General features: G+C 47.0%; 1 protein-coding gene and 1 long non-coding RNA gene across 2 annotated transcripts; one reads left to right on the top strand and one right to left on the bottom strand.

Moving 5' to 3' along the window:
* Window positions 1–12087: 12087 nt before the first annotated feature.
* Window positions 12088–33873, bottom strand: LOC136579784 (uncharacterized). The gene is made up of 3 exons (XR_010786919.1): window positions 33739–33873; window positions 18385–18500; window positions 12088–12235 (listed from the first exon to the last, which is right to left on the bottom strand). It is a non-coding gene; the product is annotated as an uncharacterized lncRNA (long non-coding RNA).
* Window positions 33874–37476: 3603 nt separating this feature from the next.
* Window positions 37477–41920, top strand: LOC136581112 (uncharacterized). The gene is made up of 4 exons (XM_066582098.1): window positions 37477–37548; window positions 38471–40696; window positions 40777–40883; window positions 41855–41920. The coding sequence occupies exons 1-4, from the start codon at window positions 37491–37493 to the stop codon at window positions 41918–41920; spliced, it is 2457 nt and encodes an 818-aa protein (XP_066438195.1). The 5' UTR covers window positions 37477–37490.
* The last annotated feature ends 30169 nt before the right edge of the window (window positions 41921–72089 follow it).

Here is a 72089-nt window from a genome sequence, read left to right as displayed (position 1 = left end):
ACGTACGACCCGGTAGTTCCGAAAACACATCCGTGTTTCGAAGCACAAACTACTTTGCCTCCTGTTTCTGCACCCTTGATAGGGACCCCAAGATAGCCACTTCAGGAGCTTTGTCCATGGACTTCACAAAAACCTGGCTGCTCGGCGCATTCACAGCTGCCAGAGACTCTTGTTCTTTCCAGGGTTTAAGCAAATTGACATGGTATACCTGTTCCGGCCTCCTCCTGCCAGGTTGGTACACTTTATAATTGACTTCCCTATGCGCTCAAGCACCTCATAGGGCCCCTGCCATTTGGCTAAGAACTTGCTCTCTACTGTAGGCACCAAAACTAACACCCTATCTCCCGGGCAAAAGGTTCTGACTTTGGCCGACCAGTTATAGACTCGACTCTGTGCCACTTGTGCCTCTTCCAAGTGTTCCTTCACAATGGGCATGACAGCTGCTATCCTGTCCTGCATTACTGAAATATGTTCTACAACGCTTTTGTAGGGGGTGTGTTCACTTTCCCCAAGTTTCTTTGGCGAGGTCGAGAAGACTGCGTGGGTGTCTACCATACAGCAGTTCAAATGGAGAAAAACCTGTGGAGGATTGGGAAACCTCACGTATTGCGAACATCAAGGCTGGCAGCAAACAATCCAAATCCTTCCCATCTTGGCTGACCACCCTTTTTGACATACTCTTCAAAGTTTTATTAAACCTTTCGACCAGGCCGTCAGTTTGCGGGTGATATACTGAGGTACGCAGTTGTTTAATCTTTAGAAGTTTGCACATCTCTCTCATTACTTTTGACATAAACGGAGTCCCCTGATCGGTAAGGATCTCTTTGGGAATCCCGGTGCGGGAGAACATCTGGAACAGCTCTCGGGCAATGAGTTTGGAGGAGGTGTTTCTCAGAGGAATTGCCTCCGGATACCGTGTGGCATAGTCTAGAATGACAGTATATACACTGATGTCCCCTAGCGGACATCACTACTGGACCGACTAAATCCATGGCAATCTGGTCAAATGGTACCTCGATAATGGGTAATGGCACCAACGGACTCCTGAAATGATATTTAGGGGCCGTTAATTGACATATAGGACATGAGGCGCAATACCGCTTAACCTCCTCATGTACCCCTGGCCAATAGAACCTTTGCAACACTCGTTCATGGGTTTTTTCACTCCCCAGATGACCTCCCAGCACATGTTTATGAGCCAGATCGAGAACTACCTGGCGATATTGTTGTGGTACCACCAGCTGTTCTCCGCGCACCTTATCCACTCTGTACAACATGTCATTGTTAACAACCATATAAGGGTATGCCTCACTGCCACCTGGAGTTTGAGGTACCCCGTTTATTTTTTTACGGCCTCACGGGCCCTGATCAATGTTGGGTCTTTCAGCTGAGCAGATCCAAAATTTTCATGCGACACCTCAAGTTCCGGCATGACAGGAACGTCTGCCGGGCTTTTAGTGTCACCAACCAGTACAGCTAGGGGACAATCGATATCGTCACTTGTGGTCACCCCTACTGCGGGCACGGCAGTGTCTGGGTCATACGGCTCAGGGCTTACCTCCTGACACACAACATTATTAGCAACATTCTTATTGTCCAAAGTCCTTTTCCTCCACATGGCCCAGAACAGTGGAAAGTCCCTTCCGATAATAGCCTCATGCATTAGGGACTTAACCACTCCTACCTCGTGGGTAGCTGTGCTGCAAGGGGTGGCTATTTGTACAGTAGTGGTGGGGTATTCCCAAGTGTCCCTGTGGATGCACAGTACACCCACTCGGCCTCCATTGTAAGACGTTGAGTTAACCAACGAACCATGCACTAGTGTCACAAGGCTTCCGGAGTCCAGCAAAGCCTGTACCAGAAAGTCCCCAATGTTCACTGAACATACCTGCAGCTCATCCCTGGACAGGTTTTCGACGAATAGCGCGGGGTGTGCGTACAGGGAGACCCTCCGCCCAGAGCTGCAGTCCATGGGCTCGGAGCCTAGGGGGCAGTGTGCCGCAACATGACCGCACTGTAGGCGTCTGGGGTCCTGCTCTCGAGTGCCCTGATGTGGGCCAATTGCTGGCTTACCCCTGAGCCCCCTCCCTTCTTTCACATAGGCCCACTGGGAGTAGAACATGGCATAGTCTTACCAACTCAACTGGAACCCTTAGACTCTCTGTCGCGGCCCCGTCTGGTAGATACTTGTAACAGTTCCCCCGTGGCACAGTACCTCTCAACCAGATTCACGAGGTGGTTGGTGCAGTCGGCCCAGCCTGTCCCACCCAACGCTGCACCGCAGGTGGCAAGGAACAGTGGAAGATATCCAAAACGATCCTCTCTACTATTTGAGCAGGAGTGCAGTTCTCTGGCTGAAGCCACTTGGAGACAAGGTGTATTAAGTCATGCATTTGGGACCGCGGTGGTAGGCTCTCCGAGTACCCCCAGGCATATACCCGGCCTGCACGCACCTGTATGGTCACTCCCAGTCGTGCCAGGATTTCGGCCTTCAGTTTGGCGTAGTTACGAGAGTCCAATTCACTTAGATCGCAATAGGCCTTTTGGGGCTCTCCCGACAGAAATGGGGCCACAACATCTGCCCATTGGTCCGTGGGTAGCCCTTCTCGTTCCGCAATCCTCTCGAAGACGTTGAGGTAGGCTTCCATGTCATCTGCGGCAGTCATCTTCTGCAGCAAAGCTTGCACCGTGGCCCTTGCGGTTGGTTGTCGTCCTTGGGCCCCCTGTGGGTGGATACTCTGACTTGCTGCAACCGCAGGCCGTTGTATCATCACCGCCTCTCACAGTGTCACAATTTGTTCCATTAGCAGGCGATTAGTCTCTTGCTGCACCTGCCTTGCCTCTGCATGGGCGTTTTGTTGCTGTACACTAACCTGCACCAGCTGTCGGACCATGTCCTCCATGGCAGCAGTCTTCTTAGGTAGGGCACCAGGGGCTTTTACCCAGGACATACAGTGTTAGCCACAGGTGTCAATTCTTTGCATATGTCTCTTTAAGACTGCATATTCCTTGCCAGCATCCGAAACACCATATGTGGGGAGACAGCTCGGTAGAGTGCGGGTTTGCGGTAGTCAGAGATGGAGACAGGTATTTAAAGTCCAAGTGCAGGCGTGACCTGTGTTTATTTCAGTCCAGAAAATCAAAACAAATCCAGCCTTAGCTTCAGGCAAGAAAACAACAGTCCAGCATTAGGATAACAGACAGTCCAGAGGCGCCGGAATAGTAGCCCCCCAGGGGATATATATGGAGGCAGCCCATGACGGGGTTAACGGGGAGGCCAGGGTTAATAGAAGTGAAAGGATCGGGGGGGGGTAGAATAGGGAAGAGTAGAAGGGGAGGTAGAGAGAAAGTGCGGGAACAGCGGTAGGCGGAGCATCCTTAGGCGGCAACGGAGGAAGAAGAAGCAGAAGAGGAGAAGACGGAGGCCACGAGGAAGAAGAGGGAAGACTCATAGAAGACCCAAGACCCAAGTCCCAAGACCCAAGACCCAGGACCCAAGACCCAAGACCTGACCGAAAAGACCTGAAGCGCCCAGAAGAGGACTTACCTGGCATGGAGGCCGCGATGGAGAAGATCCCGGCAGCGGTGGAGGAGCGGGGCGTAGACTGGCTGCTGAGGAACCTGGACATCGGGGCCCTGAGCCCATCTCAGGAGGAAGCGGGTCCCGCACGGCCGGCAGCATCGGAGGGAGAGGCGTCCGGAGTCCCAGCACCCGCACCGCTGAGAGGAAGGGGACGGAGCTCAGCGGCTGCTGGGAACCGCAAGCCGGATGCAGCGGCGGAAGCGCTGCCGGGGACTGCTACTGGCCGGAGGGAAGAGGCAGGAGGGAGGCAACAGACAGCTGCAGCAGCGGCCAGAGTGCCGCGTCCGAGGAGGGCCCACGCTCCAGCGCGACTGAGCCCGGAACAGACTCCCACGCATCGGCGCCGCACAGAGAGTCCCTCACAGGCCCCTCCGGGCCGGCTCCTTGCACCATCCATGCCAATGGGGGAGTGCAGGCCCGGGAGGAATCTCGCCTGGCGGTACGGCGCAGCGTCCGGCACTAGGTCCCGTGCTGCGAGGGGGGCGGGGCCTAACACCGGACCGTCGGCTGGGACACAGCAGCAGCGTGGGGCCGCTCAACAGGAGAGGCAGTGGTAGCAGAGCAGCCCCACAGTAACAGCACAGGACAAACAGACGTGCGGCCCGTGAGAGCCAGGCCGAACAGCAGGCGGGCGGCTGCGAATCCGGAGGAGCGACTGCAGCCAGAGGAGGACCCCGGACACCAGCTCGGACCACCTTCCGATGAGGACTTGGATCCACTGGATGGAGGATCGGCGGCTGGTGGGACTACAGCCCCTACGCAGCCAGGTGAGCAATCACATGGGGACAGCACATACAATGCAGTTAGCCATGTTGCGCCCACGGGAGATAGCTATGGGGGGTGGACAGGGGATGGGGGGGGGCGTCGGTAGGCACACGTGGCGCAGCGAGCGATTTTGGGTTATTTCTGGGTGGATTACGGGAGTTGTGGCGCAAGCAAGATGCAGGGCCAGGGCCGTCGCCAGTAGCTGCTTGGACGCTACCGTCCAACGCGTCGATTGCCGAGGATAGCGCTAGGGGAGGTAGCACGTCGGGGTCGTCGTTAGGTCAGCAGGCAACGCCCGTGACGGTAGGAGTTCAGACAGAAAAAGACGGGGACGGGATTCGCCAGGATGATAGAGCGAGGGGTGAAGTTTATGTGTGTTTCGAGGGCCCCCTAGGTGCACACTTAAAGAAGGAGGTTAGAGAAAAGATTTGGCGCAACGAATACGTCGAGATCTTTTCCCTTCACCCTTTGGAAAAATTTAATTTAGACAAACTGAAAAGGACAGAATATAAGAAGGAAGAGAAAGAGAAGCGTTGGTGGCGACTGATTCCGCAGACATTCCCTAACTGGATGCAAGCCTTCGCTATTCTGGCCAGCGTTATAGGTGAAAAGGCGCCGGAGAATTGCTCCGGCCTTTTTTGCTACCTCGATGAGATAGGTGAGGCGTACAGGGTATACAGGGGCCAGACGTGGCTTAGGTACGACGAACAGTTTCGTCAATGGAAAGCGATCCGACCGGCGATTCGGTGGGATCAGAAAGATATAGGCCTATGGTTACGGGTAATGGCCCCAGTTAGGTTTGGGCAGCCCTTTCAGGGGGAAGGGGGGGGGGGCTGGACTAGCAGCTCAGCCAGTGGTTCCCTGGGAGGGGGTCAGGGCGGACAGACGGGGAGTCATAGGCTCGGATTGTGTTGGCAGTTAAGCGACGGCCAATGCAAATTCGGGAACATTTGCAGGTTTAAGCACGTCTGCTCCCTGTGCAATGGCACGTCACACGGAGCAGCAAAGTGCTTTAAAAAAGGAAAAGGAAAGGGTTTCGGTGCGCCTGGAAAAAGGGATGACACCAGTGAAACTGGCAAAGATGGTGCCGTTTCTAAATAGGTACCCCGACCGAGATAAGGCGAGTTTATTGTTAGAGGGTTTTAGGGATGGTTTTAGAATTCCCGCCCCAGTTCATAGGGTTCCTGTCACAACCAAGAATTTACCGTCAGCACTTCTGTATTCGGCGGTGGTGACAGAAAAATTGTTTAAGGAGGTTCAGTTAGGCCGCATGGCGGGACCTTTTCGTTCCCCGCCCGTGGCGGACCTGGTGGTTTCACCGCTGGGGGTTGTTCCTAAGAAGGAACCTAACAAGTTTCGACTCATACACCATCTGTCATACCCAAAGGGGGTGTCAGTAAATGACGGTATAGACCCTGAAATTTGTTCCGTGGTGTATACTTCATTTGACGCCGCAATAAAATGGGTTCGCAGGTATGGGCAGGGAGCGAAGCTGGCAAAAGTGGACATCGAGTCCGCGTTTAGGTTGCTCCCAGTAGCGCCAGAGAGCATTTGTTTGTTAGGGTGTTTTTGGGAGGGAAGTTATTTTGCGGATAGGTGCCTACCCATGGGCTGTTCCATTTCTTGCGCTTATTTTGAAGCGTTCAGTTCCTTTTTAGAATGGGTAGTTAGGGATTGCACGGGGATTAGGTCGGTGATCCATTATTTGGATGACTTCCTATGCATAGGGCCAGCGAGTTTGCCTATTTGTGCAACTTTGTTGGGGTCACTTCAATGGGTTTCCGGTCAATTCGGGTGCCTTTGGCGCCTGGGAAGACAGAAGGGCCCGCTACGTGTTTAAAGTTTCTGGGCATTACCATTGACATGGTTGCAATGGAATGCAGACTGCCCGAGGAGAAGTTGACAGAGTTAAAGGCGGAGGTAAACAGAGCAAGGGTTGTCACCAAGGTCACTTTGAGGGAGCTCCAATCGTTATTGGGCAAGCTTAATTTCGCTTGCCGAATTATGCCGATGGGGCGAATTTTCAGCAGGAGATTGGCATCAGCAACGGCGGGGGTTCGGTTACCCCACCATGTTATCCGACTAGGCAAGGGCCACAAGAAGGATTTTGCAGTATGGGCGGCGTTTCTAGAGAACTACAACGGTCGGTCAGTGATGATGGAGGAAGTGGTAGACAACTTCGATTGGGAATTGTTTACCGACGCTACAGGGAGTTCGGGTTTTGGGGTCTACTTCCAAGGCCAGTGGTGCACGGCCGGATAGTCGAGCGAATGGTTCTCGTCGGGTTTAGTAAGGAATTTGGTGCTACTCGAGCTCTTCCCCATCATAGGGGCGGTGGAGTTATGGGGCGATCAGTTTAGGAACAAGAGAGTGCGCTTTCACTGCGACAACCTGGGGGTCGTGCAGGCAATAAATAAATTGTCTGCATCGTCCCCTCCAGTGGTGGCCTTACTGAGCCACCTGGTGCTGAAAGCATTATCACTAAACGCTTGGATAGGTGCGGTACATGTGCCGGGGGTAAGCAACTCATTAGCGGATGCTCTTTCTCGTTGCCAGTGGGAGCGATTCCGACGGTTGGCCCCTGGAGCGGAGAAGGAAGGGGTGTCTTGCCCGAGACACATCTGGAGCGTGGTTGGCGAGCAGTGAGGCACTTGATAGGTACCTCTCTGGCTCGAAGTACATGGGCGTCTTATAGGGCAGCTTGGTTGGAGTGGGAGGAGTGGCTGCGGCAGTGGGGAATTGTGTGTTCTGACGAGGACAGGGTAGGGGCATTGTTGGGATGGTTGGGGAAAAGTTCAGAGACAGGTCTATCAGTCGCGAGAGTTAATACGTTTATGGGAGGAGTAGCTTTTGGCGCTAAGTTGCGGGGTGTGACGGACGTTACCAAAAATTTCGTAGTGAGACATGCACCAAAGGGGTTTAGAAGGGGGCGGGGGGGGCAGATACGCGTCGGCCGATCTCGTTCGACTTATTAAAAAGATTGGGTGGCGCATTGAGGGAGGTATGCGGGGACGGGTTCGAATACTCGCTTTTTAAGTTGGCCTTTTCATTAGCTTTCTTTGGGGCTCTACGGGTGGGGGAACTGGTTTCCCCCAGCAAAAAGAAAGGGGGGGGTTTACAAGGTGAGGATACTAAGGTTATAGAAGGGCGGTTAGAATTAGTCATTCGTCGCTCCAAGACGGATCAGGAGGGAAGAGGTCGGAGAGTGTCGCTGGGACGAGTGCGGGGAGAGTCCATGTGCCCAGTTAAATGTTGGGAGGACTACAGTTTGTTAGCAGGAGGCAGGGTAGGGCCTCTGCTGCAGCACCAAGATGGTTGTTTTTTGTCAAGGTTCCAGTTCGAGGCTGAGTTAAGAAGAACGATAGATACGCTGGGTTTAGACAGCTCTCGGAACACATGCGTTTAGAATAGGCGCGGCGACGGAGGCAGCAGAGAGGGGATTGGACAGTCAAGCAGTGATGGGCATTGGTCGTTGGAAGTCGGGAAGGTATAAACATTATATCAGGCCGCATTTGCTATAAGGCGGGGGGGGACGGGTACGTGGCGGGGTTAATTACGGCTAGTTTATTTTCTTTTGTTACAGATCATCGAGCCGCACTGGTGTGGGTAATGGGCCACTCATTTGTGTATTGGGGGGGAGGGCTAAGATCAGGCATAACGGTAGACAGTTAAGGTTGAGTAAGGAGACGGCGGTAATTCGATGGATCGGAGTGCGGGGCATGGCCTGGTTCCAGGTGTTACAGGACGTTCAGCGCCTAGTCTCCCTAGACAGGCCGCCTAACATCCTCGTACTGCACGTCAGGGGTAACGACTTGGGGCGTAGACCCTTTAGGGAGCTAGGCAGAGACATCCGGTACGATATGCTACGTATGTTGCAGATGTACCGGGGCTTGATCTTGGTCTGGTCTGAGATGGTCCCTCGCAAGGTGTGGCGTGACGCGCGCTCAGTGCGAGGAATAGACAAGGCCAGGATCAAGGTTAACCGGGAGGTGTCCCGCTTTGTGATGCGTAATGTAGGAGTTGCTGTTCGGCACATAGACCTCGAAAAAGAAGTGGGAAACTACTGGAGGAGCGATGGCGTGCATCTCAACGAGATTGGGACGGATCTGTGGTTAGAAGGGGTACAGGAGGGAATCGAACGCGCGTTAGTTCTGTGGGGTGCTGCGCAGGCATGAGGTGGTCATGCCATGCTGGCGGTGGCGTTTGGAAGGGGGGGGGGGAGTTCTTGGAGCCAGCTGATATGCAGGGCGGGGGGGGGGGGGAAACAGGGGCTGATGGCTACCTTCCCCCCCCCCCTTTTGGTATAGTGGGTGTGGTCAGCCTGTCGCCTCCCGTCTCTGTCAGGCCATAGTCCCTGCGGAGAAACATAGGCTAGCCTAGGAACGGCTAGCGGGTCTTGAGTCTGGAGGAGGAGGGCGACTAGGGGCAACTGGGTGTGTGTTGCCTCCGGAGTCGGCTGTCTTGCGAAGGGAGGGTTTTAGCGGGAAGGATTTCGGTCTCCCGAGTCGGATAGAGGGAGAGCGGCGGGAGGCAGGACGGAAATCCTTTTCCCTGTTGGTGAGGCGACAGAGGGGGTTGGAGGCTCCAGGGACTTCCCCCTTTTCAGTGGGTTGTTTTATTTTGATGTTTTACCCAATTGTTAATAGAAGTTTAATAAACGGCCGCTGTGGCCAAAATTTATCCAAGCTAGAAGTTGTAGCGTTTTAATTGGAAAAAGGGGGAGGTTGGGTTAGGTCACAGAGGTCACATCCGGTATACCCGCGTCACTGCCTGACCAGGTCATGCTCAGCAGGTGCACCACACAGCAGGGCTTTTACCTCCAGCAGGTATCTCGGGCTGCCTGAGTCCAGCAGCCATCCAGACTCTCCCTGTGTCAGTGCACACTGCTATTTATATACACCTCTTCCTGGCCCACCCTCAGCACCTGTGCTGATTGACCTTGCACTTAGCCTGGAGTGGAGGAACTGGAATGGATGGCCCCACTACCAACCTGTCATCCATTCCAAAAATCCAGGCCCAAAGACTTTTAAAGAAAAGACCTCCAGCAACTACTTGCTGGAGATCACATTGCACTCCCGGATTTTCGCATGTCTCAAACCGCGGGACATGGACTTCCTTCAGCCCCACTAGGCATAATAACGGAACCTAGGGGCGACGTAGCGACCATCCACTATCACGCCCCTCAGTACCTCACAGTTGAGAAGTTTACAGTAAACTGACAAAACCGACTGTTCCCGGTTCTTGTTCAGAAAGTTGCCCGGTGTGGGGACTACTTTATTTCATCGGGGAGATCCACCACAGAGGACGGAACGGTGCATTCACGAGTGACAATCGGACTTACGGTAATCCCCAGTTACAACCCCTGTGATCTCCCCCCAGCAGTAACATGGTCGGGTCCCGAGCTACCCCCAGGGGAGGAGATGGTAGAGCCCCTTGACAAGGCCTTTTTCTACTCTACTGTCTCCTCAGCTGTGGGCCCACTCCTCGGACGCTACACCTGAACTGCTGTAGTTAAGGTGTCTGTAGTTTCTCGTACAGTTGGGTGAATCCTTATAATAGAGTAGTGGGCAACAGCACAACCAAACATAAACCACCAAGTGGGGGAGCCTTTAAACGTGGTGCAAGATTTCAATTTATAGGTCCAGACTTAATGACCATAAGTATAGTTATGAGACAGTCCCTCTGAGCGAAATCAGCATGCTGGAACTCAGCATACGGCAACTTTTCAGCCTTTCAGAGGTCTTCGTCAAGCATGCAGCTCATGTTAAATTACATGTATATTACATAGCCCACACCAATGTACGGATCGAGTGACGCTCAGGAGGGAGATTCGCATGGGACCTGGGAGCGTTCTGGTGTTTATAGAATTGGTTTATGTGGGACCATAATGTATACTGCTATGGTGATTAAAAGGTTAATTAACTTGACTCTCAGGTCATTCTGTCTGGTAATAGTTGGTGATGATCTCCTGCTGTGATTGGCCGGGGTGTAGTTGCCAGGCGTTTTGAGGTAAAGCTGGCAGCGGGCATTGATTGGTGGCCTAAAAGAGCGGGAAGCTCGGCCCGTTGCTGGGCAGGAGCGGTATTGTGGAAGCCTATGTGATTGGATAACAGGAGTGGAGGGGGCTGTGAACAGAGGGCATTTAGGTAATCAGCAAAGAGGTCCCGGGCATCTTTGGCTGTAGAGCAGCTTCCCTCCCTCCCTCCCTGTAGGCTGTCGCGGTTGATCGATGGGGATTTGTAGCCCACATTAGGCGGGTGGGCAAGGGGGCTTTGGGGATTGTTGTTGGTTTTAGCGCGTCTTAAAGACGGTATTGATTATTAATGATTTGGTTTCATTTGATCCCGAAGTGTTAATAAAATCCCATCAATAAAGACCGCGGCCTTTTTGTTCTAACCTGGCTGTCCAAGTCTTATTTATTTATTATTAAAGGGTTAAGTTGTTGATGATGTTGTAGCAAAGGAAAGTTAAAGGAGAGCGTAAGATTCCATGACTTAAACACAAATTATTCACACCCCCAACACTCACATAACGATAGGCACAGCTCTCCATACCACAGATGTCACTCCGATTACTTTAATCATGTCTAAACAGACAAAATAAGTGTAATATACCTACAGCCGCGGCTCTGATATCCTAGCGCCCTATCTGTACCACAGTGCATGCGTGCCTCAGCTGCCAATCATTAAACTGCCATAACCCATTACAGCCTAAATTGAATTACTGCGCTTACGTGGAATCCCAAGGAGTGCGAGAAGTGAATGCAGCATCCTGTTACCACACGCGCATACCCTCCAACAGGCACAACTGTGCCCATACTGGTTCCATACTCCAATGGACCAACGCGCATGCGCAGAACATCGATAGCCGCAACGGGCATATTGCGGCTGCATAATTGCATTAGTACACAATACTGTGGGCAATACTAGCACATAGCAGTTCAGCATATATAGCCAGCCATGTACAGCTAAAAAAAACAATAAGATACATGCTTGCTTGCTCACTCTACACATATGTTTCAAAGAGAAGTGTGCATAAAAAGAATTTTTTTACACAAATGCAACATGCACCCCAATCCCCTACTTCCACTATATCATTAAAGGGGTTGTCCCGCGGCAGCAAGTGGGTCTATACACTTCTGTATGGCCATATTAATGCACTTTGTAATGTACATTGTGCATTAATTATGAGCCATACAGAAGTTATCAAAAGTTATTCACTTACCTGCTCCGTTGCTGGCGTCCTCGTCTCCATGGTTGCCGTCTAATTTTCGCCGTCTAATGGCCAAATTAGACGCGCTTGCGCAGTCCGGGTCTTCTGCTCTTCTCAATGGGGCTCGGTGTAGCTCCGCCCCGTCACGTGCCGATTCCAGCCAATCAGGAGGCTGGAATCGGCAATGGATCACACAGAAGAGCTGCGGTCCACGGAGGTAGAAGATCCCGGCGGCCATCTTCACCGGGTAAGTAAGAAGTCACCGGAGCGCGGGGATTAAGGTAAGCGCTGTCCGGTGTTCTTTTTTAACCCCTGCATCGGGGTTGTCTCGCGCCGAACGGGGGGGGGGGGGTTGAAAAAAAAAAAACCCGTTTCGGCGCGGGACAACCCCTTTAATTGGAGGGGAAAGCAATAGATACAGGTATTTACATAATACCGAACAAACTAAGTCAAAGTCAAGAATATAGCCTTCACGTAATTCTTTATTAATCACAAATCCTTTAATATAATATATTGACCAAAGCCACTCATATGCGTCGTAAAGCATTATATTCCATGTATAGACTCATGTATAGCTCAGAGCCACAGTGATCACAATAGCACCAGAATTTTAGAACGAAAATGTCCATATTCAAACCGAGGAGCAACCACCTATGTACGGAGAACCAGACCACACTGTGAAAGAAAAAAAACAAGAATAAATACATATACACCAAAACATAAATGTATCCTAAATATACATATATACAAAACCAAATCTATATAAAAGAGATGGGAGAGCCCTGTAACAAGGCCTCTTTCTACCCTGCTGTCTCCTTGGCTGTGGGCCTGCTCCTCGGACGCTGCACCTGAACGTGCATGAGTTGTCCACAAGTGGTGGAAACTGATTAAGAAAAAAATAATAACAAAAAATTAAAGTCTTGAAATGGCATCCCCTAATTTTGGGTGCCCTAGGAACCTGCCCTCAGGTGCCTAGTAGTAGGTACAGCCATGCATATGACTCATTGTTAACACAGCAAAACTCCATTAATTCAACCCGTTGAGAACCTGCCATAGAAGCAAATATTTCCATGAGGTCCGGGTATCGGTTTCAAGCATTACTAACCTGGAGCGCAGGTCCCCCATATAAGAAACTGCCTTTGCATAAAACTTGCCTGCCAAGAGTGACAACACAACAGGCAATTTAACACCTAGGAGCCTCTGTGGGGAAATATACCATCCACGTGTGCAAGTACTCTTGAATCCATCCACTTCTAGACAATCAAACATAACTCACTTTTGCAATTTTAGCAGCGCCCGGCCAACAGGAAGTCTCCCCCATTGGGTAACAGATGGAAAGAGCAATGAGAGACAGTTGCAGCTAGGGATGATGAGCCATAAAGAGGGGAGAAAGTGGGCACAAGGATCAAGGTAGCAGAGAAAAGAGAGTGGAGTCAAGCAAGGAAGTTAACTTTTCCCCTTCCTGCCCCGCTGGACTGCCGCTCTTCCTCTTGCAGGGATATAGAAATGGCCAAGATGTCATAGGAGATAAGTTCAGGGGATGGGGGCCTAGCTATATAACCCTTTGTCTGGGAGCAGGGGGTCTGATGGGAACCAGCTAGGGGGCAAAGTATAAAAGTAGAAGGTGCAAAAAGGGGCAGGGCCCTCCACAGGCAGATAAGAGTACAGGAACCAGTGGAGAAGTGCAGTGGAGTTGAGACCAGAGCCAAAAATCCACCCTTCCCTCCCAAAGATCCGCTAAAAGGGAAATTTCCAAAAAAAAGCTTGAACTTTGTGTCAGATATAATGCATTGTCTATTGTGAGGTGGAATCACGGCACTGCTACCTGGTTGAGACAACCAAAAAGGTCTACACAAGGCAGGGCAGTACTGCTGTCAGCGGAATAGCCTGTTGCCTGTGGGGTAGGCTATGCATATGTTCAAGTGGGCCTCAAGAAGCTAATTCTAAGCCAGTGTCAACCTAGCGATGCAGCCATGAAGGCAGCAGGCTAGGCAGCCGACAGCACTGCTAATTTGGTAAAGACTGGGCCGAGATGCAGCCTGGAGATAAGCCAGCTAACAACTGGTGAGTACAATCCCTTTTGTGGCAGGCCGAGGCCCGACTTGATTAGTCTCGAAAGGGTCAGGCTTCAGGCCAAGGCCTGGCCAGTCATTAGTGCCATGATTGGCGTGAGGCTTCCCAATTGCCACTGGTTCCAAAAACATTAAAACATGGTGCTGGCCATGGTTCTTGCACTTCAAAGTATGCATTAGTGTGTTTCATTCACAGAAGTGGGTTTGTCCTTGGTGGGTGGAGGGACAATGTGCGTAGCAAGTCCTCGCCTTGTAGGTTTTTCTGGTCATCTTTTACAAAGACGTATGAATAGCATGCCATCGTCATCCTACGGCCGGTGACTCACGTTACATTTCATGCACTTTTCATAGTCCCATCACTCCAGATATATTTATTCAAGCTCCACGAAGTCAACGCCTCGGCTAAATCCACGCTCTGCAGAAGAGAGATTACTTCCAGGAGCTGTTTGCACAGGGTTTGGCGTTGAGCTGTGATGTCATGAGGGCAGAGATCTTTGTGTATTTTATTGCCACAGCAGAGAAACGCTCCAGATTATGATCTTTACCATGAAGTATGTGCAAATACTTCATGATGAGTGTGTGAATGTGCGGACAGAGCGCCCAACTCTGCTGAAGCCACTCCAAAGACAATGTCAGCTAATGCAAGGATTGGAAATGACACTCGAATCCAAACTGAAAGGCTACTTGGGACAGAGGCCAACTTTCAGTGATGTTTTGTTACCGGGCAGATTTGTTTATTCACATAAGACGTGAGAATGTGTTAAGGTCAGTAAATATTATGAGAGCTATTTCTGGAGGAGGCAGTCACATAGACAGTGTTGTACAATGATAGCAATCACACGGAGCCTACTGAAGGGCCTTAATAAGTGGATTGCACAGTTAGACTGCCTGGACCCTCATTGATCAGATGGAATCTGCAGAGAAACCTTTAGCTGGGTTCACACACACCAAAAAATCGCGGTTTGGCCGCAGCGAAAAACCGCGAGATTTCTCCCGGGAGAAGCACTGCTTCAAAACCCGCAGCACTTAGCTGCGGGTTTTGAAGCGGCCTGGCCGCTCGCTCTTCCGCTGCGGCCGGCGCTCCCATAGAGGAGAGCGTGGCTGCAGCGGAAGAAGAAAAAGAATGAACATGCTGCGGCCGGGGAATCCGGGCCGCAGTGCGGCTTTGCCACGGCGGATTCGCCGTCCCATGTGGACGAGATTTCTGAAAAAAGGCCCCAGGGCTGCCTTAGCTGCCTTGATAGACTGCCTGTTAAATGGCAGTATGACGTAATGCTATAGCATTACGTCATACTGCAGGAGCGATCAAAGCATCGCTGGTTGAAGTCCCTCAGGGGGACTTTAAAGTAAAGTTTAAAAAAGCAATAAAGTTTTATTAATTGTAAAAAAAATTTTTAAAAAGTTATAAACGTTTAAATCACCCCCTTTTGCTATAGCTATTATTAAAAAATCTAAGGGCACCCACCCACTGGCGTTTGCGATTTTCGTGCGTGAAAAACGCAGCGTTTTCGCGGCGTTTTTCCCGCGTTTTTCGCGGCGTTTTTTGCCACGTTTTCGCGGTTTTTCCATTAATTTCCATTGACTTTCATGGGTGCATTAGGAGAAAAATAAGGACACATATGTAACTGACAGTTCCTATGTTAAAAATCGCAACGCAACGCAAAAAAAAACGCCAGTGGACAGGAGTACATTCAATTCTAATTGCTCTTGAGAAAAAACGCAAAGAAAAAAAAATCGCCAGTGGGTGGGCGCCCTTAATCATAAAATAAAAATACATATTTGGAATCATCGCGTTCGTAAAAGTCAGATCTGTCAAAGTAGCATGTTATTTTTCCCGCACGGTGAACGTCGTCCAAAAAAAAAATTAACGCCAGAAATGCACTTTTTCAGTTACCCTGTCTCACAGAAAAATGCAATAAAAAGCGATCGAAAAGCCGCATCTATTCCTAATTGGTACTATCAGAAACTACTGGACATCCCGCAAAAAATGAGCCCTTGTACAACTACGTCGACGGAAAAATAAGAAAGTTATTGCGCGCACAGGATGACAGCAGAAAATTATTGAAAAAAATTAAATGTCTTTGAAAAAAAAGAGTAGTACAGTAAAAAAAAAACTATACAATTTTGGTATCGTAGCAATCGTACTGATCCATAGAATAAAGTTGTCATGTCGCTTTTGTTGCAGTTTGTGCGCCGTAGAAACATGACGCACTGCAAGATGGCGGAATGCCGGTTTTTTTTCATTTTACTCCACTTATAATTTTTTTAAAGTTTTTCAGCACATTATATGGTACTTTAAATAACACCATTAAAAACTACAACTCGTCCCGCAAAAAACAAGCCTTCATACAGCAACGTCGATGGATAAATAAAGGAGTTATGATTTTTTTAAAGGGGGGAGGAAAAAACGAAAATGGAAAAAAAAGGCCGTGTCATTAAGACGTTAAATTAACCAAAACTGCAACCAAGTAGGTCGGGCAGCCACTAAATGACTCCCTGACCCCCAGCCAACAGAAAAGAGCCGTCTCCACACCAACCCGAATTCCTGACAAGAAGATATCCATACCGATGTCCATAAGATGCACACCATCTGGACGCAGTAGGTTATCTTCCTCAAGCTGCCTATGGCGCACCACTACACTACACCAAAAAAAAGGTTTGGTACTGTGTTAGCCAGTAGAGAAAATTTGTGATTGTGTTCAGTAAAAGAAACCAAGTGTTCTTGTAGATTTGATACCTTTTATGGGCTAACAAAAATATATGATGTTATAGCGAGCTTTCCAACCTCTCAGAATTCTTCCTCAGGCATAATTAAATAAATCTGTACAAATATACACATGTGAAAAGGCACAGACATAGGGAGACTAATTTGCACTTATAGCAATACCAGACAAGATGAGCAGAGAAGTAAATACTTAATTAGTTCACTGGTAAGGAATGTGACGGTTTTATGATCTCTAAATTGGTGTTAGGGGGTCAGCAGGGCAGCGTGTTATCTCTCCTTCAAACCTGCAAATAAGGAAGATGGAACAATACCTCTGCAGCGTCACCTATTAGATGGCAGCATTCCTTCAAATCAATCTATGACTTTTTACCAAGTCTGTAAAACAATGATTGGGAATGTCACCCCTTCCCCAGGTGTCTCCACACACCCCCTAGTTGTTCTCCTTAAAGGGGTTGTCTCGCGAAACCAAGTGGGGGTATACACTTCCGTATGGCCATATTAATGCACTTTGTAATATACATCGTGCATTAAATATGAGCCATACAGAAGTTATTCCACTTACCTGTTCCGTTGCTAGCGTCCTCGTCTCCATGGTTCTGTCTAAATTCGCTGGCAGCTTGCGCAGTCCGGTCTTCTCCTTTCAGCACGAGCCGCTTCAGTGTGCTCCCCGCTACAGCTCTTCTGCGCATGCGCAGACGAGCTGTCACTGCTCGGGAGCGCGCTGGAGCGGCCATTCTGTACCTTCCTCTGTTAGAGGAAGGTGCAGAAACTGGAGCTGCCCAGCGGAGAAGCCCAGCCCAGCAGCCCAGCTGTCCCGAGAAGCCGCCCAGGTAAGTGATGGGTCGGGGGGTGATCTTCACTAACAGGTGAAGGTCCCGGGCCACAGCGGTAGGTCCCGGGCCACAGCGGTAGGCCCCGGAGCCCAGCGCTGGGCTCCGGAACCTAGCGCTAGGCTACGGAACCTAGCGCTGGGCTCCGGAACCTAGCGCTGGGCTCCAGGGCCTAGCGCTGGGCTCCGGGGCCTTCACCTGGGCTCCAGGGCCTAGCGCTGGGCTCCGGGGCCTTCGTCTGTTGTCAGGGTCTAGCGCTGGGGAGCCGGGAGCGTAGCGCTGGGGAGCTGGGAGCGTAGCGCTGGGGAGCCGGGAGCGTAGCGCTGGGGAGCCGGGGGCTAGCGCGGGAGAGCCGGGGGCTAGCGCCGGTTACCTGCTGCCTGGCGGTGGGTGACTGGTCGGCGGCTGCGGTGGGTCCGGTCGGCGGCTGCGGGGCGTCTGGTTGCCATGGAGACACAGCTGGTAGCGTCTCGGGAGCGCGCACGTCGGGCTGCAGCAAGCGAAGGGAAAAGAGCTGGCGGCCATCTTGGGGAAACTTTTATAAGTTGCTGAAACGCTGGAACGGTAAGTACAAACCAGCTAGAAAAGTCATTTACAGGGGGGCTTAGTAATGTATGCTTAATTAGGGGGATTGGGGAAAAAAAATTCACTGCTTCCTCGAGACATCTCCTTTAAGCACACCCTTCTTGACCTCCTTCAGATCTTTCGTATTCTCCACTGATGCAAGAATCCTGCTCCGAGGTTCATTCCATCCTTGAGGGTATCAAAATGGCCATAAATTCATACTTCCAAATTCTTCTGTGACGCTGCAACTTGACGTTGCCCTTCAGTATGATAACTCTCACCTGTTCTATGTTGTGTCCGTGACTCGAAAAATGTTTTGCCACAGGTAATTCTGTCTTTCCCTCTCTAATTGAGTGGCAATGAGATCTCATCCTGGCTCTCAGTTTTTCTCCTGTTTCCCACATATAAAGCCCCCCAACAGGACACTTACTGCACCGGATCAGGTACACAACATTGGACGTGGAACATGTGAATGTCCTGGGGATTTTATAGTCCTGCTGTGTGTTGGGGATCCGTATCCTGTCCGCAGTCAGTACATGTCAGCAGGTCTTGGAGCTCCTTACATTACAGGGATAAGTTCTTTTTGTGTGCAATGCAGTCCTGATTATAAAGTTCCTCAAATTTGGAGGTTACCTGTAACATAGGAGGGGAGGGTCCAGGAACATGATGTTTAGACGGTCAACTTGTGTAGGGTATGATGGAGTTTTTTGTAGTCGATGGCCATCAGATATAACCGGATCTGCTCCAACCTAACAGACAGAGAGGAACATTTATACTATTTCAAAAAGACATTTTTAAATCAGGGCTACCATCCCACCTTAATTGATGACCAAATCACCAGAGCCACCAGGATACCCAGAAATCAACTACTCCAATACAAGGAGAAAGAAAAATAAACTGACGTGTACCTCTAGTAGTGACCTACAATTCAATGTTAGAGGTACTAAGGAAAATTGCAAAGAAACTTTGCTGGTTTGAAAGAGAAATACCACACAGGACTGTGATCCCCTAACACCAATTCAGAGATCATAAAACTGTCACATTCCTTACCAGTGGACTAGTTAAGTATTTACTTCTCCGCTCATCTTGTCTGGTATTGTTTTAAGTGTAAATTAGTCTTGCTAAGTCTGTGCCTTTTCATATTTGCACATATCTGTTTCATTATGCCTGAGGAAGAATGCTGAGAGGTTCGAAAGCTCACAATAACATCATATATATTTGTTAGCCATTAAAAGGTATGATATCTACAAGATTACTTGGTTTCTCTTACTGAGAACAATCACATACTATACTACACCAGGCATAGATAAAATGGGACACCCGAGTGTTACAAAGCCTACGGTCCCACTCAATGGCATTGACATTTCTAGCCCCATGCCAAACAGCTGGTTTCGGACCAAACCAGGACCAACTAGTGAAAAAAGAAGGCAAAGCACTCCAAGTTAGACTGGATTAGTGAAATGGGCTTGCTCTAGAACACATGGCACAGGTTGTTGCTACCACTATGGAGTACCAGGACCACCTGTACTGGAGGATGTTGGCTGATATTCACCACATCAGACAGGGCCCGCACCCAATGAAGGCGGTGGAAATTCCTCAAATGAACATCCACATTCACTATTTCAAGGGATCTTCCACCTGACCTGATGTCAGCTCTATGCGCTGCCCAAAACACATAGGAGTGCCCAAGAATCCAAACCACCGGATGCCAACCTGCGAACAAGAAACAAATAAGCAAAATAACAAATCAAGTCTAATGTAACCTGAAAAACAATCAGCCATCATCCAACAGACCCAATTCGCTTGCCGTCATTGCCACGACAATGTGAGAGGAATGCGTCCCAAATTTGCAAGCCAACAACCCCTTCACTTCCAAGGCACACTTAAAGACAGCTGAAAAATTGGAAGCGTTTTAAAGGTTTACCCCAGGAGGGTGCAATGCAACTCAACAGCCTTTTTCAAAATATTGGTCTTGCAACATAGCAGCCTGAAGCGAATGTCAAACCTCACAAGGACAACACCCTCAAACAACATTCCGCCTGGACAACTAGTACTCATAGAGACCAACTTCAATATCTGCAAACTGCCAAAAAAAGACCAGAGAAAAAGGCACGTGAAAAAGAACGACATCAAAATCTGATGAACATACTGAGGGCAAATCGGCTATAAATTTTAACAAAATCAGGAAGAACACAGTTAACCAAGACTCGCGACGAACCACTTCTTCCTTCCATCGTTTAATAACTTGAGCAAACAGAAAAGACTTTGTAACATCCTCCCAACTCCAGAGTTTCAAGAAAAAGGCTACACTCACTAACTGACGCTGCACCACCAACCCCGAAACCCCCGTGCAAGTGCAAACTATTGCCGTAGTCCAATGTAAAGGCATATTGAGTAGAAAATTCATCAGCTATTGGCCTTGAACCAGCCACTTCAACCCAATCCCTTAATGCCTTACCTTGAGCACTCCAAGTCGAGGGTGCCAAGGATGCCTGGACTAAGGGGAACAGCTGGCTTCAATTATAAGCCATAGGGATTCCGAACAAGGGATCTCTTCCAGGTCCACCTGGGGGCAAAGGCTGTGAAAGCGAGACAATGCATGAGTAACAGAATTGATAACCCACAGGTAGATGATGGGCTCTGAACTGGATGTTGCTCTGCAGACAGCATAGGTCCAGCTTCCTCAGCAAAGTTATGAGAGGTGCCGAGGAAGAAGTCAAGTTATTGAAGGCTTGTACTGCTCCTTGCACTGTCAGATAACAAAACCGATTGACCATAAGATGCCCCCACGACTCCACTACCCCAACAATCCGGAACAACTCAAGAAGAATCAGGTTCACAAACCAACTCATGGCACACCTAGAATCAAGCCTAGAATCCGCGTGCCAAGTGGACCCAAAAAACGAGCCAAAACCCACTGAACCAGAAGCATCTGTAAAAATGCTGAGCTGCGGGCTCTGGACTCTCTCAGACCACGAACATGTCCTGCCATTGTAGTTCTGCAGTAAAAACTGCAAAACTCATAAGTCTGCCTTAATGTTCTTAGACACCTGGATGTAATGGGCAGGGATGGGAACATCTACCGTCGCCAGCGTAAAACGTCTTTAAAAAACCCAGTCTATTGGCACAACTCTGCATGCAAATACCAAAGGTCCATATAAAGATTGTACCTGACGGAGTTGCACTTTCTTAGCAACTGAAAAGGTGTTGAGTTCAGCCTGCAGCTTAGGCACTTTCGCAACAGGACGATAAAAAAACATCTCAGCTGAGTCTATTTCGATACTGAAAAAGGATTATGCCATCAATGGGACTTCTAAATTTATATGTAACAAAATGAAAAGAGTCTATAAGAAAACCACACTGTTGGGAATCCCTAGGGCCCACAAAGAGAGAATCATCCAAGTAATGGGTCATCATGTTAGATGATGTCTCGCAACGCACCATCTACTCTAAAAAGGAACTGAAAACCTCTAAATAAAAACATGAAATTGAGCAGCCCATGGGCAGGCACATATCATGTTAAAAGAAACCAACTGACAACCAAGGAGGTGTAAACAGTCAGCACAAACAGGTGAAAGTCAAAACGTGACTCAATATCTGACTTTGCCATTAAAGCACTCATGCGCCGGGCCAGCTGAATCACACAATCAAAGGACACAATCGACTTAGACTAAGCCCTTACTGATACCATTATTCTCTAGTGCCCTTTGCACTAATTTCAAATTGCTAGAAAAACAAGGAGCAGAATGGTAAGCAAACAGAATGAAAAAAAAACTAAAGAGAAACCTGTCCTAAGTAGGGAGGTGCTCGCCTTCTCGGGGCACTGGTCAAGCCATGGTAGCATCTCATAAACCTGAACCAACGTCCTCTGGCCTACCAAGACCCTCAGAGCATGGAGTGACCGCCGCCACAGATGGAACACTCATGACAGAATTTACAGGAAGTGTGGAACCTGCAATGTCCTTCATTAAACAGGCACCTACTTGCCAATAAGCTGCTCCAACACCTGGAAAGAGACTATGAATCCGACTGAGGCAGAGGGGACAGGAAAGGCCCACTTCAAAGTCATCAACTGCAACCAGACATTTGTGGCCTTTGTATACCAGCCCAAATCCAGACATAGGGATAATTGACAGTGTTATTCCTTGTCTTAACCATCACGCCGTGCCGCTATAGACCCTTTATGCAATGAAAATGGTGTCAAAATAAATGAAAAGCTAGTAAGTTTTTTCCTTGGAAGTGTTGACTAATAATGCAACCCAAAACCGAATACACCTGAACCCAATTATAAAGGTTTTCGCCACCTTGGGTTGCCTTTCATCCCCGGATTCAAAACAATGCTCTCTATCAACCATACCTAAATACATGGAAATTAGTGACCAAATGTTGACATATTCAGTTTTAAGTATCTTGTCCCTGGTCTCCTGAGATAGGGATGTTACAAAAATATGTATTTCTAAAAGTCGGGGCCACGACGCCTGAAGGAGGTTTTACCGCCAACTGAGGCTTACCAACTAACCAGCTCCCTCCGAGAACAGATCACATTACTACTAACAGATCATACAGATAAGGCAGGCAGTGCAATGACATCTATTTGCCATCTGCATGGTAGAGAAGGTGCCACATGGCAAAGCAGGAAACACTCTGCTTCGAGAAGTGCTACTGTCATAGTCAATTGTATCCATATCTTTAAGGCAATAAATTTAAAAGAACAAGGGACAGATCGATCCCACTCCTGAGTGCCACCACCTAGTCTCAGTGGGCCCCGGCACCTGCCTGGGTAAGCCAGATGCTGACCTAGTATCCATTTGCCAGGACTACCTCTAAGTTCCAGAATGGTGCTATCATGCTTTTTCATAGGCCTGAAAGTGGTGCTGATGGAAAATTCCATAACTCAATGAGTCTGTAGGAAGGAGTGGGCCAGGTATGGGTGGAAATGGGGAAAGCATCCACTGGGGCAAAGATACAATTTGAATGCATGTCCTTGCCAGCTCTCCTCAAGGTACGGGACATATGGTAGTGTGGTGACACATGAGAAGGTAATTATAGGCTGGATCATACATTCTACATAACGTGTAGCTCACGTAAATGTCCACCACCAACATCTACAAGTGCTGCACTTTAGAACACGTCCAGTTTTATCCTCATTTAAATCGTGTCTCAGATCAGTGATGACGCTCCTGATCCCCAACACAAACTCTCATTGTTCTGCGCTAAAACTGTTTTTCATAAAACTCTTATTAATCCTCTTCACTTTGCTTCCTCTATTTCTGGACAATGCAGCAGACTGTCCACCAGAGCAGAGGAAGCAAATTTACTGACTGATGTTAGAAACAACCAATGTGCAAGAGGTTCAAGTGTTAACTTTGTTCTAAGGTTTACGTTTCTTTAATGCATTCCCACCTCAATGTTGATTGAGGCATGGAAAAGGTTCGCAGAGGGAGGACGCTCCCTCTGTGAGATTATCGGCTCTACCCCATGTAATGCGTCCAGGTCTGTTATGGCCCATGATCGCCATTATGAATAATAATAGACTGCAGTATAAAAGTACTGCAATTAGAGATGAGCATTGCTCTTTTCAAGTAACTGCTTACTGGTCCGAGCGTGCTCGCGGGGGGGGGGGATTGAGAGATATCTCTCCCCCCCGCCACCCCCCTGAGCAGCTCGGACCAGTAAGCAGTTACTCGAGAAGAGCGATGCTCGAGTAACTGCTGTACCAATAAAAACTATAAGTCCCCATGCAAAAACCAAGCCCTCAGACAGCTATATCAACAGAAAAATGAAAGAGTTATGGCTTTTGAACAGTTGAGATGTAAATCCCCCAAAAATGCTGCATTCTTAGGTCCAAAATATACCATGTCACTAACCGGTTAAAAAAGTGGTGAGGGACACTAACGACTCTAGCAGGAAAGAACCGGAAATGAAGGGGTGCTATTTTAGGTGTTAGCTAGAGAAAAGTGGAGAGTGAGTGTCCGCTGTTAGGTACAGCTAGACCCTGAGTTGCGGACCCGCATGAGTCCCGAGGAGACCTCTGCAGAGGTATCTGCTTGTGCAAATAGGCTGCCCAAGCAAAAGAGCAAGCGGTGACGTCACTCACTCGTTCAAACGATAAATTGTCTCATCCAGAAGGACCCTTAGAATCAGGTGGAAGCAGAGAGAAGGTCATTGGTCCCCGCATCAGGTGCCTCTCCTAGGCCCTTTGATCAAGCCTGGGCTGTTTGTCAAAGTGCAAGAGCTGCTGTAGTAAGAGGGGTGGCAGGACCCCATTTAGGACTGTCCCAGCTAAAACCAAGCCTCTTCCATCACCTTCCTGGGTCTCTTCAAATGATCCTTCATCATAAAAACAAGGATGTCTCATCGGAGTATGACACAGGACTGACATCAGAAGTTTAAGGGTGAGATGGAGGTGAAAGTTTAGGGTGTACAATCCCCTATACCAGATCTGTCAAAACTCAAGGCCGGATGCGGCCTACCACATCAGTGTATGTGGCTCGCGACGCGGTCCGGACACAGAAGGACCATCTCTCCACTTTCCCTGGAGGACACTGCCAGCACCTTGCACAGTGGGCGACACCATCTTGGATTCTGAGCCCTGGTGGGCACCTCCACGCTGCTCTGTTCAACAACTCATTGGTGGTGGCACAGCTCTGACAACCCTACCTGGGCACCCCAGCCACGTAAGTAGGAAGCTCAGAGCTAAAGAGGTGGAAGGGGAGAAACCCCATCATAGTGCAGAGAGCTACATAGCCATGTTAGAGCTTCTTCAAAAGGACATATTTGCACGCAATTTTGCACACGCTAAATATACGCACGTAATTCGCAGAGAATGAAATCCATTGATATCAATGGGTTCTTTAACAGGAACAATTTTTTGCGCATATTTTGTGCATGCACGAAAAAAATTTGACCTGCTCTATCTTTCTGCATATTTGTGCTGCAAAGGATCCCATAAAAGTCTAAATAGCCTCGCAAACAAGCCTCATTCACTGCCCAAATACGTTACGCTGAGGTGAGCATACCTGCGCATACGCTCGTCTTAAGAAGTCCTTAAGGATAATAATAATCTTTATTTGTATAGCAGCAACTTATTCCACAGCGCTATACAAGGAGCTTAAGGAGCAGTTACATTTAGGGCTCATTCACAAAAATGTATGAAGTTTCAATTTGTGAAATAAGGATCATTTTCATGGAAAAAAATTTCGTATTCACTGCGTATTTGGACCTCTTTGCATTTTTTTGCGCACATATTTACTGCATTTTTCACGGGCAAAAAAAAACACACAAGAAGGTGCCGTAGATTTCTCCTTCCTTCATGCGTAAATGCCTTCATACATGTGCATATTCACTGAGTATTTTCACAATCCCATTGACCTTAATGGGAAATTTTGTTCCGCAATACAGACCAAAATAGGACATGCTGCGTTTTTTTCTCACGCACGTAAAATACACGCATGAAAAACGCATGTCTCATCACCCCAATGCAAATTAATGGTGTTTAAGCTGTCCGTATTACGGGCGTAATACAGAGCGCAAATACACCTGTGTGAATAAGCCCCTGTAAATGAGCCTTTAAAGGCAACCATAATGCTGATGTGGGCCTCAGTGAAAATACGTTTGACACCCCTGATCTAGACTCTGCTCTCTGGTTTAGCCCCAAGTCAAATTCATTAGTGGTTCAGTGGGTCCACCTGTTGGCCTTGTTACACGGTTGTTCGCGCACACAGTAGGCTGACATTTCCTGTAGTCTAACTTAGCAGTGTCTCACTATTAGACCATACTTGTAAATCTACCTCATTGTTTCTTGATGAAAGATTTGAAATTTTAGTAGGACCCATTTTTGGGTACTTGCATGACCGTCACTAGCTTATAAGGGGGGACACGAAGCAGATTTAGGCTTTGGACAATCACTCCCTTAGGCCTTAGTCACATGGGCGTTTTTTGCCGCGATTTGCGGATCGCATGACGGATGCGCATCCGCAAATCGCGTGACCGGGGCCGAAAAATCGCCCGAAAAAACTGCTTCTAGCTTCGTTTCAATAGAAATGGGCCGGAGCTGTCCAGCGCATTGAATTCAATGGAGCCGGCAATACAGCCGCTCCATTGAAAGCAATGTGCTGCGGGCGATCTCACGATGAATTGTCGGGAAGGGCTTAAATATATAAGCCCTTCACTGCAATTCATCCCGAAATGTGTAAAAATAAAAAATATATATATACTCACCTTGTCCCGGCAGACGGAGTTCAGCGCGGCCGGCCGGCAGTTCTCCTGAACTGCTCAGAGAATGAGCTGTCTCTGATTGGTCACAGACTGACCAATCAGAGGCAGCTCTCACTCACACCCATTCATGAATTCATGAATGGGTGTGAGTGAGAGCTGCCTCTGATTGGTCAGGCTGTGACCAATCAGAGGCAGTTCATTCAGCAGGCGGGGATTTTAAATCCCCGGCTGCTGAATACTACAGAGAGCAGTTCAGGAGAACTGCCGGCCGGCCGTGCTGAACTCCGTCTGCCGGGACAAGGTGAGTATATATATATATATATTTATTTTTACACATTTCTGGATGAATTGCAGGGAAGGGCTTATATATTTAAGCCCTTCCCGACAATTTATCCCGCGCTCGCAGGCAGCCCATTGCTTTCAATGGAGCCGGCTGTATTGCCGGCTCCATTGAATTCAATGGGCAAACATCATTCTTCTCTGCCACAACTGTTACAGCCTACCCTTAGGGCTTATTCAGACATGCGTGTATTGGCCGGGTTTTCACGTCTGACACATATATGCTGTCCCTCTCTGCAAGGGGAGGAGGCCGGACAGACCAGGAACAGTGCATTGAGCTCCCGCAGAGCTATGTTCTCCCCCCCCCCCCCCATTGCAAACAGTGCCAAGGGGCAGAGAGGGGGCGGGAGTTCAGCGCACTCCTCTCAGCCTGTCCCACCTCCTCCCCCTGCAGAAAGGGACAGGCATGAAAACCCAGGCCGATATACGCACGTCGAAATAAGCCCTTCGGTCCACCCAGCCAGATGATCTTTTTCTTCTATGCAGTAGTGTCTTATGGAACTACATGAATCATCCTCCTCCTGGCTCTGTCTCCTCCCCTCTGATGTTCCGAGATGCTGCTGTCAGTCCATAAGCACTATGCAACACAATCACTTAGTTCTGCTACTGTACTTATATTATGAGCTTGGTTCCAGTGCTGCATGTTTGTCATGAGGTTGGTTCTGGTGCTATATTTATGTGTTGCGTTTGGTTCTGCTACTGTATTTATGTTATGAGCTTGGTTCTTGGGCTACATTTACGTATTAAACTCGGTTCTGGTACAGTATGTTATGAGCTTCTTCCTAGCACTGTATTTATGTACTGAGCTTGTTACTGGTGCTTTATTTATGCTATAAGTTTGGTTCTGGTGCTGTATTGATGTTATGAATTTTTGAATTGTATTTATGTGCTGAGGTTGCTTCTGGGGCTGTATTTATGTTAGGAGCTTGGTTCTGGTGCTGTATTTATGTTACTTTACTCTTTACACTCTTTACTTTCTTATTAAGACTCAAAACCCCTAATGCCACTGAGAAACATAACAGCTGCCCGCATAAATCTCCCAACCACCTGCTCACCCTTGCTATCCTGCTGCTACAAGCAGCAGGGAATATCTGTCCCAATCCTCGTCCACTCTCTATTGCTCCTAACGATTAGCCTGCACTTGCCTCACTTAGACACCTTACAAGCTCAACTACTAGCGCATGTATACTCTCCCCTGTCTCCTTTAAATGTGCGCTCTGGAACTGCCAGTTAGCATGCAACAAACTCCTCACCATCCACAACTTTTTCAAGGTTAAATCTCTAAATCTGCTCATAGAAATGTGGATACAGAAGTCTGACACTAACTCCCTTGCTGCATTGTGATACAATGTGAAACCTGCAGTTCTCCCATACCCCAAGAAAATAGGCGTGGCGGAGAAGAAGGGACTCTTCTGTCTTCGCAATGCACCTTCCCGGCCATCCCCCCGGTACCCTCACTCACTTTTCCATCATTCAAGGTATATACCCTATGACTTTTCCATCCACTATCCGTGCGAGTAGCAGTTATTTACCGATCCCCAGGTCCCCCCACCCCTACCCCCGCCATCTGTTTCTGGATCATTTTGCTGCATCGCTCCCCCACTTCCTATCCTGCGAAATCCCTCCTCCCTCTGTCTTTCACAACTCGCAGCCTCTCCCACTCACAGGACTGGCAATACTCTGGATCGGGACTTTCTCTGTTTATGCTGTGCTTCCCACTTCACTAACTCCCCTCTCCCGCTCTCGGACCATAACCTCCTCTCTTTCTCTGTCAAGATCCCTAGCATCTCACCAGACCCTCCTACCTACCGTACGTACAAGAACCTTCAGGCCTTTCACACCCAAAACTTTGCTGAGTCCCTACAGTCCTCTCTGTCCCATAGCTCTCTTCTCTCCTGTCCCAACCAGGCTGTCGCACTTTACAACACCACTCTCATACATACTGTGGATGAAGTGGCGCACCCCGTAACCCAAGCCATTTGATGCAGACCTCGGCAACCCTGGCTCATGTATCAGACGCGCTTCATCCAGCGGTGCTCTAGGTGTGTTAAATGGCTGTGAAGAAAGTCAAAAAAGTGCGCAGACTTTCTCTACTTCAAATTCATGCTCAAACAACTCTGCTTCACCTCTCTCGTCTCCTCACTATCTCACAACCCTAAATGACTCTTTGACACTTTTCACTCCCTTCTCAACCCTAAACTACAGCCCCCAGTGACGGATCTCAGTGCTGAAGAGCTGGCTCATTACTTCAAAAAGAAAATCGACGACATCCGGCAGGAAATAACCTCAAAATTCCCAAACTAGCCCCGACTCTAGTCTCATCAATACTGTATCTAGCTCCTGCTCATTGTCTGTACTCAGGCCAACGACAGAGGAAGAAGACTCCAGATTGCTCTCCTCTGCTTGCCCCACCACCTACGCTAGTGACTCTCTCCCCTCACACCTCCTCTGGTCCCTCTCCCTGCTGGTCATCTCCCACCTCACCACTATATTTAACCTCTCCCTGACCTGTGGCATTTTCCCCTCCTCATTCAAACATGCTATCATATCCCCACTGCTAAAGAAACAGAGTCTTGACTCGACCCATGCTGCCAACTACGGACCTATCTCAAATCTCCCCTTCATCTTCACACTATTACGGTAGAATGCCTGGTTTACTCCCGCCTTATAAGCTATCTCTCAGAAAACTCTCTTCTTGACCCCTACCCTCTACATTCAACAGAAATCGCCCTTACAAAAGTGTCAAACGACATCCTGACGGCCAAATCAAGGGGTGACTACTCCCTACTGATCCTCCCCGATCTCTCTGCAGCATTTGACACTGTTGACCACAAACTCATCCTCAGTATGCTTCGCTCCATCGGCCTAAAGGACACTGCTCTCTCCTGATTTCCTCCTACCTCTCTGACCGCTCCTTCAGCATCTCCTTTGCTGGCTCTACCTCCCCCTCTTCCCCTTGCTGTTGAGGTCCCCCAGGGTTTGGCCCTTAGCCCCCTCCTCTTCTTCATTTACACAGGCTCTATTGGACAAACCATCAGAAGTTTTGGCTTTTAATACCATCTCTATGCTGACAACACCCAGCTATACCCCTCTTCCCGTGACATCACAGCAAACATTCCTCCAGAACACTACCGACTGTCTGTCCGCTGTCTCTAACACTATGTCCTCTCTCTGCCTAAAATTGAGCCTTTCAAAAACTGACCTACTGGTGTTTCTGCCCTCTACTAACCGACCTCATCCTGACATCTCCATCTTAGTGTGTGGCACCATAACTCCCAGCACGCCCACTGTCTTGGGGTTATATTAGACTCCGATCTCTCCTTTACCCCCTATATCCAATCTCTCAACCAAACATGTGAGCTGCACCTCAAGAACATTGCAAGAATCTTCCCCTTTCTCACTGTGAACACACTTAAAATGCTCACTGTTGCCCTCATCCACTCTCGGCTTGATTACTGCAACTCGCTCCTGATCAGCCTCCAATCCATCCTGAATGTGGAGGCCAAGCTCATCTGTTTCAATCAACTGATTACTTCATGTCACCGTGGTTTTTGTATTTGTCTTTCTTGTATTTGTTCCCCCCTGCTGAATATGTTGGCGCTAAATAAATAAAAATTATTATTATTTATGTATTGAGCTTGGTCCTGGTACTGTATTTATGTTATAAACTCAGTCCTAATGCTACATATATATGAACTGAGCTTGATTTTGGTGCTGTAATTATGTATTGAACTTGCTTCTTGGGCTGTATTTATGTTACAAGCTTGGTTCTGATGCTGTATTTATGTTATAAGTTTGGTTCTGGTGCTATATTCATCTTATGAGTTTTGTTCTATGACTGTATTTACATACTGAGGTTGCTCCTGTAGCTGTATTGATGTTACGAGCTTGGTTCTGGTGCTGTATTTATATTATGAGTTTGGTTCTGGCGCTGTATTTATGTACCGAGCTTCGTACTGGTGCTGAATTTATGTTATGATGTTGGTTCTGGGGCTGTATTGATGTTATGTGTTTGGTTCTGGGGCTATATTGATGTTATGAGTATGGTTCTGTGGATGTATCTACATACTCAGGTTGCTCCTGGGGCTGTATCGATGTTATGAGCTTGGCTCTGGTGCTGTATTTATATTGTGAGCTTGGTTCTGGGGCTGTATTTATGTTAGGAGTTTGGTTTTGGGGCTGTGTTTACATACTGAAGTTGCTTTTGGGGCTGTATTGATGTTATGAGGTTGTTTCTGGTGCTGTATTTATGTTATGAACTTCGTTCTGGTGCTGTATTTATGTTATAAAGTTGGTTCTGGTGCTTTATTTATGTTATGAGCTTGTTTCTGGAGCTGTTTTATGTTATGAGCTTGGTTCTGGTGCAGTATTTATGTTATGAGCTTGGTTCTAGCACTGTATTTATGTACAGAGCTTGGTACTGTAGCTGTATTTATTTTGAGTTCGGTTCTGGTGCAGTATTTATGTTATGAGCATGGTTTGGGTGCTGTATTTATGTACTGAGCTTGGTACTGGTACTGTATTTATGTTCTGATCTTGGCTCTGATCTTGTTTTTATATACTGAGCTTGGTTCTGGTACAGTATTTATTTGCTTAGCTGTTCTGGTGTGGGTATGCTGCTATTTTGCTGCTTTCTGCAAAATATAGGCAGACTGCCTGTCAGTGCAATATATATATATAGTTCTTTTCGTATGATTGCCATCTAATCTAAGGCTAGCACTGGGTTCTTTGTAATGCAGTCTCCCTGCAGTCAGGAGGTTCTGAGGGAAACTGCAATTAACAGCCTGATATAATGCGTATATTACTAAAACAAGTGCCATGGTACCAGGCGTGGTGAGGTTTGAGAATTAAAGAGAATGAGGGAAGGCGTGAAAGAACCCTGGGACCGAGAAGTAAAGCCAGGCAAGGAAGAATAGGAGGGAAAGAGAGCCGTGACTGTTTCTCCAGACTGTAGGGGGTTAACTTACAGAGTGCAGGTGAACCGATAATGCTGACGTGTACTTATCTATAGAAATATCCTCGCACTGTCGTCAGAACATGAGTTGTGGCCGCAGATTATTCACAGGTGAAACCAATATTGCACAACTCTCTGTAACCAGAATAGACCAATTTCCCAACCTGTACCTGACCCCCCCCCTGTACCTGACCCCACCTGTACCCGACCCCACCTGTACCTGACACAGATACCTGCACAGTCTTATGAGAGGACGATGCTGCATACAAACGTGGGCAGGACAAACTTCAAACCTATGTGGACCCCTGAGTAACAGACTCCCTGTGGCCCCTTGGTGATATACTTACTAGGACGATGCTGCATACAAACGTGGGCAGGACAAACTTCAAACCTATGTGGACCCCTGAGTAACAGACTCCCTGTGGCCCCTTGGTGATATACTTACTGCGGCCCCTTGGTGATAGACTCACTATGACCCCTGGGTGATAGACTCACTGTGGCCACTGAGTAACAGACTCCCAGTGGCCCCTTGGTGATAGACTCATTTTGACTCCTGGATGATAGACTCGCTGTGGCCCCTGGGTGATAGATTCTGTATGTCCCCTGAGTGACTGACTCACAACGACCCCTGAGTGATAGACGCACCATGGCCCCTGGGTGATAGACTCACTGTGGCCCCTAGGTGATACTCACTTTGGCTCTTGGGTAATAATCTCACTGTGGCCCCTGGGTGATAGACTGAACAGTGGCCCCTGGGTGATAGACTCACTTTGGCTCCTGGGTAATAGTCTCACTTTGGCTCCTGGGTGATAAAATTACTATGGCCCCTGGGTGATAGACTCACTGTGGCCCCAGGATGATAGACGCATTGTGGCCACTTTATCATATCCACACTTTTCAAGATCTCTGCTTGCTGACATTCAATCAAAAGCTTCATTATTTACTCTCAGTGGTCCTGGTCATGTCATGGACACCGATATATAAATATACTGCAAAACTGTATAATTTCTCATTATACAACACATGTATTTCGTCATCTGGAGCCAGAATACTCCTTTAGGAACATTCGCTGCATCCTGCCTTCAGCCTCATTCCTTCACATCCTTGCTGCGCTCCCTGGTATCCACCTGGGCTCCATCTTCTGGTTCTTCTTCCCATTTCTCATCACCTTCCTGGTATCTACCTGGGCTCCCTCTTCTAGTTCTCCCCGTCTCTCATCACCTTTCTGGTGTCCACCTGGGTTCCATCTTCTGGTTCTTCTCCCTTTCTCACACCACCTTCCTGGTATCCTCCTGGGATCCATCTTCTGGTTCTTCTCCCTGTCTCTCATCTCCTTCCTGGTATCCACCTGGACTCCATCTTCTGGTTCTTCTCCCTGTCTCACACCACCTTACTGGTATCCACCTGGGATCCATCTTCTGGTTCTTCTCCCTGTCTCTCATCCCCTTCCTGGTATCCACCTGGACTCCATCGTCTGGTTCTTCTCCCCATCTGTCACCATCTTCCTGGTATCTACCTGGACTCCATCTTCTGGTTCTTCTCCCCATCTCTCACCACCTTCCTGGTATCCACCTGGACTCCATCTTCTGGTTCTTCTCCCTGTCTCACACCACCTTCCTGGTATCCACCTGGACTCCATCTTCTGGTTCTTCTTCCTGTCTCACACCACCTTCCTGGTATCCACCTGGGATCCATCTTCTGGTTCTTCTCCCTGTCTCTCATCCCCTTCCTGGTATCCACCTGGACGCCATCTTCTGGTTCTTCTCCCCATCTGTCACGATCTTCCTGGTATCTACCTGGACTCCATCTTCTGGTTCTTCTCCCCATCTCTCACCACCTTCCTGGTATCCACCTAGACTCCATCTTCTGGTTCTTCTCCCTGTCTCACACCACCTTCCTGGTATCCACCTGGGCTCCATCTTCTGGTTCTTCTCCCTGTCTCACACCACCTTCCTGGTATCCACCTGGGCTCCATCTTCTTGTTCTTCCCCCCCCATCTCTTATCACCTTCCTGGTAGCCACCTGGACTCCATCTTCTGGTTCTTCTCCCCATCCCTTCAAAATAGAAATCGTTCAGTCGTTCCCATACGCTGTATAAGTGGCTGAGAATGACTGAACAAGCGCTATTTAAACAGAACGATTAGTGAACAAGCCAATGATGATTTTTATACCTGCATAAAATTAACAAAAAGCAAACAATTTGTAGTTCGATCGTTGGCTGCGTTTATGCTAAACAATTCATTTTAGCTCATTTTAACGATTTTTTTAACGATAATCGTTCTGTGTAGAAGGGCCTTTAGCCAATGCGGCACCAGAGGTTTCACTTGATAGGATATATCTCTTTATCGTTATGTTCTTTCTATCCTGACTCGCCCCCCTGATGATTTCTGCAGTTTAGCGGCTCCTTGACATCTCCCTGTTCTCTCCACGTCTCTGCTCTGCCTGACTCATAATGCCGGGCTGCAGGGTGTACTTACTTTCCAGCTGCTTTCAGTCAGTAGTGTCGACTCCTTCTCTCCCAGCCTAGTCCATAGAGGTTACACTCTATTGTTCTCACTGCCATGGAACGCCACACAATTGACCTCACACATGACACACGGTCAGAAGCACTCGTTCTGGATCTTAGTAAATCCCTCGCAGACGTCTGCACCGCCCTCGCCCGGTGTCCTACAACATTGGGGGACATTTATAAATGCTCTTGTGCCAGAAATACGGCTTACAAAAGATGCACTTACACAGAACTTTGCAACTTTTAAGCTTTTGTGCCAGCCTCGCCACTTTTGTAAAAAAAAAAAAAGGGGGTGGGGCTTAAAGGGATATGGCCACCCAATCCGACAAATTAATGTATAACTTACATCAGAAACTGATGGAAATTGTACCAGAAATGTAAACCAAGTCGGAGCTAGTGTACATTTCAATGTGGGTGCACAGTGGTGCCGAGATGTGCTTAATATATGATGAGCTGTATATTGGGGCAAATCGGATGTTTGAAATGCCACTCTTAAAGGGGTTTCCAGGGTTATAAAAACATGGCTGTTTACTTCCAAACAGAGCGCCACCCTTGTCCATAAGGATGTATGTGGTTTTGCAGGTCCTTTGAAGTGAATGGGAGTTGACCTGCAATACCACACACGACCCATTGAGCAAGGGTGGTTCTGTGTTCAAAAGAAAGTAGCCATGTTATAAATTTCCTCCACTGTTTTACCTTCCGGTGACTTCTAAACTCTACAAGAAGCTCCTTGGTAGTTTTTATTCACTGACCTAAGTCCATATTAAAGCGCATAACTACATTATCAGGTTGACATCAGCACAGGAACAGGATCTGTATACAGGCTGACAACCATTTGACATGGAACTATGAATATTGTTCACTGTTATGTTTGGTGAGCAGCGGGTTGATGTTTGGTGAGCAGCGGTTTGATGTTTGGAGAGTGGCGGGTTGATGTTTGGAGAGTGGCGGGTTGATGTTTGGAGAGTGGCGGGTTGATGTTTGGAGAGTGGGGGGCTGATGTTTGGGGAACAGCGGGTTGATGCTTGTGGAGCGGTGGGTTAATGTTTGTGGAGTAGCGGGTTAATGTTTGGGGAGCAGCAGGTTGATGTTTGGGGAGCAGCAGGTTGATGTTTAGCAAGCAGCGCAGCGTCTGAAGGGTTAACTTTGATAAAATCATTGCATGCCTGTAAATGTATCAGTTTGTCTTGTCATGTGGTATGAGTGAGGTTAGAAATGGGAGAGTTTGAAAGCGGGAAAAGTGCTCCATCTTGTCTACCTGAGAGTGCTACCACAGAGCCGCATGGAAGCACCTTCAGCTTCCATGTAGGTGAAGATGGAGGAAGAGGAACGACTACCCATAGCGTTTGGAGTGTGGATGTGAGTGGAGTGAGTCCCTGCAACAGAGAGAGAGAGCACTACCCAGTTTGTAAAACAGGTACCCGTTCAGACTACAGGCTTTTTCTGTGCGGCCGTCCGTAAACAGGATCACCACATAGAGGTATTTTATTGTGTCACACCCACGCATCTACCATGCGGGGTGTTTATTGGCTAAGCCTTCCCGAATAATTGTCTACCAGAGAGTCTGCCTAGTGACCCCTACCTCCCATTCCTCCTCTGGAGTGCTCCCAATCCAGGATCCAGTGACATACAGATAACGTGGACTGTAGGACCGTATTCATCCTGTGTATCCTCCATGCCTCTGAGCTACAGCCTGTTACCGTTTAAAGTGAATTGTACCTGCATTACCTGTTGTAAAGTTTATTACCTTCAGTAAAAGTTATACCGGGCCCTAACCATTCCTGGGGACCCGAGGTACTATACACAGGTTTCTGTGTTCATTTCTCCACTGCATAGAGTAACTGTGTATGGGAACGGTGGTGTCACGAGTGATTTGTGCTACTACTCCCCCCATCCCATTTATGGGCATTCCCTATCATAGGGGTCAAAGCTGGCTATGTCAAAGCTGGCCTGCGATCCTGCTCTGGCTTTGGCTACGTGTCATCCCTCCGGGACCGGATCATGGTAAGTGCCACAGTGATGAGACAGCACTTATCCCTCCCAGCTCTCCACATTAACCAGGTGCCCAGGGTCACCTCTCTGGGGTGTTGCAGAGCGGCGGGTTGATGTTTGGGGAGCAGCAGGTTGATGTTTGGGGAGCAGCAGGTTGATGTTTGGGGAGCAGCAGGTTGATGTTTGGGGAGCAGCGGATTGATGTTTGGGGAGCAGCGGGTTGATGTTTGAGGAGCAGGGGGTTGATGTTTGTGGAGCAGTGGGTGAATGTTTGGGGAGCAGCGTGTTGATGTTTGGGTCAGCAGCGGGTTAATGTTTGAGTCAGCAGCGGGTTAATGTTTGAGGAGCAGCAGGTTGATGTTTGGGGAGCAGCGGGTTAATGTTTGGGGAGCAGCGGGTTAATGTTTGGGGAGCAGCGGGTTGATGTTTGGGTCAGCAGCGGGTTAATGTTTGAGTCAGCAGCGGGTTAATGTTTGAGGAGCAGCAGGTTAATGTTTGAGGAGCAGCAGGTTGATGTTTGGGGAGCAGCGGGTTAATGTTTGGGGAGCAGCGGGTTGATGTTTGAGGAGCAGTGGGTTGATGTTTGTGGAGCAGCGGGTTGATGTTTGTGGAGCAGCGGGTTAATGTTTGTGGAGCAGCGGGTTGATGTTTGGGGAGCAGCGGGTTGATGTTTGAGGAGCAGGGGGTTGATGTTTGGGGAGCAGCGGGTTGATGTTTGGGGAGCAGCGGGTTAATGTTTGAGGAGCAGCGGGTTAATGTTTGGGGAGCAGCGGGTTAATGTTTGGGGAGCAGCGGGTTAATGTTTGAGGAGCAGCGGGTTAATGTTTGGGGAGCAGCGGGTTAATGTTTGAGGAGCAGCGGGTTAATGTTTGGGGAGCAGCGGGTTAATGTTTGAGGAGCAGCAGGTTAATGTTTCGGCAGCAGTAGGTTGATGTTTGGGGAGCAGCGGGTTAATGTTTGAGGAGCAGCGGGTTAATGTTTGGGGAGCAGCGGGTTAATGTTTGAGGAGCAGCGGGTTAATGTTTGGGGAGCAGCGGGTTAATGTTTGGGGAGCAGCGGGTTAATGTTTGGGGAGCAGCGGGTTGATGTTTGGAAAGCAGCGGGTTGGGGGCTCCTCTTCTGTTTGTTTCCTTTGCAAGGAGGTGTTAGACAATTTTTTTTGTCTGTGTTTTGTACGTGGAGGAGAATTGTTGGCGCTCAGTATGACTATCTGTATATTCCTACCCGCATATCTGACCGTCTCCTGCCTACTGCAAACATAGCTGTTTTTTCTCTCTTTTGCACATCTAAAGGGTCGGTGCGGGAGTTTAGGATGGGGGGGTCGGAGATGGATCTGGATTTAGTTTTAAATATGGTATAAGAATGTGCGATGGTTTAAAAAAAGTTTAATAAAGAATATTTGGTAAAAACGATCCCATATCTTTATATGTAATATGTATCTATCATCCATGTTTTAGGCTCTCCTATATACAGTTGTTACAGGTATATCTCTGTGTATATAAGCAGTCACACCCCTCCCTGTAGATAAGCATCCTACTCGGCGCTCCCTGTTCTCACCTATTGTCTAGGAGGCATCGGCAGCTTACAGAAGAGATGCCTCATCCTGAGATCAGCCCTGATGTCAAAATTAAGTCATCGCCCCTCCCAGAGTACTAATCCCGGGATATAAAACTGTATTCAGGGGCTGAAAAATCATTTATTAGGACAATATTAACTTCGAGAACTGCCATGAAACACCCCGGACTACATGCAGCCACCCAGGCACTGCTGCTCCTTCTCCTAACCGGTGAGTCAACCTATAGCTCATCATCATGTGTGAATGTATGGCTGCTGGCCATGAGAATTGGCATTACTAGGAGGGAAATGTCAGATAAGAGAGCGGCAGATAACTGCCTACAAGATGTGGAAAAAACTTGTGTGATTTTTGAGGGTGAGCTAATAGACTTATATGAAGCTGAGTGTAAGGACAAGGCTGTATCTGAGGAGGAGTAAATGGCAATAAATGTCGGTGAGGATGTCAAAATGTGACATACTTTACCTAATAGTTACTTTCACAAAAAAGTCACATTTTGACATCCTTACTGACACTTATTGCCCTTCACTCCCCTTCGGAGATACCTCATATTAGAGATAGATGGATAGATGGATAGATAGATAGATAGATAGATAGATAGATAGATAGATAGATAGATAGATAGATAGATAGATAGATAGATAGATAGATAGATAGGAGATACATAGATAGATAGATAGATAGATAGATAGATAGATAGATAGATAGATAGGAGATACATAGATAGATAGTTAAATAGATAGATATGAGATAGATAGGAGATACATAGATAGATAGATATAAGATAGATAGATATAAGATAGATAGATAGATAGATAGATAGATAGATAGATAGATAGATAGATAGATAGATAGGGCATGCAGATACTGTAAGGATGCTTGCAAGGCACAGCTGACTTTGTATGAGGGTGAGAAAATTTCATTGACCTTATATAAGGGTGAGTGTGACATTGGGACTGAGTTGCATTACCAGTCACAACTAACATATAAGAATGGCACTGTTAGTGGATATATTAAAGACTCTCTCCTTCTTGTCTTCCACGACCCCTTAATTGTGTATTTCTTGGTTTATATCAGTGGATAAGACTATATGATCTCTGCACACAGGAGTCTTACTCTCTGACTCTTTTTACAGCGCAGAATAGTGAAGCCCAGTCAGCTGAGTCCATCACCGGCACTGAAAGCAGTATACAATTTACCACTACAATGGATACTGCCGAAGTTAGCCCAACCAGCAGTCAACAAGAAGAGACCACGTACATAAGTACTCTTCCCACAAATGGAACTAGTAGTCCACCAGAAGAAAGCACGTATACAACTATTCTTCCCTTTAATGGAACCAGTAGTCCACCAGAAGATACTACTGAAGAGAACACCACTCCACAATCATCAGCAGAAAGCAGCAGTCAGCCAGATGGGGCATTGTCTACGGGAACACCTTCTGTTACAGAAAGCAGTAGTCAAATCATACCAACTGTCAACCTGTCACCTAGCACTGGGACGCCTCTAGAACCCACTACTGCAAGTGCCAAACCCACCACAAGTGCTAATACAACGGCAAACTATACACACTCAGCAAATACCCCAGAAGCAGTGCCCACTACCTACATATCATCAAGCAAGAGCACAACATCTTTCAGAACCTCCTCTCCGATACTTACAAGCCTGATGTCCACATCCAATGACACGAGTAGCGGGTCTACATCATATAATAGCCCATCAAATATGGTGACCGCTGCCTCTTCTAGTATACCACTGTCAATACAATATACGAGTAGCAAGTCCACAACAAGTGCTCCTCCGTCAACTTCAAATGAAAACTCATCAACATCAGTGGTCAGCACTGACATTAGTGACCTTCCACCATCAACACATCAACCATTAGACAGTCATAGCACAACTATGTCTTCTGATACATTACCACTATCCCCAGTATCAACTGATAGCACCGATGCATTTCAAAGTGCATCATCTACCATATTGGAGACCTCTACTGTAGTTGGAACAACTTATTCAGATACTACAGTCAATGCCCAGACTATGACTACCAGCGTTACATCAACCAATTCCCCACCAACGTCAAACACTTCCCAACTAGGATCGACATTCTCTCAACCATCCAATCAAAACAGCTCAACTACATCTCCTGTCACATCAGCACCTCATCAGAACCCTACACAAGACACCATGGAATCTTCTAGTGGTTTCACACAAGGTTCTAACAACGTCACAGAATCAAGTACATCGGTGTCAACCAAAGACGTCATGATGACTTCCAGTGATGAGAGACAATCATCAGGAACTGACAGCACAACAACATTTCCTAGCAGAATCCCTCGTACTAGTGCAAGTAATTCATCAACCTCTTCAAGTTCATCTTCTTCCAATACCAGCAGCTTCAACACATCTCCTGGTCATGATGCCAGTAATCCATTAACTCACACCAGTAGCACAATAACACCTTCTGAAAGTGGTATTACCAACCCAGCAGGTGTGAGTGACACAGTGACAACTTCAGGTGCAACAACATCGGATATAACTGCAAGTAGTATGACAACACCTTCCAGTAATGGGATGAGAAGTACAGTATTCACCAAGAATGGTACAGAATCATCTTTTATTCCTTCTACTACATCTACAGGTCCAACACCAGCCTCTTTGGGTGATGTCACGGCTGCCTCAAGTATGTCATCTAATGTTACTGCTAGTTCACCTACTACTTTGTCTAACGAAATCTCATCATCTCATCCTGCCAATATCATGCCAACCTCAACCAGTAGTACAGTCACATCTTCAACTAATACTGCAAGTATGACTTCCATGTCATCAACATCAAAACCCAATATTACTATGATTTCTTCCAGTGAAGTCTCCCCAGTCCACTCAACTTCAGTAAGCAGCACATCAGTCTCCCACAATGATATTACCGGAAGTTCCACAGTTGCAATACATGCTACATCAATCTCATCAACAGCAACACAAAGAACCACAAATAACTTGTCAGGTAGCTCAGGAGTTCCAACCAGCAGCACATCCATGTCTACTAACAATCCAACATCTTCTGCAACGTCTTCATCCTCCACCATCCCTGGCTCCAGTTCTGGTACCAAGTCTTCTTCAACACCATTAACCAGCTCCAGTTCATCTTCAGAAGTTACTCATTCCTCATCGATCACCAATTACAGAAGCAACCCAACATCTTCATCAACGTCCTCACCCTCCACCATTTCTGGCTCCAGTGCACACACAGAATCCGGTCCTGGTACCAAGTCAACAGCAGCATCCAGCTCCAGTTTATCTTCAGAAGTGACTTACTCCGCATCATTCACCGGTAGCTCAAGCACCTGGGAGCAGAATTCAGGTAAATAGATATACCATAGGTGAGATTTAGAAGAAAGATATTTGAGTGTGCGCTAATCCATGACTTGAATTTTCTTTCAGTTGCCACGACCAATAGCTCCACCAATTATTTGGCTCCTTGGAAAATCATTGTTATCTCCTTGGCCGTTGGCATTGGAACTTTCCTTGTTGTTGGAGGAACATTATTGGTAAGTCCTTCTCTGCAATCATACCAAGGAATTATAGGCAAATGGTGCAAAGGGGGAGGAGTTTACAGAAAAATTCAAACTCTTGGTTGTAGTTCGGGTGATATTTTAGTTTTTAGCGCTTCCATAATTTAAGGGGTTGTACCAGAATCACAAGTTCTCCCCTCTCCACAGGATAGGGAATAACTTGCTGATTGGTGTGGGTCTCACTGCTGAGTCCCCCGTCAATCTCAAAAATGGGGGGTTCATGTCCCGTTCTGCCTGTCATTGTGGGGTCCCTTCTCCTCCCGCAGTGACATCAGAATGAATTGAGCACTGGCTGAGCATGTGGGGTCGGCGCTCTATTATTTTCAATGGGATTGATAAGAAGGCCGAGCGGGTGCAACTCGCCTATCTTTGGCAGTTGCATTGAAAATGAATGGAGCGCCAGTGTGCCTGCATGACCAACACTCCATTCATTCTGTCATCACTGCAGGGGGTGCAGTAACCCCGCAGCATTGAGGAAGACAGGGAACACGGAACCAATCAGCAAATTATCCTCCATCCTGTGGATATGGGATAACTTGTGATCCTGCTACAACCCCTTCTACTCTACAGGGGGCCGGGGAATTGTGATTCTATTGGCCATCCATTAACAGGTACTGCTCTAACCTCTATGGCCACTATGTTACCGTTGGGATATTTTTGTTTCCCCCACAACCATGAATAGGCCATCACCAATTTAGTTGTCCATTCCAACCGGTAGACATTGGTATCGTACAATATGGCCGATCAACTCCTCAGTGTCATCGTGGTAATGACGCCCGTCAACCTACAGGCTTCCTTGTTAGCATTTTCATGATGAATCGAGACTAGTCATCCCTGAGTGTACCCAAGTACATATTTAGGTGTGATTTACTGTGACGATGTAATATTGACTCCATCAGGTGATACAATACAACTCACCTTCTCTAACGATCCCTTCTATTTTACAGGCGATATACTACATCCAAAAACTGAAAGGAATGAACCACTACGTTGTTTCCGGATCCTTTATTTAAAATTGCTGGCCTGCATACCTCAAACATGGTCATTTCAAGCTTCAAATCAACAGTATTATGTCCTGTGATATACTGCGGCTAGTGGCCGGAGAAAGTATTACAGCAGGAGTATGTGGATGGCTGTTACCGTGTCTATCTACGAGGCAGTTATTACCGTCCTGACGCCCTATGGCCACTGTAGGTGTTATAGATGTATTCAGATATAGAAGACAGTGTGAGGGCGGCACCCAGTGGTAGATGTGGGTACTACAGATGTGATATATTTATAATATTTTATAACTGGACTGGGGAGATATTGGAAGCCATTTGGCTAAACTGATACCAAAGTGATGCAGCATTGCGGGTCGGTGCTCACACTGTATATAATGTCATAAAGAGTTTGTCATACTGTGTTATATAATTTATTTTTGTACCGTAAGGCGCAGCGCAGCTCCATGTCCTGCAGCTGATGATTAAAGAAATGTAAAACCAACATGGCGTCCGTTTCACTCATTACAGCCGGCGGATCAGTCGAAGGGATGACCGTGAAAGTTGTCAATGGTCAATAGATTGTTATTCCCAACATTTTGTGTCATCCACAGAGCGTCCTCACAAATAGTGTCAGCCAGAGAGTGCCCCCATAAGTAGTATCAGCGAGAGAGTGCCCCCATAAGTAGTATCAGCCAGAGTGCCCCCAAAAATAGTGTCAGCCAGAGAGTGTCCCTACAAATAATGTCAGAGAGTGCCCCCATAAGTAGCGTCAGCCAGAGAGTACTCCCATAAATAGTGTCAGCCAGAGAGTACTCCCATAAATAGTGTCAGCCAGAGAGTACTCCTATAAATAGTGTCAGCCAGAGAGAGCCCCGATAAATAGTGTCAGCCAGAGAGTGTCCCTACAAATAATGTCAGAGAGTGCCCCCATAAATAGTGTCAGCCAGAGAGTGCCCCCATAAATAGTGTCAGCCAGTGAGTGTCCCTACAAATAATGTCAGCCAGAGAGTGTCCTCATAAGTAGCGTCAGCCAGAGAGTGCGCCCATAAATAGTGTCAGCCAGAGAGTGCGCCCATAAATAGCGTCACACATAGAATACTCCCATAAATAGCGTCAGCTAAAGAGTGCCCCCATAAGTAGTATCAGCCAGAGAGTACTGCCATTAATAGTGTCAGCCAGAGAGTACCCCCATAAGTAGTATCAGCCAGAGAGTGCCCCCATAAGTAGCGTCAGCCAGTGCCCCCATAAATAGCGTCAACTAGAGTGCCCTCATAAATAGTGTTTGTCAGAGAGTGCCCCCATTAAGTAGCGTTAGCCAGTGCCCCCATAAATAGCGTCAACTAGAGTGCCCCCATAGATAGTGTCATCCAGAGTGCCCCCATAAATAGTGTCAGCCAGAGAGTGTTTCCATAAATAGTGTAAGCCAGAGAGTGTTTCCACAAATAGTGTCAGTCAGAGAGAGTTCGCACAAATAGTGTCATCGACAGTGTGCCCCCATAAATAGTGTCAGCCAGACAGTGCCCCCATAAATAGTGTCAGTCAGAGTGCCCCAATAAATAATGTAAGCCACAGTGCCCCCATAAATAGTGTAAGCCAGAGTGTTCCCACTAGCAATGTCATCCACACAGTGCCCCCATAAATAGTATCAACCAGAGTGCCCGCATAAATGGTGTAAGCCAGAGAGTGTTCCGACAAGCAGTGTTATCACAGATTGCCCCCATAAATAGTATCAGCCAGAGCGTCCCCAAAATAGTGTCATCCAAAAAGTGCCCACATAAAGTGTCAGTTTAACAGAGGCAGTGAAGTCCAACTAGTTTGAAAAGAACTGACTATGTGGACCCTTAACCAAAAAATAATAAAATATAACTTTTATTAAAGAAATAACTAAAAGGAAGAACATACAACACATAAATCTAGATCCAGGAAAACCCATGGAACCGATAAAAAATGTATTGATACCACTGTCCATAAACAGTAATGGACCGATCAGTCTGAGTATCGTTATGACTCAGCCATTTAGTGTATTCGGTCTCTTTGCAGAATCTGACAGGATTATCAGAATCTATTGCATACACGTCAACCTAATCAGAAGATGAAGAAGGTGACATAAGTCCGACAATTGGATGTTACAGAACGTGACCCAAACTCCAGAGATCAGGTTCAGTGATGTATACGTCGTTCACATCAAGAAAATAGTCTATACTGGACCACTAACAATTATAAACGTAACCCAACGCGTTTCTCCCACTACGTGGGTTCATCAGGGGTTTCAATGCGCAAAAATATTGCCCTCGGGGTACCCTTTGACTTTACGGCTAAAATTCTTCTATCTTTCTGTACTCGGGACTATTATCCCTGCGAAATTATAATTTTTTCTCGCTTGAAGGGTAGAAATTTTTCTTACCTGTACCCTACTCTTATTTCTACCATTGTAGTAGTAGGGTTCTCGTAGTCCTGTCAGTTCATTTATCTTATATGGCGACAATAATCTATCTAGCAATATAATTGTCAACAGTGGAAATGACAGTTCTACTCTGACTGATCCCTCTATATCCAGTGTGTCATTTATTTGACAGTGCTGGACATTTTGAGGCTTCATCAACTTTTATTTTTGAACCACTATCCGATTTCTGACTGGGTGTCATTAAACCAGTAAACTACCATCTTTTGCGCATTGAAACCCCTGATGAACCCACGTTGTGGGAGAAACGCGTTGGGTTACGTTTATAATTGTTAGTGGTCCGGTATAGACTATTTTCTTGATGTGAACGACGTATACATCACTGAACCTGATCACTGGAGTCTAGGTCACGTCCTGTAATATCCAATTGTCGAACTTATGTCACCTTTTCATCTTCTGATTAGGTTGACGTGTATGCAATAGAGTCTGATAATTCTGTCAGATTCTGCAAAGAGACCGAATACACTAAATGGCTGAGTCATAACGATACTCAGACTGATCGGTCCATTACTGTTTATGGACAGTGGTATCAATACATTTTTTATCGGTTCCATGGGTTTTCCTGGATCTAGATTTATGTGTTGTATGTTCTTCCTTTTAGTTATTTCTTTAATAAAAGTTATATTTTATTATTTTTTGGTTAAGGGTCCACATAGTCAGTTCACATAAAGTGTCAGCAAGCATGACCCCATAAATAGTGTCATCCAGAGAGTGCTTCCACAAATAGTGTCATCCACAGAGTGTCCCCATAAATAGTGTCAGCCAGGGAGTGCCACCATAAATAGTGTCAGACAGAGAGTGCCCCAATAAGTAGTGTCAGCCAAAGTGTGCCACCCAAAATATTGTCAGCCATAGAGTGCACCCATAAGTAGTGTCAGCCAAAGAGTGCCCCCATAAGTAGTGTCAGCCAGAGAGTGCCCCCATAAGCAGCATCGGCCAGAGAGTACTCCTATAAATAGTGTCAGTCAGAGTGTCCCCATAAATAGTGTCAGCCAGAGTGCCCCCATAAATAGTGTCAGCCAGAGTGCCCCCATAAATAGTGTCAGCCTGAGTGCCCCCATAAATAGTGTCATCCAGAGAGTCTCCCCATAAATAGTGCAAGCCAGAGTGCCCCCATAAATAGTGTAAGCCAGAGAGCGTTCCCACAAGCAGTGTCATCCACAGAGTGCCCCCATAAATAGTATCAGCCAGAGTGCCCCCATAAATAGTGTCAGCCAGAGAGTGTTTCCACAAATAGTGTCATCCACAGAGTGTCCCCATAAATAGTGTAATCCAGAGAGCGGCCTCATAAATAGTGTCAGTCAAAGAGTGCCGCCCTAAATAGTGTCAGCCAGAATGCCCCCGCAAATAGTGTCATCCACAGAGTGTCCCCATAAACAGTGTAAGCCAGAGAGTGTTCCCATAAAAAGTGTCAGCCAAAGAGTTCCCCCATAAGTAGTATCAGTCAAAGAGTGTCCCTACAAATGTCAGCCAGAGAGTGCCCCCATAAGTAGCGTCAGCCAAAGAGTGCCCCCATAAATAGTGTCAGCCAGAGAGTGCCCCCATAAATAGTGTCAGCCAGAGAGTACTCCTATAAATAGTGTCAGCCATAGAGTGCCCCCATAAATAGCGTCAGCCAGAGTGTGTCCCTACAAATAATGTCAGCTAGAGAGTGCCCCCATAAATAGTGTCAGCCAGAGAGTGTCCCTACAAATAATGTCAGCCAGAGAGTGCCCCCATAAGTAGCGCTAGCCAGAGAGTACTCCCATAAATAGCGTCACCCAGAGAGTGCCCCCATTAGTACCGTCAGCCAGAGAGTACTCAGATAAATAGACTCAACTAGAGAGCCCCCATAAATAGTGTCAGCCAGACTGCCATCATAAATAGTGTCTGTCAGAGAGTGCCCCCATAAGTAGCGTTAGCCAGAGTGCCCCCATAAATAGCGTCAACTAGAGTGGCCCCATAAATAGTGTCAGCCAGAGTGCCCCCATAAATAATGTCTGCCAGAGAGTGCCCCCATAAGTAGCGTCAGACAGAGAGTACTCCTATAAATAGTGTCAGCCAGAGTGCCCGTATAAATAGTGTCAGTCAGAGTGCCCCCATAAATAGTATCAGTCAGAGTGCCCCCATAAAGTGTCAGCCAGAGTGCCCGCACAATAGTGTCATCCAGAGAGTGCCCCCATAAATTGTATCAGCCAGAGAGTCCCAATAAATAGTGTAAGCCAGAGTGTCCCCACAATAGTGTCATCCAAAGAGTGCCCCCATAAATAGTGTCAGCCAGAGTGCCCGCATAAATAGTGTCATCCAGAGAGCGCCCCCACAATAGTGTCATCCAGAGAGTGCCCCCATAAATAGTGTCATCCAGAGAGTGCCCCCATAAATAGTGTCAGCCAGAGAGTGTTTCCACAAAACGTGTCATCGACAGAGTGTCCCCATAAATAGTGTAAACCAGAGAGTGCCCCCGTAAATAGTCTCAGCCAGAATGACCCCATAAATAGTGTCAGTCAGAGAGTGCCACCATAAATAGTGTCAGCCAGAATGTCCCCATAAATAGTGTCATCCAGAGAGTGTCCCCACAAATAGTGTAAGCCAGAGAGTGTTCCCATAAAAAGTGTCATCCAAAGAGTTCCCCCATAAGTAGTGTCAACCAGAGAGTGCCCCTATGAATAGTGTCAGAGAAAGAGTGCCCCCATAAAAAGTGTCAGCCAAAGTGTGCCCCTTAAATATTGTCAGCCAAGGAGTGCCCCCATAGGTAGTGTCAGCCAGAGAGTACTCCTAACAATAGTGTCAGCCAGAGAGTGCCCCCATAAGTAGCGTCAGGCAGAGAGCACTCCTATAAATAGTGTCAGTCAGAGTGCCCTCATAAATAGTGTCAGTCAGAGTGCCACCATAAATAGTGTCAGCCAGAGTGCCCCCACCATAGTGTCATCCAGAGAGTGTCCCCATAAATAGTGTAAGCCAGAGTGCCCCCATAAATTCTGTAAGCCAGAGAGTGTTCCCACAAGCAGTGTCATCCACAGAGTGCCCCCATAAATAGTATCAGCCAGAGTGTCCCAATAAATAGTGTAAGCCAGAGTGTCCCCACCATAGTGTCATCCAAAGAGTACCCCCATAAATAGTGTAAGCCAGAGTGCCCCCACAATAGTGTCATCCAGAGAGTGCCCCAATAAATAGTGTCAGTCAGAGAGTGCCCCCATAAATAGTGTCAGCCACAGTTCCCCCATAATTAGTGTAAGCCAGAGTGCCCCCATAAATAATGTCTGCCAGAGAGTGCCTCTATAAGTAGCGTCAGACAGAGTGCCCATATAAATAGTGTCAGTCAGAGTGCCCCCATAAATAGTGTCAGCCAGAGTGCCCCCACAATAGTGTCATCCAGAGAGTGTCCCCATAAACAGTGTAAGCCAGAGTGCCCCCATAAATAGTGTAAGCCAGAGAGTGTTCCCACAAGCAGTGTCATCCACAGAGTGCCCCCATAAATAGGATCAGCCAGAGAGTCCCAATAAATAGTGTAAGCCAGAGTCTCCCCACAATAGTGTCATCCAAAGAGTGCCCCCATAAATAGTGTCAGCCAGAGTGCCCCTATAAATAGTGTCAGTCAGAGTGCCCACATCAATAGTGTCAGTCAGAGTGCCCCCATAAATAGTGTTACCAGAGAGTGTTTCCACAAATAGTGTCATGCACAGAGTGCCCCCATAAATAGTGTCAGTCAGAGAGTGCCACCATAAATAGTGTCAGCCAGAGTGCCCCCATAAATATAGTCAGCCAGAGAGTGTTTTCACAAATAGTGTCATCCACAGAGTGTCCCCATAAATATTGTAAGCCAGAGAGTGTTCCCATGAAAAGTGTTACCCAAAGAGTTCCCCCATAAGTAGTGTCAACCGGAGAGTGCCCCTATGAATAGTGTCAGAGAAAGAGTGCACCCATAAGTAGTGTCAGCCAAAGAGTGCCCCCATAAGTAGCGTCAGCCAGAGAGTACTCCTATAAATAGTGTCAGTCAGAGTGCCCCCATAAATAGTGTCAGTCAGAGAGTGCCCCCATAAGTAGCGTCAGCCAGAGAGTACTCCTATAAATAATGTCAGTCAGAGTGCCCCTATAAATAGTGTAAGCCAGAGTGCCCCCATAAATAGTGTAAGCCAGAGAGTGTTCCCACAAGCAGTGTCATCGAAAGAGTGCCCCCATAAATAGTGTCAGCCAGAGTGCCACCATAAATAGTGTAAGCCAGAGTTCCCCCACAAATAGTGTCATCCAGAGAGTGCCCCCATAAATAGTGTCAGCCAGTGAGTGTTTCCACAAATACTCTCATCCACAGAGTGTCCCCATGAATAGTGTAAGCCAGAGAGTGCCCCAATAAAACGTGTCAGTCAGAGAGTGCTACCAGAAATAGTGTCAGCCAGAGTGCCCCCATAAATAGAGTCAGCCAGAGTGCCCCCATAATTGGTGTAAGCCAGAGTGCCCCCATCAATACTTTCATCCAGAGAGTGCCCCCATAAATAGTATAAGCCAAAGAGTGTTCCTATAAAAAGTGTCAGTCAAAGAGTTCCCCCATAAGTAGTGTCAACCAGAGAGTGCCCCTATGAATAGTGTCAGAGAAAGAGTGCCCCCATAAATAGTGTCAGCCAAAGTGTGCCCCCCAAAATATTGTCAGCCATAGAGTGCACCCATAAGTAGTGTCAGCCACAGTGCCCTCATAAATAGTGTCAGTCAGAGTGCCCCCATAAATAGTGTAAACCAGAGTGCCACCATAAATAGTGTCAACCAGAGTGCCCCCACAATAGTGTCATCCAGAGAGTGTCCCCATAAATAGTGTAAGCCAGAGTGCCCCCATAATTAGTGTAAGGCAGAGAGTGTTCCCACAAGCAGTGTCATCCACAGAGTGCCCCCATAAATAGTGTCAGCCAGAGAGTGTTTCCACAAATAGTGTCATCCACAGAGTATCCCCATAAATAGTGTAAGCCAGAGAGTGCCCCCATAAATAGTGTCAGTCAGAGAGTGCCGCCAGAAATAGTGTCAGCCAGAGTGCCCCTATAAAAAGTGTCAGTCAGAGTGCCCCCATAAATATTGTCAGTCAGAGTGCCCCAATAAATAGTGTAAGCCAGAGTGACCCCATAAATAGTGTCAGCCAGGGTGCCCCCATAAATAGTGTTAGCCAGAGTGCCCCCACAAAAGTGTCATCCAGAGAATGTCCCCATAAATAGTGTAAGCCAGAGTGCCCCCATAAATAGTGTAAGCCGGAGAGTGTTCCCACAAGCAGTATCATCCACAGAGTGCCCCCATAAATAGTATCAGCCAGAGTGTCCCAATAAATAGTGTAAGCCAGAGTGTCCCCACAATAGTGTCATCCAAAGAGTGCCCCCATAAATAGTGTCAGCCAGAGTGCCCCCACAATAGTGTCATCCAGAGAGTGCCCCATAAATAGTGTAAGTCAGAGTGCCCCCATAAATAGTGTCATCCAGAAGTACCCCCATAAATAGTGTCAGTCAAAGAGTGCCGCCCTAAATAGTGTCAGCCAGAGTGCCCCCACAAATAGTGTCATCCAGAGAGTGCCCCCATAAGTAGCGTCAGCCAGAGAGTACTCCTATAAATAGTGTCAGCCATAGATACTCCCATTAATAGCGTCAGCCAAAGAGTGCCCCCATAGGTAGTAGCAGCCAGAGAGTGCCCCCATAAATAGTGTCAGCCAGAGAGTGTCCCTACAAATAATGTCAGCCAGAGAGTACTCCCATAAATAGCGTCAGCCAGAGAGTGTCCCAATTAGTACCGTCAGCCAGAGAGTACTCACATAAATAGCCACAGCTAGAGAGTGCCCTCATAAATAGTGTCTGTCAGAGAGTGCCCCATAAGTAGCGTCAGCCAAAGTGCCCCCATAAATAGCGTCAACTAGAGTGGCCCCATAAATAGTGTCAGGCAGAGTGCCCCCATAAATAATGTCTCCCAGAGAGTGCCCCCATAAGTAGCGTCAGACAGAGAGTACTCCTATAAATAGTGTCAGCCAGAGTGCCCCTATGAATAGTGTCAGTCAGAGTGCCCCTATAAATAGTGTCAGTCAGAGTGCCCCCATAAATAGTGTCAGTCAGAGTGCCTCAATAAATAGTGTAAGCCAGAGTGCCCCCATAAATAGTGTCAGCCAGAGTGCCCCCACAATAGTGTCATCCAGAGAGTGTCCCCATAAATAGTGTAAGCCAGAGTGCCCCCATAAATAGTGTAAGCCAGAGTGCCCCCACAATAGTGTCATCCAGAGAGTGCCCCCACAATAGTGTCATCCAGAGAGTGTCCTCATAAATAGTGTAAGTCAGAGTGCCCCCATAATTAGTGTAAGGCAGAGAGTGTTCCCGCAAGCAGTGTCATCAACAGAGTGCCCCCATAAATAGTGTCAGACAGAGAGTGTTTCCACAAATAGTGTCATCAACAGAGTGTCCCCATAAATAGTGTAAGCCAGAGAGTGCCCCCATAAATAGTGTCAGTCAGAGAGTGCCGCCAGAAATAGTGTCAGCCAGAGTGCCCCCATAATTAGTGTCAGCCAGAGTGCCCCCATCCATAGTGTCATCCAGAGAGTGCCCCCATTAGTATTGTTAACCAGAGAGTGCCCCTATGAATAGTGTCAGAGAAAGAGTGCCCCCATAAAGAGTGTCAGCCAAAGTGTGTCCCCCAAAATATTGCAGCCATAGAGTGCACCCAAAAGTAGTGTCAGCCAAAGAGTGCCCCCATAAGTAGTGTCAGCCAGAGAGTACTGCCATTAATAGAGTCAGCCAGAGAGCGCCCCCATAAGTAGCGTCAGCCAGAGAGTACTCCTATAAATAGTGTCAGTCAGAGTGCCCCAATAAATAGTGTAAGCCAGAGAGTGTTCCCACAAGCAGTGTCATCGAAAGAGTGCCCCCATAAATAGTGTAAGCCAGAGTGCCCCCACAATAGTGTCATCCAGAGAGTGCCCCCATAAATAGTGTAAGTCAGAGTGCCCCCACAAATAGTGTCATCCAGAGAGTGCCCCCATAAATAGTGTAAGTCAGAGTGCCCCCACAAATAGTGTCATCCAGAGAGTGCCCCCATAAATAGTGTCAGCCATATAGTGTTTCCACAAATACTGTCATCAACAGAGTGTCCCCATAAATATTGTAAGCCAGAGAGTGCCCCAATAAATAGTGTCAGCCAGAATGACCCCATAAATAGTGTCAGCCAGAGCGCCCCCATAATTGGTGTAAGCCCGAGTGCCCCCATCAATAGTTTCATCCAGAGAGTGCCCCCATAAATAGTGTCAGCCAGAGAGTGTTTCCACAAATAGTGTCATCCACAGAGTGTCCCCATAAATAGTGTAAGCTAGAGAGTGCCGCCACAAATATTGTCATCCAGAATGACCCCATAAATAGTGTCAGCCAGAGAGTTTTTCCATAAATAGTGTCATCCACAGTGTCCCCATAAATAGTGTAAGCCAGAGAGTGTTCCCAATAAGCAGTGTCAGCCAAAGTGTGCCCCCCAAAATATTGACAGTAATAGAGTGCACCCATAAGTAGTGTCAGTCAAAGATTGCCCCCATAAGTAGTGTCAGCCAGAGAGTACGCCGATAAATAGAGTCAGCCAGAGAGAGCCCCCATAACTAGCGTCAGCCAGAGAGTACTCCTATAAACAGTATCAGCCTGTGTGCCCCCATAAATAGTGTCAGTCAGAGTGCCCCCATAAATAGTGTCAGCCAGAGTGCCCTCACAATAGTGTCATCCAGAGAGTGTCCATATAAATAGTGTAAGCCAAAGTGCCCCCATAAATAGTGTAAGCCAGAGTGCCTCCATAAATAGTGTAAGTCAGAGTGCCCAAACAAATAGTGTCATCCAGAGAGTGCCCCCACAATAGTGTCATCCAGAGAGTGTCCCCATAAATAGTGTAAGCCAGAGTGCCCCCATAAATAGTGTAAGCCAGAGAGTGTTCCCACAAGCAGTGTCATCCACAGAGTGCCCCCATAAATACTATCAGCCAGACTGTCCCCATAAATAGAGTAAGCCAGAATGTCCCCACAACAGTGTCATCCAAAGAGTGCCCCAATAAATAGTGTCAGCCAGATCGACCTCATAAATAGTGTAAGCCAGAGTGCCCCACAATAGTGTCATCCAGAGAGTGCCCCCATAAATAGTGTCAGCCAGAATGACCCCATAAATAGTGTAAGCCAGAGTGCCCCCACAATAGTGTCAACCAGAGAGTGCCCCAATAAGAAATGTCAGCCAGAGAGTGTTTCCACAATAGTGTCATCCACAGAGTGTCCCCATAAATATTGTAAACCAGAGAGTGCCGCCATAAATAGTGTTAGCCAGAGTGCCCCCATAAATAGTGTCAGTCAGAGTTCCCCCATAATTAGTGTAAGTCAGAATGCCCCCATAAATCGTGTCATCCAGAGAGTGCCCCCATAAATAGTGTAAGCCAAAGAGTGTTCCTATAAAAAGTGTCAGTCAAAGAGTTCCCCCATAAGTAGTGTCAACCAGAGAGTGCCCCTATGAATAGTGTCAGAGAAAGAGTGGCCCCATAAATAGTGTCAGCCAAAGTGTGCCCCCCAAAATATTGTCAGCCATAGAGTGCACCCATAAGTAGTGTCAGCCAGAGAGTACTCCCATCAATAGTGTCAGCCAGAGCGTTCCGCCATAAGTAGTGTCAGCCAGAGAGCACTCCTATAAATAGTGTAAGCCAGAGAGTGTTCCCACGAGCAGTGTCATCAAAAGAGTGCCCCCATAAATAGTATCAGCCAGAGTGCCACCATAAATAGTGTAAGCCAGAGTGCCCCCACAATAGTGTCATCCAGAGAGTGCCCCCATAAATAGTGTAAGTCAGAGTGCCCCCACAAATAGTGTCATCCAGAGAGTGCCCCCATAAATAGTGTCAGCCATATAGTGTTTCCACAAATACTGTCATCAACAGAGTGTCCCCATAAATATTGTAAGCCAGAGAGTGCCCCAATAAATAGTGTCAGTCAGAGAGTGCTGCCAGAAATAGTGTCATCCACAGAGTGTCCCCATAAATAGTGTAAGCTAGAGAGTGCCCCCATCCATAGTGTCATCCAGAGAGTGCCCCCATTAGTAGTGTTAACCAGAGAGTGCCCCTATGAATAGTGTCAGAGAAAGAGTGCCCCCATAAAGAGTGTCAGCCAAAGTGTGTCCCCCAAAATATTGCAGCCATAGAGTGCACCCAAAAGTAGTGTCAGCCAAAGAGTGCCCCCATAAGTAGTGTCAGCCAGAGAGTACTGCCATTAATAGTGTCAGCCAGAGAGTACCCCCATAAGTAGCGTCAGCCAGAGAGTACTCCTATAAATAGTGTCAGTCAGAGTGCCCCAATAAATAGTGTAAGCCAGAGAGTGTTCCCACGAGCAGTGTCATCGAAAGAGTGCCCCCATAAATGGTATCAGCCAGAGTGCCACCATAAATAGTGTAAGCCAGAGTGCCCCCACAATAGTGTCATCCAGAGAGTGCCCCCATAAATAGTGTAAGTCAGAGTGCCCCCACAAATAGTGTCATCCAGAGAGTGCCCCCATAAACAGTGTAAGTCAGAGTGCCCCCACAAATAGTGTCATCCAGAGAGTGCCCCCATAAATAGTGTCAGCCATATAGTGTTTCCACAAATACTGTCATCAACAGAGTGTCCCCATAAATATTGTAAGCCAGAGAGTGCCCCAATAAATAGTGTCAGTCAGAGAGTGCTGCCAGAAATAGTGTCAGCCAGAGTGCCCCCATAAATAGTGTCAGCCAGAGCGCCCCCATAATTGGTGTAAGCCCGAGTGCCCCCATCAATAGTTTCATCCAGAGAGTGCCCCCATAAATAGTGTCAGCCAGAGAGTGTTTCCACAAATAGTGTCGTCCACAGAGTGTCCCCATAAATAGTGTAAGCCAGAGAGTGCCCCCATAAATGGTGTCAACCAGAATGACCCCACAAATATTGTCATCCAGAATGACCCCATAAATAGTGTCATCCACAGTGTCCCCATAAATAGTGTAAGCCAGAGAGTGTTCCCAATAAGCAGTGTCAGCCAAAGTGTGCCCCCCAAAATATTGACAGTAATAGAGTGCACCCATAAGTAGTGTCAGTCAAAGAGTGCCCCCATAAGTAGTGTCAGCCAGAGAGTACGCCGATAAATAGAGTCAGCCAGAGAGAGCCCCCATAACTAGCGTCAGCCAGAGAGTACTCCTATAAACAGTATCAGCCAGTGTGCCCCCATAAATAGTGTAAGTCAGAGTGCCCCCATAAATTGTGTCAGCCAGAGTGCCCTCACAATAGTGTCATCCAGAGAGTGTCCCCATAAATAGTGTAAGCCAGAGTGCCCCCATAAATAGTGTAAGCCAGAGAGTGTTCCCACAAGCAGTGTCATCCACAGAGTGCCCCCATAAATACTATCAGCCAGACTGTCCCCATAAATAGTGTAAGCCAGAATGTCCCCACAACAGTGTCATCCAAAGAGTGCCTCCATAAATAGTGTAAGCCAGAGTGCCCTACAATAGTGTCATCCAGAGAGTGCCCCCATAAATAGTGTCAGCCAGAATGACCCCATAAATAGTGTAAGCCAGAGTGCTCCCACAATAGTGTCAACCAGAGTGCCCCCACAATAGTGTCAACCAGAGAGTGCCCCAATAAGAAATGTCAGCCAGAGAGTGTTTCCACAATAGTGTCATCCACAGAGTGTCCCCATAAATATTGTAAACCAGAGAGTGCCCCCATAAATAGTGTCGGCCAGAGAGTGCCGCCAGAAATAGTGTCAGTCAGAGTGCCCCCATAAATAGTGTTGGCCAGAGTGCCCCCATAAATAGTGTCAGTCAGAGAGTGCCGCCATAAATAGTGTTAGCCAGAGTGCCCCCATAAATAGTGTTAGTCAGAGTTCTCCCATAATTAGTGTAAGTCAGAATGCCCCCATAAATAGTGTCATCCAGAGAGTGCCCCCATAAATAGTGTAAGCCAAAGAGTGTTCCTATAAAAAGTGTCAGTCAAAGTGTGCCCCGCAAAATATTGTCAGCCATAGAGTGCACCCATAAGTAGTGTCAGCCAGAGAGTACTCCCATCAATAGTATCAGCCAGAGCGTTCCGCCATAAGTAGTGTCAGCCAGAGAGCACTCCTATAAATAGTGTCAGCCGGAGTGCCCCTATAAATAGTGTCAGTCAGAGTGCCCTCATAAATAGTGTCAGCCAGAGTGCCCCCATAAATAGTGTAAACCAGAGTGCCACCATAAATAGTGTCAGCCAGAGTGCCCCCACAATAGTGTCATCCAGAGAGTGCCCCCATAATTAGTGTAAGGCAGAGAGTGTTCCCGCAAGCAGTGTCATCCACAGAGTGCCCCCATAAATAGTGTCAGACAGAGAGCGTTTCCACAAATAGTGTCATCAACAGAGTGTCCCCATAAATAGTGTAAGCCAGAGAGTGCCCCCATAAATAGTGTCAGTCAGAGAGTGCCGCCAGAAATAGTGTCAGCCAGAGTGCCCCCATAATTAGTGTCAGCCAGAGTGCCCCCATCCATAGTGTCATCCAGAGAGTGCCCCCATTAGTAGTGTCAACCAGAGAGTGCCCCCATAAGTAGTGTCAACCAGAGAGTGCCCCTATGAATAGTGTCAGAGAAAGAGTGCCCCCATAAAGAGTGTCAGCCAAAGTGTGTCCCCCAAAATATTGCAGCCATAGAGTGCACCCAAAAGTAGTGTCAGCCAAAGAGTGCCCCCATAAGTAGTGTCAGCCAGAGAGTACTGCCATTAATAGTGTCAGCCAGAGAGTGCCCCCATAAGTAGCGTCAGCCAGAGAGTACTCCTATAAATAGTGTCAGTCAGAGTGCCCCAATAAATAGTGTAAGCCAGAGAGTGTTCCCACGAGCAGTGTCATCAAAAGAGTGCCCCCATAAATAGTATCAGCTAGAGTGCCACCATAAATAGTGTAAGCTAGAGTGCCCCCACAATAGTGTCATCCAGAGAGTGCCCCCATAAATAGTGTAAGTCAGAGTGCCCCCACAAATAGTGTCATCCAGAGAGTGCCCCCATAAATAGTGTCAGCCATATAGTGTTTCCACAAATACTGTCATCAACAGAGTGTCCCCATAAATATTGTAAGCCAGAGAGTGCCCCAATAAATAGTGTCAGTCAGAGAGTGCTGCCAGAAATAGTGTCAGCCAGAGTGCCCCCATAATTGGTGTAAGCCAGAGTGCCCCCATCAATAGTTTCATCCAGAGAGTGCCCCCATAAATAGTGTCAGCCAGAGAGTGTTTCCACAAATAGTGTCATCCACAGAGTGTCCCCATAAATAGTGTAAGCTAGAGAGTGCCCCCATAAATAGTCTGCCAGAGTGCCCCCACAAATATTGTCATCCAGAATGACCCCATAAATAGTGTCAGCCAGAGAGTGTTTCCATAAATAGTGTCATCCACAGTGTCCCCATAAATAGTGTAAGCCAGAGAGTGTTCCCAATAAGCAGTGTCAGCCAAAGTGTGCCCCCCAAAATATTGACAGTAATAGAGTGCACCCATAAGTAGTGTCAGTCAAAGAGTGCCCCCATAAGTAGTGTCAGCCAGAGAGTACGCCGATAAATAGAGTCAGCCAGAGAGAGCCCCCATAACTAGCGTCAGCCAGAGAGTACTCCTATAAACAGTATCAGCCAGTGTGCCCCCATAAATAGTGTCAGTCAGAGTGCCCCCATAAATCGTGTCAGCCAGAATGCCCCCATAAATAGTGTCAGCCAGAGTGCCCTCACAATAGTGTCATCCAGAGAGTGTCCATATAAATAGTGTAAGCCAAAGTGCCCCCATAAATAGTGTAAGCCAGAGTGCCCCCATAAATAGTGTAAGTCAGAGTGCCCAAACAAATAGTGACATCCAGAGAGTGCCCCCACAATAGTGTCATCCAGAGAGTGTCCCAATAAATAGTGTAAGCCAGAGTGCCCCCATAAATAGTGTAAGTCAGAGTGCCCAAACAAATAGTGTCATCCAGAGAGTGCCCCCACAATAGTGTCATCCAGAGAGTGTCCCAATAAATAGTGTAAGCCAGAGTGCCCCCATAAATAGTGTAATCCAGGGAGTGTTCCCACAAGCAGTGTCATCCACAGAGTGCCCCCATAAATACTATCAGCCAGACTGTCCCCATAAATAGTGTTAGCCAGAATGTCCCCACAACAGTGTCATCCAAAGAGTGCCCCCATAAATAGTGTCAGCCAGATCGACCTCATAAATAGTGTAAGCCAGAGTGCCCCACAATAGTGTCATCCAGAGAGTGCCCCCAAAAATAGTGTCAGCCAGAATGACCCCATAAATCGTGCAAGCCAGAGTGCCCCCACAATAGTGTCAACCAGAGAGTGCCCCAATAAGAAATGTCAGCCAGAGAGTGTTTCCACAATAGTGTCATCCACAGAGTGTCCCCATAAATATTGTAAACCAGAGAGTGCCCCCATAAATAGTGTGAGCCAGAATGACCCCATAAATAGTGTCAGTCAGAGAGTGCCGCCATAAATAGTGTTAGCCAGAGTGCCCCCATAAATAGTGTCAGTCAGAGTTCCCCCATAATTAGTGTAAGTCAGAATGCCCCCATAAATAGTGTCATCCAGAGAGTGCCCCCATAAATAGTGTAAGCCAAAGAATGTTCCTATAAAAAGTGTCAGTCAAAGAGTTCCCCCACAAGTAGTGTCAACCAGAGAGTGCCCCTATGAATAGTGTCAGAGAATGAGTGCCCCCATAAATAGTGTCAGCCAAAGTGTGCCCCCCAATATATTGTCAGCCTTAGAGTGCACCCATAAGTAGTGTCAGCCAGAGAGTACTCCCATCAATAGTGTCAGCCAGAGCGTTCCCCCATAAGTAGTGTAAACCAGAGTGCCACCATAAATAGTGTCAGCCAGAGTGCCCCCACAATAGTGTCATCCAGAGAGTGTCCCCATAAATAGTTTCAGCCAGAGTGCCCCCATAATTAGTGTAAGGCAGAGAGTGTTCCCGCAAGTAGTGTCATCCACAGAGTGCCCCCATAAATAGTGTAAGCCAGAGAGTGCCCCCATAAATAGTGTCAGTCAGAGAGTGCCCCCATAATTAGTGTCAGCCAGAGAGCCCCCATCCATAGTGTCATCCAGAGAGTACCCCCATAAATAGTGTAAGCCAGAGATTGCCCCCTTAAATGGGGTCAGCCAGAATGACCCCATAAATAGTGTCACTCAGAGAGTGCCACCATAAATAGTGTCAGCCAGAGTGCCCCCACAAATAGTGTCATCCAGAGAGTGCCCCCATAAATAGTGTCAGCCAGAGAGTGTTTCCACAAATAGTGTCATCCACAGAGTGTCCCCATAAATAGTGTAAGCCAGAGAGTGTTCCCATAAAATGTGTCAGCCAAAGAGTTCCCCCATAAGTAGTGTCAACCAGACAGTGCCCCTGTGAATAGTGTCAGAGAAAGAGTGCCCCCATAAATAGTGTCAGCCAAAGTGTGCCCCCCCCCCAAAAAAAATATTATCAGCTATAGAGTGCACCCATAAGTAGTGTCAGCCAAAGAGTGCCCCCATAAGTAGTGTCAGGCAGAGAGTACTCCCATTAATAGTGTCAGCCAGAGAGTGCCCCCATAAGCAGCGTCAGCCAGAGAGTACTCCTATAAATAGTGTCAGCCAAAGTGCCCCTATAAATAGTGTCAGTCAGAGTGCCCCCATAAATAGTGTAAGCCAGAGTGCCACCATAAATAGTGTCAGCCAGAGTGCCCCCACAATAGTGTCATCCACAGAGTGTCCCCATAAATAGTGTAAGCCAGAGTGCCCACATAAATAGTGTAAGCCAGAGAGTGTTCCCACAAGCAGTGTCATCCAGAGAGTGTCCCCATAAATAGTGTAGGCCAGAGTGCCCCCATAAATAGTGTCATCCAGAGAGTGTCCCCACAATAGTGTCATCCAGAGAGTTCCCCATAAATAGTTTCAGCCAGTGTCCCAATAAATAGTGTAAGCCAGAGTGTCCCCACAATAGCGTCATCCAAAGAGTGCCCCCATAAATAGTGTCAGCCAGAATGCCACCCTAAATAGTGTCAGCCAGAGTGCCCCCACAATAGTGTCATCCAGAGAGTGCCCCCATAAATAGTGTCAGCCAGAGAGTGTTTCCACAAATAGTGTCATCCACAGAGTGTCCCCATAAATAGTGTAAGCCAGAGAGTGCCCCCATAAATAGTGTCAGTCAGAGAGTGCCGCCAGAAATAGTGTCAGCCAGAGTGCCCCCATAAATAGTGTCAGCCAGAGTGCCCCCATAATTAGTGTCAGCCAGAGTGCCCCCATCAATAGTGTCATCCAGAGAGTGCCCCCATAAATAGTGTCAGCAAGAGAGTGTTTCCACAAATAGTGTCATCCACAGAGTGTCCCCATAAATAGTGTAAGACAGAGAGTGCTCCCGTAAATAGTGTCAGCCAGAGTGCCCCCACAAATATTCTCATCCAGATTGCCCCCATAAATAGTGTCAGCCAGAGAGTGTTTACACAAATAGTGTCATCCACAGTGTCCCCATAAATAGTGTAAGCCAGAGAGTGTTCCCAATAAGTAGTGTCAGCCAAAGTGTGCCCTCCAAAATATTGTCAGCCATAGAGTACACCCATAAGTAGTGTCAGCCAAAGAGTGCCCCCATAAGTAGCGTCAGCCAGAGAGTACCCCTCTAAATAGTGTCTGTCAGAGTGCCCCCATAAATAGTGTCAGTCAGAGTGCCCCCATAAATAGTGTAAGCCAGAGTGCCCCCATAAATAGTGTAAGCCAGAGAGTGTTCCCACAAGCAGTGTCATCCACAGAGTGCCCTCATAAATAGTATCAGCCAGAGAGTCCCAATAAATAGTGTAAGCCAGAGTGTCCCCACCATAGTGTCATCCAAAGAGTGCCCCCATAAATAGTGTAAGCCAGAGTGCTCCCACAATAGTGTTAGCCAGAGAGTGACCCCACAATAGTGTCATCCAGAGAGTGTCCCCATAAAAAGTGTAAGCCAGAGAGTGTTCCCACAAGCAGTATCATCCACAGAGTGCCCTCATAAATAGTATCAGCCAGAGTGTCTCCATAAATAGTGTCATCCAAAGAGTGCCCCCATAAATAGTGTCAGACAGAATGACCCCATAAACAGTGTAAACCAGAGAGTGCCCCCATAAAGTGTCAGCCAGAATGACCCCATAAATAGTGTCAGTCAGAGAGTGCCGCCATAAATAGTGTCAGCCATAGTTCCCCCATAATTAGTGTAAGTCAGAGTGTCCCCACAATAGTGTCATCCAAAGAGTGCCCCCATAAATAGTGTAAGCCAGACTGCCCCCACAATAGTGTCATCCAAAGAGTGCCCCCATAAATAGTGTCAGCCAGAGTGCCCCCACAATAGTGTCATCCACAGAGTGCCCCCATAAATAGTGTCAGACAGAATGACCCTATAAATAGTGTAAACCAGAGAGTGCCCCCATAAAGTGTCAGCCAGAATGACCCCATAAATAGTGTCAGTCAGAGAGTGCCGCCATAAATATTGTCAGCCATAGTTCCCCCATAATTAGTGTAAGCCAGAGTGTCCCCACAATAGTGTCATCCAAAGAGTGCCCCCATAAATAGTGTAAGCCAGACTGCCCCCACAATAGTGTCATCCAAAGAGTGCCCCCACAATAGTGTCATCCAAAGAGTGCCCCCATAAATAGTGTAAGCCAGAGTGCCCCCACAATAGTGTCATCCACAGAGTGCCCCCATAAATAGTGTCAGACAGAATGACCCCATAAATAGTGTCAGTTAGAGAGTGCCGCCATAAATAGTGTCAGCCAGAGAGGACACCTGCTCACACCTATCCCATCAAATTAGTTGGCCTTCTACAGCGACGCTGCCCGGCAACATAGAGTAAATCAAAGTACACTTGACTTAATGCCAAACGATAAGACGTCTTATCCACCATGTGTACTCAGTGCAGAGCACAATCTCGCTATCAGCGTCTAATTATAAACTAGCGGAATGCCATTTTTAGATATTATGTTATAAAGATATTCATTGGTTTTTACAAGTGACTGATTGTGCACCAGCAAAGATGAAGTGAAAAATGAGCAGAAAGGAAGCGCAACTGCTGGATGCCATGTCAAGCTGTAGCATGCCGGCTGATCAACAGATCCTATGAAGCAGCTTAATGACAAAACGCAAAACAAAAATTTCCCATCTAGAAGGTCTGGGAACAAAATGAAAAACATCAAATCTTGTAGAGCAAAAAATTCTCTTTCAAATAGAGCAAAAATAAAAATAATAAAAAATGGAGTACATTCTGATTTTTGCCTCTGAAAAAAAGGTAAAGATTTGCATAAAACTGTTTTTTGCCATTTTTGACCCATTGTATTTTAAGAGCTATGCATCCTTTTGGGTCCATAACGTGTATAATGAGAAACATTTCTATGGAGTACACATTGATAAATTCAGAGCCGAGTTGGATTGCATTGATTATGAGTTATTACTGCTTAAAATATGAGTTTTATTTTGCGCGATAGAATTTTTCAGCTACTTTGACATGCAATGGTGGCAGAATGATGATAAGAGTGGCAGTCTGAGGAGCTTAGCTGGATTCAGCACCAAAAGTTCTCCTAGTGTGTGAAGTTTCATTGCTCTAGAGTCATTGGAACTGGCTTGGCAATGGATTGAAATGGCCACTTTTTTCAGGTTGCGCGCTGTAATCACATGACAACCCCCTAGATTAAGACCTGTAGCTCGTGAACCAAAGCACCTTGAAGCCTAATATTCTGGCTATCTTATTTTAGGGTCAGGGTCTATCTTTGTGCAAAGTTTCATTGAAATATGAGATGGTCGACTGGGAGCGTTGGTTGAACTGACATGGAATGACCCAAAGTGCATTTATATGGCCATACAGAAGTGTTTAACTTCACTTGCTTTTGCGGGACAACCCCTTTAAGGCCACTCGAGATCCCTTCCCTGGCCTTCTCCCACACACTAGACCCAACCACTATAAACTTAAGGGTGGTCATATAGGTGAGGCTGTCCCCAACAAAGCTTCCTTCCATCCAATATATCAAATCTGCCTCCAAAGACACCCCCCCCCCCCCCCCCCGCCCGCCAACGGCTGCCACGACATGTCATATAACTTATAATTCCTTAACTAACTTTACCCTTATACATCCTCAACCATCCTGTTATACGAACTAACCCCTTACCCTCTATAAAGAGAGGGTGGATGGGACTCAGCTTAAAAATTGTTTTAACGATCGCGCTCCCGCCCAAATCCCACTTTTATAAGTTTCCATAACACCTCCCCCTGTTACTCCCTGTCCAATCATCTTCCTCCCCCACTATCATACTATCTCTCCCCCCTCTGTACAACTGCTTTTTCTCACATTGTTAACCCTATCCTTCCTACTCTGGTTCCCTAGCAACCTTGTCATGAAGGGCCTTCTCTCATGGGTCCCTCCAGGGCCCCGTGCTTTCCCCGCTCCAGACTTTTCCCCCTCCAATCCACTCTAAATGCTGCAGCTAGACTAATCTTCCTGCCCAGCCTTTTCTCAGATGCCACTGCATTATGGCAGTTGCTGCACTAGATGCCGTATACCATAGAACTCAATTTAAACTCATTACCCTCACTTACAGAGCTCTTTATGGTGTCGCGCCACCGTATATCACCTCCTTCCTGTCCATACATCACCCAGCCTGCACGCTCCGCTCTGCCAACATGCTCAAACTAGACGTCCCCCTAATACGAACCTCACATGCTTGTCTCCAGGATTTCACCAGAGCAGCACCGACCCTATAGAACGCTCTACCGCAAGACATCAGGACAATCTCTGTTGCACGAAATTTCAGACTCACCTCTTCAAAGAAGCATACCATCTCTGATGCTGTAGTGCCCACCCTGAGACTACTCCCATCATGTACACTCCCTGCCCCTCTACCACCCCCCCCCCCCCCCCCGTACCACCTCACCCCACCACGTCCTGACTGAGCTCCCCATGCTCCAAAAGCACTGCGGAATAAGTTGTCACTATACAAATAAAGATTATTATCATGCTGCTACTCTAGGAGGAAAAAAAGTCATCGTATGTCATTGAATGACTGCTTACTAATGATAATGATGACTCTGCTGATCTTGACCCAATCTACACATCAAAGCTGAAAAGTGAAAGCAGGAAACGTCAGCCTACTGCGGGTGCTCTATAGGACGGTGTGCAAACTGCAAGCTTTAAGGTCACTAAAAATACTACTGTGTTATAATAAAGCAATATATAATTATCTGATATTTCCTTCCCCATTCACATATGCAGCCCATTGCCTATCCTGCCATCAGACCAAGCAGCAGTCAGGGGCAGAGAAGATCTAAAAGAGCTGATTTTTCTGATGCCTATATCTATAAAGCTATTTGTGCCTCTTCTGTTGGTCTCTATTCACTCCTCAGTATGGGATATAAAGACGTGGTCCAAGATTAGAGATATATGGCTGCTTTCTTCCTGTACAGTGCCACAACTGTCCTCAGGCTATGTGTGGTATTGCAGTTCAGTCTTATTCACTTCAGTGGAGCTGAGCTGCAGTACCACATATGACCTAGGTGGTGCTGTTTTTGGAAGAAGGCCAATGAGGGAGATGGAACAATACCTCTGCAAAAGAAGGCCAGCATGTTAATGCAATCCTGTATAACCCCATTCAATATACACTATTCTACCAAATAATTGGACACCTGAACAAGAATTGAAAGTAGCATTTATTTCCATATGTTGATGTAACGCCCCAATGAACTTACTGTAGGTATGGCCGGAGGCTTTGACTTTGTCACGGTGATGCCACACTCTAGCTGGACACTTCAGATGATGACGCAGAAATAACAGAGGCAAGTCCAGTTTAGTTTAGTAATCTGAGAGTAAGCAGATTTACTAACTTTGGTATTTGGCAAAAACGGGTTAAACTTTACAGTTCTCTGAAGACGTATTTAGAGTAGATATTCAAGAATACAGTAGTAAACAAGCAAGTTGCAGTAATTTAGACCTGATGATACTCTGGCTTCAACACACTCTCTCTTATTTTCCTGAAGATTGATCTACTAGACAATTTCCCCACTAGTAAATCCAGATAAAACAATTTAGTTAGATTTGACTGTAGGATTTGATGAAGCAGAGGGACAAGTGGCTGTATGGCTAATCCTGGCTTTAACTACACCGGGTAGCTATAACTCACTGTTAGATGAAGATGGACCTCTCAAAGGATCTTCTGTGTTTTCTGCTGTAAGATGCAAAGGGAGTGGGTTGTTCACCACATTCTACCTTGGGAAACGATAACTGCTGAAATACTCCTCCTCGTCGACTACAGAACTGCAACCTCTTCTCACTCGCTCCTAGCTGAGTCTGCCTAACTGCTCTGCGTCACTTCCTTTCATAATCTCTGTCTCCCGCACTCTTGCATCGGGAGCTCTATTTTTGCTTCCCGCCCTTGACCACTGCACCAGTAAGATTAAACCTGACTGTCAGCCAATGAGAGACCAGCTGACATCAGGGTTGAGCTCTATTGCTTAGAGCAGAAGGGGAGGCACAGTGTCTCTCCCACAGATGGCACCTTCTGGATCCAGGGACGGCATCCAGACAGGTGAGACAGGACAAGTGTGCATGATTGTTCTGTAGGACCCGCTGGGCCACTACATTAACACTAAGTGGGGCTCCTTTGGCCCTAATAACATTGGATACTCTCCATGGCATACTATCTACTAACGTCTGATACACTTGAGCTGCAAAGTATAGAAGAGCAGCACTCCGGGGGTTCAAATCAAAGATTATACCTTTATTATGCCCAGTTGTGGGCATAATAAAGGTATAATCTTTGATTTGAACCCCCGGAGTGCTGCTCTTCTATACTTTGCTGTTCAACATATGGTCCAGGATCCAGGATCTTGACGAGCGTGCACTTCTTTGGTAATGGTTTCCTTCCCTGCAAACCTTAGGTGAATTGTGTGCTGTGATCAACTAACTATATTGATTGATACACTTGAGCTGGTATTTCCCTCCATTCATCCTGCAAACATCTGGTGAGTTATCTCAGAGAAGATGGGGGCTTATCATATTTCCTGACTCGATTTTCCAGGTCATAGATGTTCAGTGGGATTCAGTCGGGACTCTGTACATGAAGTCCAATTGTGGAACATCCACATCTTTACACAAATGTAAAACAGCGTTGGATCTGTGACAAGGCGCGTTGTCTTGTTGAAAGTATGGACAACCATTCCCAGAGTAATACCACATTGTCAAGAGCACATTATTGCAGGAAGGTACACCTCCGTGTTCATGGTTCTGGTGTGCAGGTATAACCTTTATAACCGAAAGCATGCAGTTCCCATCACTAACTATGGCTGATACCTGTAAGGGTCTGCATCTTATGTAGCATGGGTTTGGACACATGACATGCTAAAAAGACACGATCTGGTCTACTGACAGGATAGTAGATCTTATAGTATTTTACAGGTGGAGGTGTGCCCTTTAGATAATGTCTTTCTGTCTAAAAGGTCCCCTGATTACCGGTTGTCCTGCTACTGGGACCTCTAATGATCAGCTGTAAACCTGGAAGTAAGTGTTCAGTTCCCCTACAGTGCCACCACAGGCGACATGAAGGATTACACAGTTCACATTGAAATCAATGGTTTGTTTGTGCAATACCTGGATGCATTGGGTCATTCAGAAGGAGAGACGTTCCTCTTTGTAGCTAATAGCAGAGTGTGTCAAATTAACCCCTTAGTGACCAAGCCTGTTTGCGCCTTAATGACCAGGCCAAATTTTGCAAATCTGACATGTGTCACTTTAACATGGAAAAACACCAGAAAGGTTTTGCATATCCAAGCGATTCTGACATTGTTTTTTCGCCACATATTGTGCTTCATTTAGGCGGAAAAAATAGACCGATAGAATTTGTGTTTATTTATTAAAAGCGCCAAAATTGGGAAAATTTTGAAAAAATCGTCATTTTTTCACATTTCCAACTGCAATATCTTAAATATGTGCAAACATAATATAGAAATTTTTGCTAAGATTTATATTTCCACCCGTTTACTTTATTTTGGGCGCACATTGGAAAAACTTTCGTTTTTTTTTAACTATTTAGAAGACGTACAAATTTAACATTACTTTTTAGCATTTTGAGGAACACTTTGTTTTCCTATACCAAGCCGAGATTGGAAAGGCTCATGAGTGTCAGAATAATAGATACCCCCCCAAATGACCTCATTTTAAAAACTACACCCCTTAATGTATTCACTGAGGGGTGTCATGAGTATTTTGACCCCACAGTTTTTTTTCAGGAATTAATTCAATTTAGAGGAGAAAAAGTAAAATTTCATATTTTTGCAAATCTGTCATTTTAAAGACATATTTTTTTCCTATAGTTTACATGAAAATCAGGATTTACACCCCAAAATGGATACCCCTATTTCTCCCGTGTTCAGAAATATACCCATTGTGGCCCTATTGTTATATCTGAGTCCACAACGGGGCCCAAAATGAAAGGAGTAGTCAGTGTCTTTCAAAACAGAAATTTTGCTTGAAGTCCTTTTAGGCCCCATAGCACACATGTAGAGTTCTTGAGCGCCCAAAACCATAGAAAACCCCCACAAATGACCCCATTTTGAAAACTAGACCCCTTAAGGAATTTATCTAGGGGTGTACTGCATATTTTGACCACACAGTTTTTGAATGAATTCAAACCAAGCAAAAGGAAAAAATTGTGATTTTCGTTTTTTCGGCAATTCTGTCATTTTAAAAACAGCTTTTTTTGTACAGCACACATATGAAGGAAGACTTGCACCCAAAAATGGATACCCCTGTTTGTCCCGTGTTCAGAGACATACCCATTGTGGCCCTAATCTTATGTCTGGATACACAACGGAGCCCAAAATGAAAGGAGCGACCGGTAGCTTTCGGAACACAAATTTTGCTTGAAGTCCTTTTAGGCCCCATTGCCCACTTGTAGAGTTCTTGAGCGCCCAAAACCATAGAGAACCCCCACAAATGACCCCATTTTGAAAACTAGACTCCTTAACAAATTTATCTAGGGGTGTACTGCGTATTTTGACCCCACAGTTTTTGAATAAATTCAAGCAAAGCAAAAGGAAAAAATTTGGAATTTTGTTTTTTTGGCAATTCTGTCATTTTAAAAACAGCTTTTTTTGTACAGCACACATATGAAGGAAGACTTACACCCCAAAATGGATACCCCTGTTTGTGCTGTTTTCAGAAATATACCCATTGTGGCCCTAATCTTATGTCCGCATGCACAACGGGGCCCAAAATAAAAGGAGTAATCGGTGGCTTTCAGAACATAGATTTTGCTTGAAGTCCTTTTAGGCCCCATTGCCCACTTGTAGAGTTCTTGAGCGCCCAAAACCATATAGAACCCCCACAAATGACCCCATTTTGAAAACTAGACCCCTTAACGAATTTATCTAGGGGTGTACTGCGTATTTTGACCCCACAGTTTTTGAATAAATTCAAGCAAAGCAAAAGGAAAAAAATAGGATTTTCATTTTTTGGGCTATTGTGTCAATTTAAAAACAGTTTTTTTTGTACAGCACACATATAAATGAAGGCTTTCACCCCAAAATGGATACCCCTGTTTGTCCCGTGTTCAGAAACATACCCATTGTGGCCCTAATAGACTTACAGGACCCATGGCTAGGCCTACAATGAAAGGAATACCCGTTGGATTTCAGGGTACCACTGAATAAAGTTCAGGCCCCATTGCCTACTTATAGAGCCATTGAGCGGCCAAAACGATAAAGAACCCCCTCAAATGACCCCATTTTGAAAACTAGACCCCTTAACGAATTCATCTAGGGGTGTACTGCGTATTTTGACCCCACAGTATTTGAATGAATCTAAGCAAAGCAGAAGGAAAAAGTTACGATTTTCAATTTTTTTGGCAATTTTTTCAATTTAAAAACAGTTTTTTTGTACAGTGTACATAGGAATGAAGACGTTCACCCCAAAATGGATACCCCCGTTTGTCCCGAGTTCAGAAACTTACCCATTGTGGCCCTAATCTACTTACAGGACGCATGGCAAGGCCTATAAAGGACAGAACACCTGTTGGATTTTAGGGCACAACTGAATAAATTCCAGGCCCCATTGCTTATTTGTACAGAATAAAGATTGACTCCCTAAAAATTCCCCCCCTCCCCCTCCGCGCCCTTTTTGGCGTTCGTAAATCTTAGATAAAAGTAAAAATGTGAACTGTGTAGTATTTCCGAAGACAGGGGTAATTACGGAGGCTGGTTGGAATGGGCCCATGGGGCAATAAAACCGGGTATCCCCCCCCCTCCTCTCATGCTTTTTGGGGGTATTTCATGACCTCAGTGGCGGGTATGGGGTGTAAAAAGTGGCGTTCCGTGAGTCTCCGTAAGCTTGATGAGGTGCGGCGGTCTCACACAGAAGGCGCTCAACAAGGTGCTCCTGGAACTGCAGGAAGGCGAGCGTTCCCGGGGCTTCTTGTAAAATACGTATCACAGGTAGCGGTCTGAATAACGCCGGGCTCACGCGGGTGCAGGCGGAATCCGCTTGCGGAGGCCCGCAGTGGATCCCATCTGTGAGCACAGCCCTGGCACTGCGTACGGCCGCGTAATGTACTGCGCATAACTGCCTACTCACACAGGCGGTCATGCACAGTACACCTTTGTTTGTATTTCCCGCACCGTCGCTTAGCGATGACGCGGGTACCCGCAGCCCGTATACAATGTATTTGCGTATGGGCTGCGGGTATATCCACGACCATGGAGCACAATGGGCTCTATGTTGCCGATATCCGCAGTAAAATAGAACCTGCTGCGTTCTCTTTTCTGCGAGTGGATTACGCAATTCCGACCCGCTAATGTGAGCGGAATTGTGTAATCCAATGCGATTGATCTGCGTATTACTGCGGATCAGACGCATGCGGAATCCGTAATTCCTATCCGGTCATGTGAGACCGGCCTAAGGTAGATCGCTACCTTTTTATCACGTGACCGGGGACCGCTCAACGAGGCCACCTGTCACTGCTCCAGGCTCTCTGTGACCGTTGGTCGCTGGGAGCAAGGAGATTTTAAGTTTCCTGGGCTCCCTGGCTCCTGCACATGTGTCCGGCTTTTTGCCGGCAATCGCATGTGCAGAATCCTGGAAGGTCCACGGAGGAAGATCGCGTCGGGATTCAAATACGCAGGCCTCCGGTAAAAAGTTTCATCTTTATTGGATAATGGCGAACACGTGACCAGGAACCGCTCACCGCGGACCCCCATTAAATCTCCATGCTCTTGGCTACGTTTTGTAGCCAGGAGCAGGGAGAATTTAAATTATCCTGGCAATCCACAGCTTTTGCGCATGCACCCGCCATTTTGGCGACGGGCGCGTGTGCAGAAGCTGTGGTAAGGTCCGCGGATAAATCTGGGGGCCTTAGGTACGTACTTTCATCCTCCCTCACGGATATGATCCATGAGGGGAGATGAAACGTACGCTTTTTAAACTTTTTAAAAACTTTTTTTTACTTTTTTTTTTTTTTAACTTTTTTACACTTTTTTTTCACTTTACATGATCACTGTCATCCATTGGATGACAGTGATCATGTCCCCGGTATAATCTCTCTGCTCCTAGCTACACATGGCAGCCAGGAGCAGAGGGATTTTAAATTCCCCGGGGCTCGAGCCCGTCTGTGCACGCGCCCGATGTCAATCATCGGGCGCGCATGCGCAGACGGGGATTCGGGTCCCGGGACATCGGGACACCGCTGAGGACTGGGGGTGAGTATTTTCACCTCCCCTCATGGATCCGATCCATGAGGGGAGGTGAAACTGACTTTTTTAAAACTTTTTTTTAACTTTTTCGCGATCGCCGCTAACCATTGGATAACGGCGATCGCGGTACCGGGGACCGCTCACCACAGTCCCCGCTGACATCTCCTGCCTCCCGGCTACCTACAGGAGCCGGGAGCCAGGAGATTTTAAATCTCCCGCGCCGCCGGGCCTTCTGCGCATGCGGCTGACGGAATGCCGCCTGGCGCGCATGCGCAGAAGACCGGCTTCGGGCCCTGGAGCGGCAGGAGAGCGGGGAGCAGCGTGCCGGACCTGGGTGAGTAATTTCAGCTGCTCCGATGGATCCGATCCATCGGAGCAGCTGAATCTTTAACTTTTATTGCACTTTTATTTACTTTTTTGCGATCGGCGCTATCCATTGCATAGCGCCGATCGCAATGCCGGGGGGGCTCCGAACAGCCCGGGATGACAGCTCCATGCTGTCAGCTACCTGCGGACACCGACAGCATGGAGCTGTCACGTCCACAGCCCGAGGGGCATTATTCTCTGCAGGAAGCATGTTTTTACGTCCTCAGAGAATAGAGCCCACTTCGGGAGGACGTAAAAATACTATGGGCTGGTCGTTAAGGGGTTAAAGGCTTTGCCTCTATCAGCCCAGGTCTGGGGAAAAAAAGTTCCTCATTGTGGAGAGCATAGGGAGGCTTATATAGGCCATGCAATGCTCCCTGGGAAGAAAAAGCATGCAAATAGTGGATGGAAAACTACCTGCACAGGGCCATCTATGGAGAGGCTAACCTATTGTCTGAATATTGACTTTTTAGACACGAGAATCGCTCAAAATCGCTCATAGCTGTCTTTTGAGCGATTTTCGTTCAGTGTAAATGCAGGAACATTGTGCAGTTTTCGTGCAAGAGTCGCTGATCGCTGAATTCTAGCTTGCTAGAATTAAGCAATCAGCTGTTATCAGTTGAGCAGGCTGTTATCAGCCGGCTGCACTGATAAGATTCTCTGTGCCTGTGTGCTGCTGTGAATTCACAGCGGGGGCACTAGCAGTCAGTGCTGAGAAGAATACAGCTGTTTATGCAAAGCAGCTGTATTGTTCTATTAGTGGCCGTGGCTGTGTCCCGCTCTGCCTGCATAGCTCTATAGTAGCTAATTGGCTACTATGAAGTATGCAAAGATGATCACTCAAAACTGTCACTCAAACTTTTGTTTGAGCGACTTTTGAGCGATCATCTATAAGTGTAAATGGGACTTATAGGGAGGCCACCTTCTAATATATAGTGTTCTGCAGGTACTTTTTCGCCCCTAATTAATTGCATCCTCTATTAACCCCTTCAGCTCTTCTGCTTGCCTCACGTTACCTGCTGTAAGACCTGTCCCCATGACAACATCTGATAAGTAATTGGTGTGTATTTAAAGTGCCAGGGAGTAATGACCACATTCTCATACACCAATGATGTAAAATACAGGGTGCACGGTGGTTACAGATTCATATTCCCTGACCCGGGTTTCTGTGTCGTGGCTGAGAGCTGACTCACTGGTATCACCACTCCCATCGGAGAGCAACCAGAGATGAAGACATGACGCTAGAGAGAGTCTGTATGAATGTCAAAAAAGGGAACTCCCGTACAAAGAATTTAACCCCTTACCAAAAATGTGCAGTAAGAATCAGACCATCTGCTATAAAATCCCCAGTAGTCTTAAAGGAGAAGTGCAGTCGCAGTGATCTGATATATCGTTAGATCTGTTGGTTCGGCTTCCCAGAAATAAATGTGCAGTGCAAAAGGGTTGTGCATCGCTTTATAAGGTTCAAATAAATCAATTATAGACAACAATTGCACGGAGATGCATTCTGGAGAAACGCAGGAGTGTATTTATTGAGAACTAGCTTACCCGTCGCGCATTGCTGCAACCAATCACAGCGCAGCTTTCATGTTACCTCAGCAGTAAAAGAAATAGCAACCAATCACAGCACAGCTTTCATTTTACCTCAGCAGTATAAAAAATAGCAACCAATCACAGCACAGCTTTCATTTTACCTCAGCAGTATAAGAAATAGCAACCAATCACAGCACAGCTT

The sequence above is a fragment of the Eleutherodactylus coqui genome, chromosome 10 (genome assembly GCF_035609145.1).
Source record: "Eleutherodactylus coqui strain aEleCoq1 chromosome 10, aEleCoq1.hap1, whole genome shotgun sequence".
NCBI classification, from domain to species: domain Eukaryota; kingdom Metazoa; phylum Chordata; class Amphibia; order Anura; family Eleutherodactylidae; genus Eleutherodactylus; species Eleutherodactylus coqui.
This window is presented reverse-complemented; position numbering and strand designations above follow the sequence as displayed.

Coding starts and splice junctions, on each gene's coding strand:
- LOC136581112 (XM_066582098.1), top strand. CDS start 37,491: ATGAAACACCCCGGACTACATGCAGCCACCCAGGCACTGCTGCTCCTT. Junction 37,549..38,470: donor GCTGCTCCTTCTCCTAACCG/GTGAGTCAACCT, acceptor CTCTTTTTACAG/CGCAGAATAGTGAAGCCCAG. Junction 40,697..40,776: donor CACCTGGGAGCAGAATTCAG/GTAAATAGATAT, acceptor ATTTTCTTTCAG/TTGCCACGACCAATAGCTCC.